The sequence below is a fragment of the Sander lucioperca genome, chromosome 5 (genome assembly GCF_008315115.2).
Source record: "Sander lucioperca isolate FBNREF2018 chromosome 5, SLUC_FBN_1.2, whole genome shotgun sequence".
In the NCBI taxonomy this organism is placed as follows: Eukaryota; Metazoa; Chordata; class Actinopteri; order Perciformes; family Percidae; genus Sander; species Sander lucioperca.
Window position 1 is genome coordinate 880,718 of NC_050177.1, and position 60,948 is coordinate 941,665.

Sequence of the window (60,948 nt, forward strand, 5' to 3'; positions counted from 1 at the left end):
ATCAGCATCTTGATATGCCACACCTGTGAGGTGGATGGATTTTCTCGGCAAAGGAGAAGTGCTCACTAACACTACAACAGATTAGTGAACAATATTTGAGAGAAATAGGCCTTTTGTGTACATAGAAAAAGTCTTAGATCTTTGAGTTCAGCTCATGAAAAATGGGGGCAAAAACAAAAGTGTTGCATTTATTATTCTGGTCAGTGTATATTAATAATTCTTTATTTATTCCAGCACTATTTGCCCTTTTACATTGCCCTATTGTCTTACTGTTTACAATCCTCATAGAGCTCTTTGTTTACATGTTTTTCTTTTTAACTCTAGAAGAAGTTGAACAAAACCAACTGGCCAATGAGGAATAACTGAATGCAAATGAAAGTGAAGAAGTTGCATATAACGAACTGGCCCGGTTGCTAGCTTTAGCACACTTCTCTGTCTTGTCTCATTTTTGCTTGCTCGAGAACGAGGCTGCGTATCTTCTACGTGCATGTGGATCCGCATGATGTGCACGTATTTCACACTAACAGAATCTGCACATTGCCTTTGAATCATCCCCCACTTGAGGTCAAATCTATAGTTGTTTAATCCATATTTATACATAGCATCAGTCCCGCTCTCTAGGCTGAGTTGAGGTTCAGGCAGTTATTTGTGGTTAAGCGGCCTGTTTTATCTGTCTGTTGCATGTGGGTGTTTGTGAGGTGGGACTGAAATGAGACTGTAGGCAGGCAGCCATCAGACAGAGCAGACAGAAGACAAATGTCAAACGATGAAGATGGTATCATTATGTGATGTCTATCTTTCAATGTCTGCTCTAACTTAACCTTTTAATGAATAACACACTTCAGCTGCTTGCTTCGTTGTCCTTTTAATCTTCATAATGCCTCGTAATGAGAGAGGCTCTTTCAGATGAGTGGGTTCAGGGCACAGCACAAACTTCTGGACCCTGTACATATATAGGCATTCTGTTTGGGCCCCTCCACGTGTCCACAGCTATTCATTTTAGTATCTTTGTATACTCAGTCCTCCTTTTCCCTAAGTGGGTTCATTACACGAGTAAAGTACTTTACAAGAGTTGCATGGCTTTGAGAAAATGTGATTAATATATTTGCTTATTTTAATGTGAAACTGATCAATATTTTTCTTACTTTTCTAATTTGCTTTAATATATTTACAGTATATCCACACTAGCATGGCCCTATGGATGGCAGTGTTAATCTGTCTGTAGCTCGGTCTGTCCACCACTTTGCTCCAAAATATCTCAACATTTTTTAATAAAAACCCTGGTATCCTCTGACTGCTCATCTAGCGCCACCACCGGGTTAACATTTCAATGTGTTCAATACTTTGTTTTATGGCCAAATACCTGCAAAAGTAACATCTCATTTCCCATCATCAGCCTCAGCTGTACTTTGTGCCTGGAGCTAATTAACAAATGTTAGCAACAGTAAAAAGTATTCCTGCTTGTTAGCATTTAGCTCAGAGCTCTGCTGTGCCTGAAGCTGTGTGTTTGCTTCTTCAGAACTGCTTGTCGGATGGTGTGACAGCTTCGGAAACCACCTCCCTCCACACCTTTCTTGACAATTGGAGGGGCTGTGTCCGAACCATTTCAGGTGAGGTGAGTAGAGAGATAGATATAGATAGATAGATACTTTATTGATCCCCAAGGGGAAATTCAAGGTCCCAGTAGCTTACAGACATCACACACAACATACACATACATCATAAACAGGATGATAAAATAACAAATCCACATGAATAATATGGACAATAAAAGAAAAAGATACTAAATAAAAAATCCACATGAATGTACTAAGGGATGTATAAGCATGAGACGCTTGCAGTGACAGGGCAGGTAAGGTGCTCTATGAGAGTGTGTGTCATGGTGGTAGTGCAAATAAGTCCAATAGTGCAAGGAATGTAGACATAGTAATATAAAATCTATACATATATATATAAAAAACTATATATATATAAAATATAAAGTAGCCAGTAGTGACGGGCGAAAAATGAACAAATCTTTTTGAATGACTCTTGTTCATGTCCAGTACGTGCCAGATCAGCCTGTGAACTGTACCCAGTGCTCATGAACTCCGACTGTTGCCACTTATACTCCCCAGCTATCACTTAACGAGACCGTATAAACCGTTCTCTCCAACTACGACATCTGCTACTTGCCCCTCAACAACCTCAAAAAGATCGACATCGGCTAGTGACATTTCTGTAACATCGTATTGAGCGGACAGGTGGGATGCTCAATCAATGCTTTATTAAATGTATTATTTTATTTTATCTTTAATAATGCAAACTTATACACGATGCCTGATCATGCATTCAAGAGAAGTTCTGTGGGACAGGAGTGTCAAGGAGAAACATATCAAAGGTTAGTAAATGAACATGCTGCAGTGCTGTAAGATGCTACAGATAACTATGAATGCCAGTATGTAACCTTTAAAGAATATTCAGACCAGATACACAGCTGATAAAGTGACTTTAACTTGTTATCAAGATGCAAAGGGTGCCCTTATTTATCGGCAGGGAAATGCTGAGCAGGAAGCTGACAGGGAGCTCCAAACACGAGTGACTGTTCTTGCAGAGCTGCAACACACACACACACAAACAGACACATTTCAGTAGGCGTGAAGCTGAGACTGAAACTTACGCTGAAAACCCCAAACAGCACAACTGCAACTAATCAGCTACAAGCCACACACACACACACACACGCACACGCACACGCACACGCACACACACATACACACACACACACACACACACACACACAGGATCTTAACCTTTAATTCTAATCTTTACTCTGCCCACATTAGCTCTTTATAAAGTGGCACCATTTCTTCATCTTGAAATAGTTTATTTTTTTTATGTTGGTCCCCACAAGCACAGAAACACAAGAACGCAAACACTATAATAAAAAACACACACACACACACACACAAATCTGTAACACACTGACATAAAAGTCTGTCTTTCACTCATGCACACACCCAACAGGAAACAAAATTGGATTATGTAAATGAGCTGGTAAAAAAAAATGTTTGAGAGAGAAGAGAGGCAGGTGTGACAGAGGGAGGGAGTGACAGAGGGAGGGATGATTGATAACAGGCTGAGAAACAGAAACAGGAAGGTGTGAATGTGTGTGTGTGTGTGTGTGTGTATGACGGCAGCTGAACGACACACGACAGGCAAAGTCACTTTTCTCAGCAACTCACTTCTTCTGGGAGTTTATCCATTTTGTTGCCTGTAGATGTTCTGAGTGTGTGTGAGAGTATGTGAGGGAGAGAGCCAGAGAGAGTGTGTGTGTGTGTGTGTGTGACATGCCTGAAGAGGAATATTAGCAACATGAGCATCAACATGGATTCCCAACACAGGGCAGCTCTGGATATCTCCACCAGGAACCCTCAGGATGATTTTGAACTCCTGCTGAGAGTCGGAGGAGGAACGTACGGAGAAGTTTTTAAGGTCAGAGCCTTCAGCTGCTATTTTTAAACTTGTGTAGTACTGCTGCTGCCACTGATCCGAGTTTCACTTCAAACCAGAAAGGAATTTAAACTTATGAGGAATCTAAAACATTTGAAGAATCTTTGAAAGAGAAGGGCTCCTTGAAAGAGTCTGAAAGACTTTATTTTAAGATCAAAAAGAAATGTATGGCTGAGTAAATTCGTTAGTATGAAGGGGATGTTTGTCACACTGACTGCTAGCGTCTCAAGTCAAGCATGTCTTACTTCCACCTACTTTGGTTCAGTTTTCTGTATCCCTTAAAATACACACTGTACCAGTGGTGGAGGAAGTATTCAGATTTTTAACCCAAGTAAAAGTAACATTGCTACAGTGTAGAAATACTGTAAAAGTAAAGTAAAAGTCCTGTCTTCTAAATCTTGCTTAAGTAAAAGTACAAAAATAGTAGCATCAAAATATCCTTAAAGTAGTAATAAGTACTCATTATGCAGAATGGCCCATTTTATAATAATGTATATAATATCATATTATTATGCATTAATGTGTTTATTACTTTAACATTTATACTGCTTGGTAGCCTAGGATAGTTGTTCCCAAAGTGGGGTCCTGAGTCCCTCATGGGCCCTTCAGGGGTTCTAGGGGGTTCCCAGCAAAAAGGGGAAACATTTTTTCACAAAAGACTTTCATCATAATTCCATCCTTACGTAACACAATGACAGAATGTATAACTATTTTGGTCATGGGTTTCATATACTTTCTGTGATAAATCATCTAGGGCCCTATTTTAACGATCTAAGCACATGGCGTGAAGCGCCTGGCAAAGGTGCGCCAGGTGGAAAAGTTTAACGGCGGAAAAAATTGTCTGTGCACCGGGCGCATGGTTCAAAAGGGTTGTACTTAGTGTCACACACAACTCCATGAGATGAAGCAGGCGTTAAAATAACAATAAAATGCTGCGTTATTGTCTTTAGACCAGGTTTTTGTTGGTCAATGGCGCAATCACTTTACGCAGCCTCAAGATAGCAATACGCCAAGAATGCACCTGAACACACCTCCCTGTAAGACCAGCACGCCCATGGGCACACAGATATGTGCAGATGCTTTTGCTATTCAAACGACGCAGGCACTGGACGGGAAATTGACAACTGCGTCGGTCTTAAACTAGCAAAGACACTTGCGTCGGGCTTTGCACTGCATCAGGTGCAAGATAGGGGCCCTAGAGATTTCGAAAATCCTATCAGATGGGAGACCCTGCGACGAAATCTTATGAAATGGGGGTCCATTGTCTAATTTGTGTCAGTTTAGGGGTCCTTGACATCACAAAGTTTAGGAACCCCTGGCCTAACTTGCATGGTTGGGTTTAGGAAAAGAAGAACAGGACGGTTGGGTTTAGGAAAAGAAGAACGGGACGGTTGGGTTTAGGAAAAGAAGAACGGGACGGTTGGGTTTAGGAAAAGAAGAACGGGACGGTTGGGTTTAGGAAAAGAAGAACGGGACGGTTGGGTTTAGGAAAAGAAGAATGGGACGGTTGGGTTTAGGAAAAGAAGAACGGGACGGTTGGGATTAGAAAAAGAAGAACAGTCGGTTGGGTTTAGGAAAAGAAGAATGGGACGGTTGGGATTAGAAAAAGAAGAACGGACGGTTGGGTTTAGGAAAAGAAGAATGGGACGGTTGGGTTTAGGAAAAGAAGAATGGGACGGTTGGGTTTAGGAAAAGAAGAATGGGACGGTTGGGATTAGAAAAAGAAGAACGGACGGTTGGGTTTAGGAAAAGAAGAATGGGACGGTTGGGTTTAGGAAAAGAAGAATGGGACGGTTGGGTTTAGGAAAAGAAGAATGGGACGGTTGGGATTAGAAAAAGAAGAACGGACGGTTGGGTTTAGGAAAAGAAGAATGGGACGGTTGGGTTTAGGAAAAGAAGAATGGGACGGTTGGGATTAGGCCTTTCATACTACTCGCTACCGTTGTCGCTCTTAGTGCTACGTCATCTTCAAACGCTGTGTAGCTGCTGCTCTCCCCGGTGCGTTCTACACACACGCTGAAGAGCGCTTTTTGCGTTGTTTCTGATGCTGACAGCCACTGACCAAACTTTTAAATTTTCGTATTTTACGAGTTCGGAGTGAGAACGGGTTGAATGGAAATACTCAAGTACTTCAAAATTGTACTTACTGTGAGTACCGTACTAGTACATGTACATAGTTACTATATGACTAGATGTTCAGTTCCTCATGGTTGAATAGATTGTGTCCTTCTCACCGGAAATGTCTTGATAAGTTTGAAAGGAAAAATAGGTGTGATTGATTTCAGTTTCATTGGTTGATAGCAATCACAACTCAAGTGCAGGCTCCGGCCCTGCTGGAGGAAGTGGTTTTACACAAAGTGAAAGTATTCTACTTCTTTTGACAACTTTACTCCAACTGAAACAGAAGAAGTCAGCCTAAACTCTGGGTTGTAGTCAAACTACGTCAGTGTCTTGTTGGTCGTCTTATTTTAGGACCTCAAGTTCTAAACAAAAGTTAAACACATTATTTGAAAGCCAGAGACTTTCTATAGGATGATTCAGCTTCAATAAGGAGTCAAAAACTTTCAGCTGTGCTAAGAAAGTACAGAAAAATACTATACTACAACGTGAGACAAGTGCGTCGGAGGGGGATAAGCAGGTCGAAATTGGCAAAAAAAAACAAAAACTTTATATATATTTTTTGCAAGTTAGACAGTGTATGGCGGGAGTTTTCTTTACAGCTGTGCTAAGATGAAATCTAACGCGACCCTGACTGGGTGTCTCACTGCTCTTTCTCATGTTTTCCCCTTTCATGTGATTTGATTTATTTGTATTTTAGTAAATGTTTCCGCTCTTATGTTGAGCACAGCTGGGGGTTTTGTTTGTCAAGGTGTTTATTGAAAAATAGACTTTTCATTGCAATTTAAAACATTTACTAGCAAAATATGATGGAGCTGATTGAAGATTTAAAAGATGTTGACTTTGAGCTTTTGTGTCTGGATGTTGAATGAGCAGCACCTCGAACATGTTGCTTTTATGTAGCATCTACAATGAAAATATACATTCAACAGAAATAATTTAATACTACTTTATTTTTGTCATGCACCACTGCAGAATTAGTTCCTCGTTGCTAAGAACAAACATCCTTTACACAGTTCAAGATGAAGTGTCAAACTTTAAATGTAAATATTATGTATGAACCAAATAATTTTCACATAACATTGATACAATGGCAGTATAAAAAAAAATACTCAAAACCTCTTTCGATACCACGGCAAAAAGGGAAAAAAGTCCTACAGGCATACATTTATTAACAACTTAAAAAATAATTTCTCGATTGCTAGGGTAGTTTACGAGGTGCACCTGAATGCACCATGACATTGGAGTGAGGCTTTACATTGTTTGTTTACATAACACATGGGGAAGGCAAACATGTTGCCCCACCGGTGACTAGCAAGAGGGGTTTCCAGTTCTGTTTGTTCTCCGTTATCTCCGAGTCCAGCAGTATCCGTGCTGTCTGGAAAAGTGTAGCTGCAGGCTACCGGTAAGCTAACATTTCATGCTGTGTCTTTAGCTGCATGCTACCTGTTAAGCTACGCGATGGTCTGTGTGTTGTTGTTTTTTTATAGCTTGGGTACTTTCTATACTATTAACGGAGGTTGTATCGTTTTAAACTTGTGGTAAATCGACCTTAAACAGAAGTCATTCTCATCTTTAAATAGTGCTCTGGTGAAATTAAACTGCCGCCTCCTTTTTTCCATAGTTAGCCTACATGATACAAGCCTACAGAGATTAAAGGTCACTCCACCCAAATTACAAAGAAGCAATTTATTTAAGTTAAACCCTTGGGATGCACCATCTCATTTTCAAAACATGGAAGTTAAGAAACATCTTCACCTTTTCCTCTGTTTACTCTGATGTTTATTTATGATATAGTGCATACACGTGATACTGGTAAAACTTGGTACTGACATTTAATGTCCCTGACAGTTTATAATAGAATACCTACAAACCTAATGTTTAAATTCCCACCAGCCCTAGCTAATGCTAATAGCATGCTAACATACGAATAATACTACTAATGTTAACATGCTAACATGGCTGACAGAATTTTGTCTCATTCATTTGCTAATACTCTTGTTCAGGTGTTCAGGTGTTCAGGCGTCGGTCTCTCAGACTGGTTAGTATTTATTTATGATAATTTGGGTCAGAAATTTTGATTTATTCTCTAGAAAGTTGCTTTGCTTCAGTGCTTAAACTCGCTAGCTGATATAGATTTGTAGTATTTTAAAGAATGTATTATATCAATCAGGGACATATTGCAAATAAGACTCTCACCAGGAGCTATATGTTCCATTCATGGTCTCACCAATTCAAAATGGATTGAGTTTGATTTCAATATTATTAAGAATTAAAATGTCATAGTAGATTTGGGCTCTAGTTTGAGCTTGTAATTTACTTTTGAGCGGCTGTTTGCAGTGCGTCTCTGAATATTATGACATGACATTTTGAATATCAGGCTTTACAGAGGCATGTACCATAAACTAATCTCTCCTGTGCTTAAACTGTTCAACAATGAAGTGCAGTAAATGTTACTGATGCAAAGCAGGTTAGCTGTAGAGGGATCACACTTCCTCTAAACAGGTCAGTTGATTTCTTCTGTTTTACAGAGAGGGACATTTGCATAGTAAATCTTTCTCAACACATGGATGCACACACACATACACCCACGTATAGATATTATCAAACATGCATGTGCACTCAAGTTACATGTTGCTACAATCACAGTATAGCGAGTTCAGTCTGCAAATGCAGCACTTATGCACCATGAGCAGCAGTAAGAAAGGAGAGAAAGTAGACCACTATAGAGATCAGGGGTAGAATGTAACAAAGTACAGTTACTCAAGTACCGTACTTAAGTACAGATTTTAAGGTACTTGTACTTTACTTGAGTATTTCTATTTTGTGCTACTTTATACTTGTACTCCACTACATCTCAGAGGTAAATTGTGAATTTTCTACTACACTACATTTGTCTCTCAGCTTTAGTTACTTTTCACATAGTCTCGGTTTGCCAGACCTTCCTCCACAGCGCTGTGGAGGAAGGTCTGGCAAAGCGAGACTATGTGAAAAGTATGACTAGTCCACACAGCATTCCGGGATGGGAGAAAAACGTGCTCTGGTTTATTGGCATTTCTTTAAACCAATCACAATCGTCATGGGCGGCGCTAAGCACCGGACAGAGCCACGGTACCTCTGCAAAATAGCCTCGGGAAGGAAGTTTTTTCGGTGGAACATGTGTACGTTCAAAAGTTGTTTTAGTTGTGCAACAGAAAACTGTCTGGATTTACCCTGCAGAGATCTGAGGAGCAGTTAACCATAGTCCTCACACATCCACCGGAGTTTAGAATGCCAACACAAAGGAAGCCCAAGGCAACGGATCCGGAAATCCAGCGGAATTTACGTCGGCAACGGAGCAATCCCGGAAGTGGAACGTCGAGGATATAGACTACTTTTCAGATGACAGTTTTTCATCCCCTCCTTGTCCAGTGGAAACCATGTATCACCAGATGTGTTGATGATGATGAATGTTTGTGATAAACTAAAGGATGAAGTGTTCCTTTACGTGTTGAGAAAGAGAAGAACATTCTCCTCCTTCTTAATCTCAATAAAGTCTTTAAAAAGCCTCTCGGATCAGCTGGAAAATGCATCGTCACAAAGCTGAAAACAGAGCTGTTTTTCTGACACCATGACAAGTTTTAAAACATTTTAGAGATACGTGGTTCTCACAGGACAGCGACGCTACAAACATATGATGAATTTATAGAATATGATGCACTGCTGTAGACTAAACTACCCAACAGTATATAAAGGAGCACAACCTTAAACATCTACAGCAGTAAGATGCAACATACACATTAATGCAGCAGGAATATTAATCCAGAAACATCTGATATAATAATAAAACAGTGACAGTGAACATTTTACTGCACAATTAGTACTTTTACTTTAAGTACATTTTCTGATAATACTTAATACTTAAGTAAGGTTTTGAATGCAGGACTTTTACTTGTAGTGGAGTATTTTCACAGTGTGGTATTAGTACTTTTACTGAAGTAAAGGATCTGAATACTTCTTCCCCCACTGTTGGAGGATGTTGGATGACCTTATTAATACCAGAATGTCTGTGTATAATGGTGCAGCAGCAGGAGGAAGTGTTTTAGCCTTAACCCTCCTGTTTGACCCATTTTCAAAGTTTCTATATTAAAAAATGTGGGTTTCTTTTAACAAAATTGCCCCAAAATAACATTCTCTTTGTGAAGAGCATCTTATGGAACCCATAAGATGCTCTTCACAAAGAGAATTTTATAGCATTATCCTGACTCAACTTTGACAGATCTGTGATTATCCATTACCTTCATTCCTCTGATCTTAACCATTAGTCAAAATCATTCATCATTTCTGCTTTTTTCTTACACAAAAATTAGAAAATTTCATATAAATGAGGTTTATTGACCATGAATTTCAAAAAAATAAGTGTAAAACTAGTGCAAATAAATAGGTCTAGTGGTGAATATACTGGCGTTAATGGAAAAAAAGTGCCAAAAACTTTGAAATAAGCGACAAAAACGTAAAATAAAAAGCAAGCATAACGTGAGGAAAAAGCAACAGAATCGTAAAAAGAGTGTTAATTTTGACCCGGGAGGACAACATAAGAGTTAAGTTGTAGAGGCTCACACACAGCTCCTTTAGGAGGATCAGTTAGAGGAGTGGACGCTGACATGAGGACAGTCAGAGAGAAGGATGTGGATGTGGTGACTGCACTGCACAAGTCAGATTTGCATAGTACAACTGGCTGCATTTTTGTTGTCGTCTGTGAAGTGTGTGCTCTCGTCTTTGGTTCATCCTAACCCATGAGATTTGATTCACGGTGATTTTCACTGCTCAAGATAACTACTCAGGTTTAATCAGAGGCTTATCGCTGGCAATTCAGATCCATGTTCTCATCCTTGCATAAGAATATAAATCAGTTTGATGGTGTCTCATGTCATAATGCTCCATCACATGTTTTATTTGTTACACAGTGAATATTGAACTTTAGCTAAACTTTTAAGAAAAAATCGCAAATCGAATCGTAATCGCAATATCTGGCCACCCCCAAAATCGTTCAGCCCTAGTCTAGATCAACAGATGTCCAAACTTTCATTAATTAAAAAATAATGAATTACTAGTGTGTCATCTCAGCCAGCAACACATCGTGGTATATATACACTATGGAGTGGTTCCGACAGCGTCAGCCAACTCTTGATCAAAACCTAAAGTTAAAGTTTTTAAGCAACACAAGATTATACAAAAAGTAATGGAATTAAAAAAAACAATTAAGAAATTGTATATTACAGAAATAAAGAGAAACAGTATCAATTGCCCATATTAAGTAGTTCAGTGCAACAGTTACGTTAAATTGACTGTGTGAAAGAAGAATCATCAGAATAGCAGACATGGTGGCATGCACCCAGGCAACATTTCTGCCTGCTGAGGCACACAGTGCACACTTCCTTTCTCTAACTGTCTGCCGGTGTGCTGGTTCTACCTGTTAGACAACAACAACAACAACATCACAGCAAAGAACAGAACAGGTTTATCATATTCAGCCAAGCATCTGACAACATGAATACACTTCCAAAGAGAAGGGAACTGTATGTCAGCATTCATTGGTAAAAGAAACTGGAAGCTTAGCATCACAATGTGTGCAGATTTAAATAGGAACAGCTTCCCGTTTCAGTGTCTGGTGCACAATGATGCAGCCTATAACAAGCCGGAATTAACATTTAGCAAATCATCTTCAAACTTCACGATAAAACAGGTTAGTCTAGGGTTAGCGCTGTTGGAACATCAGCTGAACATACTATGGGCTGACAAATCACAGTTTAAACTAGGGCTGCACCATATCAGGACAATATCTAATTGCGATTATTTGACTGATATCAAATTGCGATATAATTCACGATTTTGGAGGGAATGATCACTTTTGCCTCATTCTCATTGAAAAATATTCAAATTAAAATGAATGTGTGGTTTGTGTGAGGATCTGACTGTGATCTGACCCCCCCCCACACACACACACACACACACACACACACACACACACACACACACACACACACGTGGTATATTGACCATCCTATAACTTTCTATAAACTTTGTCCTAAAGGTATGTTATAAGGGAGTCCTATGAACTTTACTCCACATTTACTGAACACATCTGGAAACTGTTAACATGAGCAGAGGTCCTCCCAAGACAGAAGAGATCTTTTTTGGAGTTGTGCCAGATAACAGGCATTGATTGGTCAGTTATCTGGTCCAATGGTATACTTACAAATATCACGTCCTATGTTGATACAATGCATAGGATATATACGGTGTGCACACAAAGAAAAGGCATAGCGACAAATTTTGAAGATTGGGTTGGTCGTTCTCCAAGCTCTCTGCAGGAGTTTGTAAAATTGATGCTGAATCTTTGCTTGTAATAAACCTTTTTATAATCAAGAACAGTGTTGGCGGATTCCTCTTCATACAGCATCACAGCATTACTATTTAAGGCACCACACACACATACAAACATACACACACACACACACACACACACACACACACATGCGCGTTTTCAATAAAATTGCGATTCAAAAAAACCCACAACAACTCAATATATAGAGCCCAGTTGCACCGTTGTGCTTCAATAATGTCATGCTTCAAAAATGTAAGTTTGAATCATTTCATTCTTCTTCTTTTGGGTTCAAAACTATTTCACATGTAAATACAACATCTGGTGTCTGAATTATACTGTTTTTTATCTGTTAAAATACTGGTAATTATTGAAGGAAAGAAGAAGAACATCGGTATAACAGCTGATTCCAAACGTTTGAACGGCAGTGTAAACACAAACAGCAGTGTCTGCAGAGATATGATCTGGTGGGTTTCCTCTGTGTGTCTCCATTCATATATGGTCACATTCAGAGGACTCGAGGATCACTCTTTAGTCACTTTTCTGACGTGATCAACAAAGTCTTTTCAGTTGTACCTATTTCCACTCAGACCTTATTTTGCACACTAGTTCTTGACCCAGACATGTTCCTTCCCATCTAGATTTGAAATATAAACGTCTGTTTGATGATGGATGTTTTCTTCTTGTCTGTGAAAAAATATAAGTGTAACTTTGGTGCAGGGCTTTGGGAACTGACTCAGACTTGACTTAGCTGACTGCAACTCTGCATCCGATCGTGTCAGGATCTTTCGTCCTCTTACAGTAAAACACCTGACTCTCCTTATCAGATGTGGCTTGTGCTACTAAGCTGCAGTCAGAGTTGCTGTTCAACGTGGTGCAACTCTTGTTTCAGGCCTCACAGAAGCTGTGGGCTGCACCTGTGTTAAGTGTGCGACCTCAGACACAAAAAAAAAAAAATAAAGAAGTGAGACAAAAGAGCAGCAGACTACATAGAGAAGCAGAGTCAAGTTTACTGTGTCAGGTTTCTGCTGAAACAGTGTGTTTGTCTGTGTGTGTGTGTGTCTGTGTCTGTGTACATCTGTGTTTTACAATTAAATGTGCTTGACTTTCTGGTTAGGGTTGATTTATCTTTAACCCAAAAAAGAGGAAGAGAGATCATTTATAATGCCGAGAACATCAAACAAATGCATCCAAACTCCATCCCATAACTAGTGTGTGTGTGTGTGTGCGTGCGTGCCTGCATGTGTGTGTGAGAGAGAAAGTGAGGGAGCGTGTGCTTTAGTACTTTGTGAGATCAAATGTCTTAATGAAATAATCTTACTGTATAAATGACCTGTAAACTAAATGACCCACAGTCAAATGAACGCTGGATTATCTCTTTAATATCTGCGAGTCAGTGCCTCCACAGTGTCCCTGCTGTGTTTCAGCCATGCTAACATGAACTAATCAATGATTGAATGTTCCTGAACTTCCTGAATACAAAGATGAATCATCCTCTGTGTAAAAGAACTCCCAGTCTAACAACTAAAAAACAAATCTTTGTGTGATCTAATCAACATTAGGGCTGTCATTTGTTATTAAAAATTCAAACCGTTCGACCGTAGTTAATATTCGAACTGTAACGATCTGTTCAAATTCTAAATTTACAGTCTACTAGTGCGGTGCCGGTTCAAAACATGCCTGTTGGTAATGGGCCGATTGCTTAGCCTGTGGTATTGCTCCTTACAGCTTTCTCGAGAACTGCTCATACAAACGTCACATTCACATTGCGCTTCCTTGGGTCTTGAGCAAAACACCTGCCATGACATACTTCACACGCCACACACCCAAGTTGCAGCTACTCGTGGTGTTTAAGAACCCCCACGTTGTTGCAGTGATTGACAACTTTAAGAAAAATCTGTTGAATGTTTTATATGTCATTGACTGCTGACGCCTCACTCCCCTTAACCTAACATTCTCAATCCCAACTTGTCAACATACTGACGCTTAGTTAGGACCCAATGGTGTCACTTTCTGACTCACTGGGTATCCCCTCAGCGTCATTTTTCAATGTGCAAGGTAAAACCACTTAGTTAGGAGGATTAGGAAAAGACGGTGGGTGGGGTTAAAAGATGTACATTTTAGTGACACGCGGGACAAGAACGGGACACAAACCCAAGATGTTGTTTCAAAGTGTGTGTGTGTGTGTGTGTCTGTATCACAGAGGTCAGAGAAAGGAAAGACCCCTGAAACTAGTAAACACACACATCAAGATGGAAATGTTGCTGTGGCTTCTGCTGTGATGTCCAGTTGTGTGTGCGTGTATGTGTGCGTGTGTGTGTATGTGCGTGTGTGCGTGCATGTGTGTGTGCGTGCGTGTGTATTGGTCGTTTACTTGTAGGCTGTCTTTCCTCCCAGTGACCTCTCTGATGTCACACACACTGACACTAACACACACACTCCTTCGATTGAGTGGAGTTTCCATTGTCATTGTTGCCACCAAATGCTTTTGTTTGTCTCGACTGTACTCCACGTCTGACTACTGTACACAGGTTCTGCTGCTTCCCATAAGAAGTGATTCACCTGCTATGAATTGCTCTGTTTAAGAACTGTTGTGTAATAACGCGTTCAACAAGGTACTTTACTGGCACATGCGACCTGCTCTCTCACAATAAACATGACTAAACTTTCTCAGAAACACATTTCACAGATATATCAGAAGAACTGTGCAGCGAACAGCCTCTGCTGATCTTCACGTTCTGTCAACACTGTTACAATACCGTTTTGTAAAGTGGGCATATTTGAAAATGAACACCAAGCTTTTTAACTGCTTTCATTTGCGTTCAATTCATTTCTCTGCGTTTTGAGGGAGCACATACAGTATACTAGGACTGTGACTCTCCTTCTAGTAACTTTATATCCACGTACCACTAGAGCTAATCATAAAAACAGGCCAGTAATCTAACTATATATATATATATATAGTTAGATTACTGGCCTGTTTTTATGATGGAATGATGGAATTCCATTGAAAAGTATATATATATATATATATATACTTTTCAATGGAATTCCATTGCTAGGCAACAGCCTGGCCCCTTGTTAACTTCAGTTAATGTCATTCGCTTACATTGCAACAGGAAATAAACTCGGGGCCACTTAGAATGGTTATGTTTACAACTGTGAAATGGTTGTACGTATATATATATATATATATATATATATATATATAAAAAGATGTCTGTGATAAATGTAAGCCAGTTGTTTATGACCGACTGTCCTCCACCGCGACCACAACACCCCGACTTTCCACTGTGCCATTTCAACGTCATAAACATACGTCCAACTGTGAAGTGTCAGCTTCCATTACAGTTTATCATTTTAATTTTTCCGACAAAATGAGTGGCTTGACCGCGGAGGTGGTCACCGCCTGCCTTCTAGTCGTGTCTCGAAAAAGTTGCCTCTTTTTTGTTTTCGAGAGGAAAGTGTTTCTCATTTGATTACCATCCTAACACAACTGCTAACAACATCCTGCTCATTTCATGAAATATGACAACAACCTTGTTTTGATATAACGGTTCATTGACGACAGGGAAAGACAAGTGTAACTGAAAATACAATGTTCGGAATACGAATTACGAAGCATTCTATCTTTTGATTGTAGTCATAATACTCTCCTGCTGAAAAGATTGGAACTTTTGATTGATATTTGGTGCTCAAATAACCAATGTGTCATGTGTCAAAAATCCCTCTGAGGCAGTGGAGTTTCCGTTGTTGTGCACCTGTCCTGCCCTCGCTGACCGAGTACACTTGACTGTTTTGTATTTCATGAGTGACAGAATGTGAATGAGTAGGTGGCCAGTCATGTCTAAACTACTGTCTGGTATATGCAATTGTGGAAGAAGTATTCTTATATTGTATATAAGATCATTTACTTAAGAGTGTAAATACCAATACTTGGTAGGCAGAATGGTCTATTTCAGAATATATTATATTGCTGAATTATAAATATTGATGCATTAATGTGTTCATCATTCTAAAATTAGTAGTAAACATTCTGATTGCAGCTTCTTAAATGTGAATTTTTGTAGTTTCTTCACCTCTGTGACAGTAAACTGAATCTTTGAGTTGTGGACATCGTCTTGGGCTTTTATTTAATTAATTTGTATTAATCACTTTGTGACAGAACTGTAGGGTGATGGGAATGGTTCAAGTGGAGGGAGGGTTTGGTGAGCAAACGGTCTCGATCAGAAGACGTCAGGTGATATGGAGTGATGAACGAAGCAGGGAGAAGGCAGGGTTTGATACAACACCAGTGGTATTTTATTTTATCATTCAGGTTGAATTTGATTCATCACATTGTCGTGTGCTGCAGAAAGTGATAAAGATAATACAATTAGTGAAAGTGGTCAATTAACACATAAATTAAACAATTATACAAATGAACAAAGGAGATGTGAGTTTACTACTCACAAATGCACAGGCTTTAACAGATAATTCAAACAAACACAAATGCACAGGCTTTAAGATAATACAAACAAACAATCTTTCCACATGGCTCATGGCACATGTCTGGCAAACAAAGGAATTCAGTCAGCAGTGCACATGTTACCAAAGTGACAGTAAATCATGGCATAAAACAGTCAAAAGTGATAGATTGACTCACGTTAACTCACGAAGACGCACCCAGGATGCATTGGAGTGCTGGCAGAGAGTGCAAAGAATGAGCTAAAGGGCTCACAATCAATTTATAGGCAACAGGTGAGGTGGGCGTGGTCAGGTGGCAGGTGGCAAAAGTATCCTTGAAAGAGCGAAATGGAGTGGAAAGGAAATGGAATGGCAGGAGTCTTTTCACTTTGTATTGCCAATGTGTGAGCGGATTGCAACGTAAAAACTGACACCTTCCTTCTTCCTACTTTCTCAGTTGGACTTTGCCAGGAAAATCCAAAGGATTAGAGGTTTATGCGAGCTCCAGAGAGCCTCTTCAGCCCCCCTACAGTGCCAACAGCGTGCAACACTAGCTAACGTTAGCTTAGAAATGGAGTCCGCTAACGTTAAGAAACAACTGGCACCCACCACAACACAGTGTCCAACACAAAGTTCACATAAAGAAGCCCGTCTGGCGAAACGGGAATGTGACCGACGTCGGGGGGGGGGGGGGAACTAGGGCATTTGATTCACGTGAGCAACAGGATAATGTCTGCAGTTTAATTTACTGCCACCAGTGTTATCAATAACAAGGATTTTGGGAAAATTCCACAGAGAAGGCTACCTTAAATAATAATATATGAACTCTAGTCTTGCATTGCCAGATCGAAAGTCTGGCTACATCACAGATACATTCTGGGATAGGAGAAAATAACAGCCTGGGTTTTTTTTTTTTAAACCAACCACAATCGTCTTGCTTTTATCCAAAGCAACTTACAATTGCTATATATATCAGAGGTTGCAGGCCTTTGGAGCAACTATGGGTTAAGTGTCTTGCTTAGGGACACCGGTTGATATACACTCACCTAAAGGATTATTAGGAACACCATACTAATACCGTGTTTGACCCTATCCTATCAATATGGGCCAACATTTCTAAAGAATGCTTCCAGCACCTTGTTGAATCAATGACACAAAGAATTAAGGCAGTTCTGAAGGCGAAAGGGATCCCCCACACCATTACACCACCACCACCAGCAGCCTGCACACTGGTAACAAGGCATGACGGATCCGTGTTCTCATTCTGTTTACACCAAATTCTGACTCTACCATCTGAATGTCTCAACAGAAATCGAGACTAATCAGACCAGGCAACATTTTTCCAGTCTTCAACTGTCCAATTTTGGTGCGCTCATGCAAATTGTAGCCTCATTTTCCTATTTTTAGTGGAGATGAGTGGTACCCGGTGGGGTCTTCTGCTGGTGTAGCCCATCCGCCTCAAGGTTGTGCGTGTTGTGGCTTCACAAATGCTTTACTGCATACCTCGGTTGTAACGAGTGATTATTTGAGTCAAAGTTGATCTTCTATCAGCTGGAATCACTTGGCCCATTCTCCTCTGACATCTAGCATCAACAAGGCATTTTCGCCCCCCAGGACTGCAGCATACTGGATGTTTTTCCTTTTTCAGACCATTCTTTTCTTTTCTTTGTAAACCCTAGAAATGGTTGTGCGTGAAAATCCCAGTAACTGAGCAGATTGTGAAATACTCAGACCAGCCCATCTGGCACCAACAACCATGCCATGCTCAGCGTTGCTTAGATCACCTTTCTTTCCCATTCTGACATTCACTTTGGAGTTCAGGAGATTGTCTAGACCTGGACCACCCCTCTAAATGCATTGAAGCAGCTGCCATGTGATTGGTTGATTAGACAATTGCATTAATGCAAAATTGAACAGGTGTTCCTAATAATCCTTTAGGTGAGTGTAGTAGTGGGAATTGAACCCAGATCTCCCACACCAAAGGCATGTATCATATCCACTGCGCCATTACCACCCCAAAGCAATTGCACAGAATGCTGAATAAGACATAGTATAGGCATAGACATGAACAAAATGAACTCTGATGGGGTAAAGTACTTTTACTTGCAACATTATACATACAGTACATTATTTTAACAGCAGCACATTTAGTTGTTTGTCTGCAGCCTTTCTGTTTGACATGAAGTGTCATTCAGCTTAATACTGTATTATTCTTTTATAGTAAAAGAACTTTTAATCACAATGTTACAGAGAAGTCGTAACTTGCTGTAACAGAAAATCAGCTTGGACCCATTTGAACAATATTAATTTCTGAACAGTTTCTGTTTATAAATAATGTGTGAATAAACAGAAAGAGAAGAGAAGTGAGACCTCTTTCTGTTACCACACTTTCAAAGGTCATCGTGTGTGTGTGTGTGTGTGTGTGTGTGTGTGTGTGTGTGTGTGTGTGTGTGTGTGTGTGTGTGTGTGTGTGTGTGTGTGTGTGTCTTTAATGGTGTGGGTTGATGCTTGTTGCACTCCACTGATCTGGACAGAAAAATGCAAATGAAGCTCTGTTGGCACTCACCACATTTACAACGACTACTGTAGGTACATTTACTCAAGTATTGTACTTCAGTACATGTTTGAAGTACAAACATACTTGTACTTGAGTGTTTCTATTTTATGCTACTTCATACTTCAACTCCACCACACCTCAGAGGCAAATATGGGCCTTTTACTCCACTGCCTTTATTTTGAAGTTACTTTTCAGATTCAGATCAATACTACAAAATACAATCAACTAAGAAATGATGATGTATAATTATAGGTTAAGCTGTCCAGCTGTTTATAAAGTAGTTAAATGAGCTCCACCTTTCCCATCTGCAACATTAAAATGACGAACACCTGAATGCATCAAAAATGAGGGCTGTGTATCGTTCAAAAATGTGCGATACCAGTACCAATTCCGATTGATACCGGTTCCTAAACGATACTTTTTTCGATACCAATTTTATTAAACAAAAAGAAAGTTACAACATTACGGCACAAATCTTTATTTATTTTTAAGCTCCTACTACGTGAGCCCTGTCACTGTGCGTAACGTAGAGTTTTCCCTGCGTGTCTCTACGACGTGCAACGTTAGACAGCCAATCAGCAGCATTATTAGATCTTGTTAGAAGCATGCTGCATGCTTATTGGCTCACTGACACTGATGAGATTTACTCCTAAGGTATTGAAATTGTGTATTGATACTCGATACTAAGGAGGCAAGTCCGTCTGTGCCTAAAAAGTATTGAATTCGGTACCCAGCCCTAGCAATAATTATAATCCAGTGATATAATATGATTCTGAAATGGTCCACTCTGCATGATGAGTACTTTGCGTGTATTTTGATGCTGATACTATTGTACTTTAGTAAGATTTTGTAATTCAGGCCTTTTACTTGTAACAGAGTATTTCTACACTGTAGTATTGCTACTTTTACTTAAGTACAAGATGTGAATCCTGTAAAAGTAATAACCAGTATATGTGTCTTTGTGTGTTCAGGCACGTAACAAGCAGAATGGAGAGCTGGCAGCCATTAAGGTCATCAAGATGGAACCAGGTGAGATTTGTTTTTGAATGTTTATCCTTTTAAAAGAGAGGCATTATGACTTGTTTGTAATAATGCCCGAGGCCTGAGAGGACACTGAAAAACAAGCCTCTAGATGTTCTACCTAAGCACTTGCATAAAGGTAACCAACATGTTTCCAGCCTAGTATATTTACTCATTTACTCAAGTACTGTGCTTACATATGCTCCCATGGAGGGATCGTCATATTAAGGACTATCCTGAATAAAAAAGGGAGAGTATACGTGTACAACTAAACACACACATATCAGTTTTAAAAAGAGCTTATTGTCTGTTTAATATCATGTCCTTGTTTCAGGGATGTTTATGTATTTATAGGGAAGTGGTACTTTAACGGCTGAGCGGAAGCTGCATCTGTCAGTATTTATGATTAGACAGACAGTGTTGGAGGAAGTATTCAGATCCTATACTTCAGTAAAAGTACTAATAACACACTGAAATTACTCCTCTGCAGGTAAAAAAGTCCTGCATTTAAAAATTAACTTAAAGTGACTATATGTAACTGTGTAATGTTCCATCTGATGATCATAAATGACCTGTAACAGCAAACAAGACTTACGGTGAAAAGAACGCTATTTTATATAGTTTTTATTAATGCCTCTGCCCGGGTCCGATTTTTCCCACAAAGTGACAGAATGATTTACGGCAGGTAGACGGCGCTACAGAGCACACATTCTGTCGGGGCACAGATTTTGGTGTAACACTGGAAAAGCCTGAAGCCTGTGTTATTGTATCCAGCCAGGTAAAAAAAAAAATAGCAGCATGGCCCAATGGTTAGCACTTTGTCCTCACAGCTAGAAGGTTCTGGGTTTGAATCCAGGTCGTTCCGGGCCTTTCTCTGTGGATTTTGTATGTTCTCCCCATGTTTGCGTGGGTTTCCTCCGGGTGCTCCGGTTTCCCCCACCATCAAAAAACATGTATTAGGTGCTCCAGTCAGTGCCCTTGATCAAGGCACTGGCTCAGATCTGGAGTTGGTCCCCGGGCGCTGTAAATGGCTGCCCACTGCTCCCTTGAGGGATGGGTTAAAATGCAGAGAATGAATTTCGCTACATGTATGTGTATGTAACAAAGAAGTACCTTTAAACGATGCATCTGTAATGTACTCTCTTATTGTAAATGAAAGATTTTTCTGTCTGAGCAAAACATTCATCGCGACTATACAACCTCCCGGTAACGCTAACTCAGTAATCTACAGTGGGCAATACAGCACCATAAAGAAATGAGCTTTATGACAGCAGGTGTGATAAAAACAATACCACTTTTGTCCAAAGCGACCGCTAGACTCATCACAACCTGAAAGTTATAGCCACTTTAAGTAAAAGTATGTAAGTATTATCAGCAAAACCACCTATCTCTAAAAAGTCAACTTTTCATAGTGTCAGAAAAACAGCCCTGTTGATCCAAGAGGCTTTTCATACTTATACCTTACACTAAACTCAAAAGGAAAGGAGCTAGATGTCTTAAAGACTTGGTTAGCATGTAGCGTGTATACCCACTAACTGTGTTCATAAGTAATGTGACTAAAATAATAAATATGTCTTCCCCTCTTTCTGTCTGGTTCCACAGAGGATGACTTTTCTATCATCCAGCAGGAAATTGTCATAGTGAGGAGCTGCAAACATCCCAACATAGTGGCTTATTATGGCAGCTACATACGGTGAGTGGTCTGTCTCTGTGTCCCCCCCCCCCCCCCCTCTCTTATAAATCTCAGATACAGACGTTAACTCCTCTTTTGTCTTCAGAGCCAATAAACTGTGGATCTGTATGGAGTTCTGTGGAGGAGGCTCCCTGCAGGATATCTACCATGGTGAGTGAGTGAGTGATTGAGTTTATGTTTATGTTTTATGTTTATTGGTTTCACACACACACTAATGTATGACTATTTGGTCATGGGTTTCTTTCTGAAATAAAACATCTAAAAGCAAAAATACTATCATACCCTGAATTGCATTGCACAACCATGTTACTTTTCCACTTCCGGGATTGTTCAGGTGCCACCGGGAATTTGGCCGTATGTCCGTTACTTTCCGCTTTCTTTGTGTTAGAATTCTAAACTCGGGTGGATTCATGAGGACTATGGTTAACTGCTCCTCAGATCTCTGCAGGGTAATCTGTCTGGACTATCTGTCCAATCTGAGTTTTCTGTTGCACGACTAAAACAACTTTTGAACGTACACGTTCCACCAAAACAAGTTCCTTCCCGAGGCTATTTTGCAGAGGCGCCATTGCTCCGTCCGGTGCTAGCGCCGCCCAAAATGATGGTGATTGGTTTAAAGAAATGCCAATAAACTACAGCACGTTTTTCTCCCATCCTGGAATGCTGTGTGGACTAGCCAGACCCTCCTCCGCAACGCTGTGGAGGAAGGTCTTGCAATGCGAGACTTTTCTAATGAACCTTGATCACTTACAGTAATGTACTCTGGAGGCTGTAAACTATTAGTATTGAATTATTAAAAGTAAATTGTGTTCCACAGTGACTGGTCCTCTGTCTGAGCCACAGATCGCCTACATCTGCAGGGAGATGCTGCAGGTAATTATTCATTCACTTTAAAGGATTTACTCTTAATGATCTGGAGCTGTTGATAATGATGTCCAAGGCACAACAACTGTTTTGCTCCATTTATTCTTTGTTTTCTCTTCATTTCTGAAATGGGGTTTAATAGTTGAAATTAATAAGTGAAAGCTTTTATTTATATTATCCAGGGCCTTGACTACCTGCATGCACAGAAGAAAATCCACAGAGACATCAAGGTAAACGCGTCTGACTTTCATTCTACATTGTTGTTTACTCGTGTCTTGTATTTATTTGTGGTAAAAGCGCGTTAGATTACAGTTGGTGAATAAGTGGGTCACTGCAGCAGCAGATGTAAGCTGTAAACAAGAACATGGCAAACACTGTACCCTAGGTTAAGACTAATCATCTTTATGTTTTTATTGAACCAGCTGATAGACAATATTTTTGTTCTATTGTCCAGTGACTTTAAATTCAAAGCTCTCAGACTTTTCATCTTATAACTTTATGATGGGAAAATCATTTAGAAAATGAGACAGTGAATCCAGCGGTGGAATGTAACTCACTGTGCATTTACTCAAGTGTTGTACGTAAGTACACAGTTTAGCTACTTGTCCTTTACTTGGGTATTTCCATTTTATGTAACTTTATACTTTCTACTCCACTACATTTGTCTGACAGCTTTAGTTACTTTTTCAGATGACAGTTTGTTTGAGAGTTGTTTTTCTGACACCATGACAAGTTTTAAAACTTTTTAGAGATACGTGGTTCTCACAGGACAGCGACGCTACAAACATATGATGATCTTATAGATTATGATGCACTGCTGTAGATTAAACTACCCAACAGTATATAAATGAGCACAACCTTAAACATCTACAGCAGTAAGATGCAACATAGACATTAATGCAGCAGGAATATTAATCCAGAAACATCTGATATAACAGGAAAACACTGACAGGGAACATTTTACTGCACAATAAGTACTTTAAGTACTTTTCTGTGAGTTTTGCTTATAATAGTTTTACTAGTAGCAAGGTTTTGAATGCAGGACTTTTACTTGTTTAATTTTCACAGTGTGGTATTTTTACAGAAAATTACTGACCAATGCCTTCTACAACAGATTTTTCTATGAGTGAAAATGAAGTCATAATACAAAAGTTGATATTGTCTCCCACAAGGTCAGGAAGTGGCTCCCAGGATTTATCTCGTGAGAACATCAGCATTATTTTAGCTTTATTTCATGCAAAGTTTAATATTAACAGAAATAAGAAGGTGGGTGGTGATGGAGCAGTGGATATGACACATGCCTTTGGTGTGGGAGATCTGGGTTTGATTCCCACTGCGATACATCAACCAATGTGTCCCTGAGCAAGACACTTAACCCCTAGTTGCTCCAGAGTTGTGCGACCTCTGACATATATAGCAATTGTAAGTCGCTTTGGATAAAAGCGTCAGCTAAATGACATGTAATGTAAAAGAAGAGTTTTACTTCTCAGTAAATCGTACTTACTGATGGTAGTGCAGCCGAAAATGAGCAGACAGAGAGAGAGGATACTTAGCACACTACAACAATCAGTCCATCAAATGACCTTTAGTTCTACTTTTAAAGTTAACAGGTTTTTGATCTCCATCCTGTGTGGGTTCAGTTAAAGATCACTGAGAGGGGAGTGTTTGTATGATGAGATGTGTCTCTGGTTGTGTTTGTGTTGATGTGTCTCTCGCTCTCTCTCGCCTCCAGGGTGCCAACATCCTCCTCAATGATCAGGGCGAGGTCAGGCTGGGTAGGTGCATGTTTGCGCAGTGTGTGCTCTGTGCTGTACCGCTGTGGTGAAGATGAGTCACTATCTGCACGACTGACATCACTGACGCATAGGCGCAATAATTAAAACTGGCCAGTGCAACCCACCCCAAAAACCTAAGAAAAAATTCACCAGAATGCAGAAAATGAAGTGTTTAAAAAAACGGTCAAAATTCTCAACCCCCCCCCCAATGTTGAACCCAAAATTACGCCTTTGCGGACCGCTCAATTAAATCATCTCTGCTGTCTCGTTTGGATCTTATTTAAGGACTTAAATGGTCCTCTCTATTTTGTGGTGGTCTGAATTAGGGCTGCCACAAAGATTATTTCCATCGTCAATTAGCCTGTCCATTATTTTCTCGATTAATCGATTAGTTGGTTGGTCTATAAAGGCCAGTTCAGACCAAAGATTCGCAAAACCGTTTTAGAACGTCGCAGAGAAAAGTTGCAGAGGTCTGAACCGGCCCGTCTCAGCTGGACTCAAACCAGATGATGGTGTCGCTGCGACTCAGCTGGTCGAGTCTCCAGAGGCTGGTTTTAGAACGTAAGAGACGTCAGCTGGTAAAGTCAGCTATAAACTATAGAAATTAATTGATCCATAATCCATTTTATTTTTATGTTACAAACAGATGGTCAAAATGGCAGAGTTTTAGACGGAGCCTCAACGACCGCCCGAAAGCACGGTAATGCTATATGGTCAAGCGAGATAGAGAGTGACTGAAGAGAGGGAGGGCCCAGCAGCGCAAGAACAAAGCAGTGAATCCGAGAAATAAAACGTGTTTTCGCCGATTCATCAGTAGAAATGCAACTGTAGCAAGCCTCTCACTATCACTAACGTTATCCACATGCATATTTAGATGCAACAAATGATATCTCTAGCTACAAAAAAACCTGGAAGTCGGAAGTTAGAACGGAAGTTCAAAGAGGCATTTATATGGAGATGATACTACTCTCGTCGCATTGGTGTGAACTGGCAGCTTTCAGAACGCTGCAAACCGGCTCGTTGCAAGAAGTTTCAAGTTTCAACTGGTTTAGTTGCGAATCTTTGGTCTGAACTGGGCTTAAATTGTCTTAAAATGGTAAAAATTTTGATCAGTTTCCCAAAGCCCAAGATGACGTCCTTAAATGTCTTGTTTTGTCCACAACTCAAAGATATTCAGTTTACTGTCAGAGGAGTGAAAAAACTAGAAGATATTCAAATTTAAGAAGCTGCAATCAATTTTTAATTTTCATAACAAAAAATGACTCAACCCAATTAATCGATTATCAAAATAGTTGGAGATTAGTTGACAACTAATCGATTAATGGATTCATCTTTGCAGCTCTACTCTGGTTCCAACATTTAATATTCGGCTGCAGAACGATGTTTCGTTTACGAGCAGAAGTCTTATCATTGTCATTTTCCTAATATGATTTTAAGGCTAAATCTCATGCATTAAAAACACAACCATTAATATTATTTATTTATTTTTTAATTGGGTTTATGCTCATGTCTGTCGTGCTTGATGGTGTTGTCACAGTGTGCAGTAATTCTGAAATCAAAGTAGATAGTAGAAATACAAAGCACATTAATTTGTATTCGGAGCCTTGATTTAATTTTTTTTACAAAGAGTCACTCAAGACTCACAGAAATCTGTGTTTTTAAGTATATTTTTAGTAAAACTGAATGAGTGGTTCTTTATATTGTTTGTTTCCTCTGTTGTGTAGCTGACTTTGGGATCTCGGCTCAGATCACTGCCACTCTGGCCCGGCGGATGTCCTTCATCGGGACACCATATTGGTGAGATCCAAACCCAGAGATCAGTCTCTCTGCAGCTTTTAATGTTACAGGTCTTGTAAACACCTCAGTCTGGACATTTAAGGACAAAATTACTGCAGGCGGCTGCGGGGACTACTTTTCTATTTTATGCATGAAATGAACTAATGAACAACATTATACAACATTTACGAGGCAATTAGTTTTACTGCTGAAGCTAACCCAGATGATTTAGAATATTTATTTGCTGTCAGAAGCAGAATTGCATCACTTCATTATGAGCTTCCTCTTCTTTCACCTCTTACGGTTTTCACTTGGCTGTAGTGTGTGACTCTGACTTTTATGTTTCAACCATAGACTGTAAATTTAATGGACAAAGCTTCCAGGTCTGAAAAGTGAAGCCAATGTGCCTTAAACCTGCATTATATCTCCTTTCCAGCAGGAAAAAAAAAAAAAAAAAGGATGATAAAGTAGGGGATGTTTTAGGGGCGTGGCTAAACATTGACCTGTCAATCAGGACAGAGGGTTAGCAATGCTAACCATGGCACTGTGGACATTAAAATAGCCGTGAACTTGTTTTTGGGTGTTGTCCATGTTTTCATCTTGAACTTTGACCCTCTCGCTGTGTGTTTTCACTTCAGCAAAGGTAACTGGAACATTTTGGTCGCCTAGAAATATCTTCAGCTCTATGTTCAGCGTTCTGCTAACCAGGCTAGCTACCGACCGCTTGCGTTAGCTGGTAACTTAAGGAAACATTTGCCGATTTTCTGCTCCACCGTACACGCAGATGAGTGGCGGCAGTACCCTGAGGGCAACCTTCCCTCTTTAGCGCATCCGGTTGCAAAAAACAAGATGGCGACATCCGTATTGACAAACTCGAGGCTTCAAAACGGCAGTCCACAAACCAATGGGTGGCGTTTTATGTCTATGGTTTCAATTCTACCTAATTTATCTTTAGAGTAGCTCTAGTCTCACATTGCCAGACCTTCCTCCACAGCGCTGCGTTGGACTAATTCACACAGCATTCTGGGATTGGGAGAAAAACGTGCTCTGGTTTATTGGCATTTCTTAAAACCAGTCACAATCATCATGGGCGGCGCTAAGCGCCGGACAGAGCCACGGTGCCTCTCCAAAATAGCCTCAGGAACGTCGTGGATTCTGACAAAAAGTTCTTCATTTGTTGCTGTTCCCCTCCTGTCCTCAGGATGGCGCCAGAGGTGGCAGCAGTGGAGATTAAAGGGGGCTACAATGAACTCTGTGACATCTGGTCTGTGGGCATCACAGCCATCGAGCTGGCAGAACTACAGCCGCCCATGTTTGATGTCCATCCGCTGCGGTAAACACACACGTACACCTGTGATTGAATGTAATAAGGACATTTACTTAAGTACTGTATTTAAGAACACATTAGAACAACTTGTACTTTACTTGAGTATTTACATTTTCTGCTACTTTAAACTTCTACTCCACTACTGTACATCTCAGAGACTTTTTATTTCCTTCACTACATTTGTCTGACAGCTTTCCTCTCTTCACATCGCTGATGTAAAACCAAACACACTGCAGTTATTAGTAGGGATGTCCAGATCCGATCACGTGATCAGAAATCAGGCCTGATCACGTGGTTTCAGACTCGATCGGAATCGGACGTTACCTCCCGATCAGGACTCGGATATATATGTATATATATTCTCATTATTTTTTAACACATCTATAGTTATGCGGTGGCACAGAGTTAGACCCTTTTGACTCCACACAGAAACAGCAACGCGTGCGGCATGACATCACTTTGTTGCAGAGACGCTATTGGTTAAATGCCGGCAAAGTAGAACACGGAAGCAGCTTGAAGCAGAAAGCGCGAGTATGTCTGCGGTCTGGAGGGATTATAAAGTTGATGACAACAACATTGCCATAGCAAACTGTGAGATATGTAACAGAAGTGCTCTGTTTGTTAACAGAGTTGTTGAATGTTAAAATAAGGTGAATTAAATAAAAAATAAGGAACATCCTAGATCTTTTTTTTCGCTCTTATTTATTCTTTTTTTATATATTATAGAAGTATCGGATCGGGACTCGATATCGGTAGATACTCAAAATTAAATGACTCGGACTCGGACTCGAGGGCAAAAAAACCTCATCGGGACATCCCTAGTTATTAGTTCATCTTACATATTGAATCTGTTATAGGACAGACCAGGCATGTGCATAAATATGTGACATTCATGCACACAAACACTCACAGATTCTCACTGACTGTGTTTCTTCCTGCAGAGTCCTGTTCCTCATGTCCAAGAGTGGCTATCAGCCTCCGAAACTGAAAGACAAGTCTAAATGGTAAATAAAAACACATTATATTGAACCATTACATCATGGGAGCGAATGGTTCTTATTGTATCAATCAAGCTGTTGCTGTTGGTTTTGCATTTATATTTCCAGCTGTGAACAGATGTTTTCGTAGTGAATGTTAATAAAAAATGTAATCTGAAGACGGTCAGATAAAAAAAGTCAGAGTCTGGACAGGCCAACCACAAACGTACATGTAAACAAGTTGTGTTGATGTTGTAGTAATATTGCGATTTTAATAATCCGATTAGTAGGATCTAAATACAAGCATCCGTTACATATGTGTAAGTGTGTTACTGTACGTTCCAAGATGCTACCAACATATCTCCTGTCTACAGGTCCTCCATGTTTTATAACTTTGTTAAGGCCATGTTGGTGAGGAACCCGAAGAAGAGACCCAGCGCCTCCAAGATGCTCTCAGTCAGTACTGCTCACATATGATCCAGTTCAGGTTTATTTGGTGTCATTTCTGAATCAAATATATATATATATATACATAATCTAACTATGTTTTGGCATGACTTTAAACATGTAGCAACACTGATTTGTACACAAACTGTCTTGAGGGAGATATCACACATCCAAGAGTAGCTATAGTTTATATATTTTTTTAACAGCAGTTTTTCAAAATGACAAAGTGAAAGGTGTGGCTCGTAGTAATGAACCTACATAGAGCCAACCCGGGCTCCAACAAAAGGTCTCACTCACAGTGATCAATGCAAAATGCTTTGTTTAAACACTAAACTAGAGCAAAGGCAGACAGACTGGAGACACTAAAAGTTGTTAGGTAGTCAGGTAAAATAATAGCACCTTAATCAGTGAACAGGAAAGAGGATATCAGGATGAAATGAGACTAAAACTGTTAGGTAATTCATTTTCTTCTACATCAGTCTTGGCCTCCTGTACGCTTTTTCTTTACTTGGAGCCTACTCATTGTTTCTGTTGGCTCTTTCTCCTTGCTTTGTGTCTCCTCCCCACCTCGCCCCCTCTCTTCTGCAGAACACGTTTTTGACCCAGCAAGGCCTGAACCAGGAGCTGACCCTGGACCTGCTGGAGAAGTATCGACACCCTGAGAAACTCAAGTCCTGCCTGGTGACGGAAGACGACGAGATGGAGGTCTTAACCACATTCTTTATTGAAACTGAGATGAAGCTCTCAATAGATATTAACATTCTGACCAATCACGATCATCTGTTTCATTTTTTTCACCTCGACTTTTAATTTTAAATTAAGACACTAAAGGCAAAAACAACATTTTCAATTCAAGGGTTATAGGGCTCTTTTGCTTCCATAACATGTCTTCTTTCAGACTTTTGGGGAAAAAAAGACCCAAAAACACATTCAGGTCTTTATTTTACTACACCACTTTGTGTATTTGTGTCTGTAGATTTCTCCTGAATTCACCAAAAGTTAGCATGAGATAATGCCCGATTTGCATATTTAAACGTAAAAATCTCAGAATAGTTTTAAAACAAAATATTAATGTCTTAAAGTATCGACTGGAGAAGTTTTATGGTGATGTATATTAGTTAAAAATGTGTTACCCTATTCACCTGTAGTGTTTAGCTTAATGTAGGCAAACTTTTACAATGCATATTGTTGGGGATTTCCTCCTCTGTGTCCCCCCTTTTGGGACAATATGTCTGACTCCAATCCCTGCACATTTGTTAAATTGGAATTACATTGATCCTAAGCAAGAGCCAAATAAGACGATAAGATAAAGTCAATACATTTGTTTAATCAATCAAGCATCGTAGTTTCAATACACAGATCTGTGGGATCACAAGGCACGCAGAGACTAAGTTTCCCTAGCAACAGACAAAAAGCCAGAGCCGGTCCACGTATCTCTAGACTGTCAGACCTCGTGAGCCCCGATCTATATATCCCCTCATCTCTTATACTTTCTTTCGTGGGCCCCCTCTTCTTCTTCCGGACCGGGTCTGCTATCTTCACGCAACACCCGCCAGGGTGGGGGCCACTGTATTCTGTCTCATCCTCATTTGTTATTATTACTTACTAAGCTGGAGGCCACTGTGACCCTAACTATCTTATAGTTATGGCTTAAGCTAAATAATCATACACCAAAACACACTTGGTCTCTTATGGAAACGTTTTACATTCTTATTATATTTATCTGCAAATAGTAAGAACATTATTCTACAATATCTTTTAAAGGCCATTTTCTCAAAATGAGTTTTTCTCTCAGACTCTGAGCCAGAAATTGCCAAGTCAGTAGCATTTACATACACCAAACTTTCAAGTTTTATTCCTATCTATATTCTGAAGGTTCCTACACAGGGCTTTGTTCATATATCATTCACAGCCTGATTTATATAACATTTTATTCCTAAAAACATGGTGAAAAGGATTTTTTTATGGCTGTTTACAGTATTTTCTGATTTATTAAGTGATAATAATAAAAAAAAAAGATATCCAGAATTTCCCCAGTAAAAACCTTTGATTCTAATATGTCGGCAAAATGAAACAAGAATTGTGAACCTGGCTTTATCCAAACTGTATGCAAATTATGAGTGCATATTTGAATATTTGAACATAACATTTCAGAAAACTTGTAACACAAAAAATAATTGTCCTAATGTAACTAATCAACTGGGGAAGTTTTATTTTGATATCTATTAGTTCAAATATTTCCCTATTCAGCTGTAGTGTCTCTGCTTAAAATGTGTATTTAGCCAGCTGGTGGTATTCTACCTGAGATCACAGACTCTGATCGGATTAATAATGGGTTTTTCTTGTTGATTTAAGGTGATGGGCTCTTTGAAGAGGATCCAGTCTATCAACAAGCACAACCAGGCAGAGAGGACAAACTCTGACATTAGCTGTAAGAAATCACTCTTTCACTTTAGCTATGAACAACCTTATGATAAAGAATATAATGAAATGAAATGTTAATATGGAAAGTGTCTTTGTGTTGAATTGTTTTGCTTGTGGTTGCTCAGTGGAACAGATTTACACTCGGAGGCCTGTGAAGAAAGAATCACCAAACACAACAGTAAGTTTATTACACTTTCAATGTTGCAGACAATAGTGAATATGTTTTATTTGTCTTAAGTCTTGGCGATCGGCCCCTTTATTAAACAATAAAGACAGTAACAGCGAATATAAATTTAACACAACAAATAGAGGAGTTTTCTACATCTATAAGTTTGTACTCGTTGGCTGTAACTTCTTTTAGAAATATTGCTAAGTTCCTGTGTTTTTTCACAGTTAAGACCTTCTCTGGAATTCACCGGCAGTAGCAAGAGTCCAATGAGGTAACTGGATCACATGTCACAGACGTGGAGTCACATTAAATACCTGATCATGAGATTTAACTTCTGTTTCCTCTCTCAGGGATCAGGACACAGACTCGGACGACGACTATGACGATGTGGATATGTAAGAAAACATGTTTAAACCACGTCTAACAAAACACAACACAACAGCGTATGCAGTGTTGTAATGTAACGAAGTACAAATACTTCACTACTGTACTTAAGTAGAATTTTCACGTATCTGTACTTTACTCATTATTTATATTTGCGGAAACTTTTACTTCTGCTCCACTACATTTCCTTAATAAAATGTATACTTTTACTCCACTACATTTCCCCTAAGCATTTTAGTTACTCGTTACTACAAAATAAAATCAGAAGAAATTTATTACACTGAAAAAAAGGAAGTTTGGTACGGCGAATCATTGCTCCTAAATTGCCAAGATAATGCACGCTCCATTCCAGTTCCACTCCTAATGCCTGTTTGTTGCCAAGCGGCAAAAAAACAACAACCATAGGCCAAAACTAACGAGGAAGAGGAGGAAGCATAATAACTGATAGTGTCATGGAAGCACCTGCTGCAGGCTCTGCCGCGATGGTAACAGATGATGACCACCCCGACGACAGTGGTGATGAAGATAACATTACACACCTTTGGCCATAAAGTTCATAAAGAAAGTTTTTTTTACTTTTACTTCTAATACTTAAGTACATTTAATAACATAAAATTGCTATGGATACTTAAGTATAGTAAATAAATACAGTAAATATCAGATACAGAGACTTCTACTCAAGTTATATTCTAAAAGGAGACTTTAACTTCTACCAAATTCATTTTCTGGGAAGATACTTTTACTCAAGTATTGCTTTCAAGTACTTTATACAAGACGTATGATGATTCATTTTAAAAAACTGCTGACTTTAGTTAGAGGTAGAGTTAAATACTATACTAACACAGATGATTGTATGTAAAATGTGTTCTTATTTTGTAGTTTTTAAAACTCAGGAAAGGAGCACCTACAGAAATAATTACCACTGCATTTGGAGCCGGCCATTTTGAATTGTATGTGTTTTTTTTCACTTATTTTATGCAAATTCGTTTGAACTTCTCCTAGGGGGTTTATCGGATTTGTCTCCTATTCAGTTGGTATAATCCTCTGACTCTGTGACCCTACATTGCGAAGGAATAGACGATTGATTGAATGATGATGTAATAGGTCATGTGACGGCATTTTAGGCCCTGAACAGGTGTGGAACTTTTTAAAACTCCTCCAGGAAGATTCAACAGATCCTTCTCAAATTGGGTCAGTAGCATGTCAAGATTTTCCCGATGCCAAATTGCAAAGCTTTTGTATTTTCATTAAACGGTGTTGCCATGGCAAGGCGGGCAATTTGCATGTTTCGCCATAATACAGGAAGCTGTTATAAATTTACTTTACACTGTCCAATCTGCCTGAAACTTCACATGCATGATAAGTGTCCAGGCCTGGAGACATCTGGCTAGAAGGGATACAGCTACGGCAGGAAGTTATACAAAATCTCGCAAAAAATCTAATATAATACAATAACATATTTTTAATACTTTCACCCAGGAATCATCGGGATAGTTTTTTTTGGGCATTTTTAGGCCTTTATTTTCACAGGACAGATGAAGACATGAAAGGGGAGAGAGCTTGGGAATGACATGCAGCAAAGGGCCGCAGGTCTGAGTCGAACCCACGGCCGCTGCGTTGAGGAGTAAACCTCTATATATGTGCGCTTGCTCTACCAACTGAGCTAACCTGGCCACACCTCGGGATAGTTTTAATCCAAACCACAATCTTTTTCCTAAACTTAACTAGGCGAGGGCCCGTTCATCGCTGCTTGCAGCTTTAATTAACACTGACTTGGACTTTTTTGCCAGCAGTCACTTCTTCATGTTTTTCTCTTAAATACAATCGATCATACATAGTATAACTTCAATATATTGCATTGACACTTCCTCTCTGTGTTTTGTCCTCCTCAGCCCTACGATGCAAGTCACCAGGTTAGTCTGAATAAACACAAACTCACGTGTGTATTAATGTGTATTTGTATCGTTAACACAGAAGACTCTCTCTCTCTCTCTCTCCCAACAGACTTATAATGCCAACTGATGAAACTCCCCCTCCACTTCCTCCAAAGGTGATTATCGACGAAAATATGGTTTTATATGCATGTGTGTTTATGATGATGACAGGGCTGAAAAAAAACCATTGTATTCATTGAAAGGCTGAACTTTGAAATGTAAGGTGTTAACAACTATTGCCGAAGACCTTTCTACATGCAATTTTTAGCATTTCTGTTGTTTTAGTAATAGACAGTGGTGGAAGAAGTATTTGGGTCATTTACTTCAGTAAAAGTACTAATACCACATTGTGAAAATACTCCACTACAAGTAAAAGTCCTGCATCCAAAACCTTTATTAAATATATGTATGTAAGTATTATCAGCAAAATGTATTTAAAGGTGCTGTAGGTAGGATTGTGAAGATCCAGGACTTAGCCAAAAAATTTGAACATCGACAACTTCTCAGTCCCTCCCCCCTTTCTGCTAAAGCCCAAAACGGTCTCATAAGCCCCTCCCCCTACAAAGGAGAATGAATGCATGTGCATGAGCAGTGATAGACACCCCTCCCCCCCCAGCCCTGATTGGTGCATCTGAACAGGGAGCTGTGGATTTTTGCAAATCTCACTACAGGCTGTAGGTGGTGCCAGAGGAGCTGGATTTTTTTTTTTAATTACCTGCTTCATGTAGTTCTACTGGAACATAGGGTCAGTTTCAGCAAATATGACAGAAAGTTAGTTTAATAAGTCTTGCGTACTGCACCTTTAAAGTATGAAGGTAAAAGTACTAATTGTTTAGTAAAATGTTCCCTGTCAGTGTTCTCCTATTATATCTGATGTTTCTGGATTAATATTCCTGCTGCATTCATGTCTATTGCATCTTACTGCTGTAGATGTTTAAGGTTGTGCTCATTTTAACTCCTTTTAAATACTGTTCAGAACCAGAAAAGGATTAATTGCCAAGTAAGTAACACTTACAAGGATTTTGCCTTGGTGGGTGGTGGATACATACAGTACATGTAAACATATTGAAAGGGAATTAACAATAAATACAAAAACTAGTATGTACAATATGACTGTTTAAACAAAAAGAGAAAAAAGGTTGCATTGTAGTTCACACATTTAGTTCCCTGGAACACAACACACCACACCACTTCCTGCTCTGTCATGTACTGTATTAACCCTTGTGTTGTCCTCTGTCTGTTTTAATGTTACCTGTTTATGAAACATAAAGTATAAATGATCACCCAATTCTGCGTTACATCTTCTTAGCCAACTTCATTCCAACTTGTTACCACTAGTTTTACACTTCTTGTTGGAATTCAATGGTCAACAAACTTCATTTATATGAAATTATACCTAATTTCTGAGTTTTGACCCGAGGACAACAGGAGGGTTAACTCGTTTTGGATAAGATACTGTTTGAAATGTAAATGCCAAAGACAGTAACCATGTGGGTATGTTTCGGTCTGTTCAGCCCAAAGCTCGGACCAGCTCAGAGGAAAGCATAGCGGGGGAAGACGACCGGATGAGGAAACCCTGCTCCCTGTACGCCCCTACCCCTCTCACCAGGACCTCCAGCGGGACGCAGGTCCGACCTAAGCCCCGGCCACGACACTCACGGCACTCAGGTGAGCTGCCTCACCTTCATACACAATATAGCAGGAAACCTTCTAGCAAACATTAGTCTCTCATTGCCAGATCTGTCCCCACAATCCTGCGGAGAAAGGTCTGGCAACAGAAGCATACACTCCTGGATAGTAGAAAAAAACACTCTGGGTTGTTTGCATTTCTATAAACCAATCGCAATCATCTTCAAGCTCCGGACGCTGTGACCGTGGCTGTTTCTCTGAACTATTAGTGAAGATAATTCCTAATTTCTGCTCATTTTACTAAAAAATTACCAATAATTTCATGTAAATGATGTTTATTCACCATCAATTCCATAAAGAACTGTAAAACTAGTGGTAACAACTTATGAAGTTGGCTAAAAAGATATAACATACAATTGGGTAATCATTTGGGTCAGGCTACTTTATGCTTTATAAACAGGCAAACCGAACCGGAGGACAACAAGTGCATGGTTGACGGGAAGACAATACAAGGGTTAAAAATGGCGGGTTTGTTCAGGACACCCCCCGCCCATATGTTGCTAGCAATGATGACGCAGTGAATTAGTGACGATTCTCTCCGACCAATCAGTAGTCTGCAGGTTTTCACGTCACCTTTTGGTATTGCCTCAGCTCGCTTGGAACCTCGACGGAGGTGATACTAAAAAAAGTACCTCTTGGCAGGTACCAGGGACGTTTTTTCATAATGGAAAACCAAAAAAGGCGAGTAGAGTCGAGGCGAAGCGAGTCAAGCAGGTACCATGTAATGGGAAAATGCCATAAGAGCACCGTTGTGTATTTAAGCCAGTATTCAAGATTATGTTTTTCACATCCACTCTTAATTTCAACTATACTGTACAACAGAAAAAACACATTTCTACACCAAAGCAGTGCAAATTCTTTCACACAGTTTCTTATTGTGCGTGTATGTGTGTGTGTGATCCAGACCCTGCGTCCTGCCCTGCCCAGTTAATTGACAACCCGGCAGACATGGTTCCTCCTGAGCTCCCCCCTAAAGGAATCCGCAGACGGCAACCAACATCAAAGGTAACACTGGGCCGAAGAGCACCGGTGCACCAGTGGTGGAATGTTACTAAGTACATTTACTCAAGTACTGTACTCAAGTACAATTTTAACACACTTGTACTTTACTTGAGTCTTTTATTTTCATGGCACTTTATACTTCTACTCCGCTACATCTCAGAGGAAAATATTGTACTTTTTTCTTACATTTATCTGACAACTGAATTTACTTTGTAGATTTATATTTCGGCACACAAAACACACAAAGAACTTCTACAATATCACGTTTTCATATACAGCTGAGAGGATTAGTCGATTGACAGACCATTTTTTGGCAACTACTCTTTGGTTTTTGGTAAATTATTTGATTTGTAGTTAAGATTTACAGAAGCTTATATTCAGCTGTAGATAATAACATCTTTCCATTTCCTCTTTGATTATCTTCTCTGTCTCACACTCAACATGAGCTGTTCCTTTTTGTTCTCAGGACCATACTGAGTGCGCCAGCCCCGTCATGAAGAAACCCCCTGTGAGTTTCTTTTGTGTCTTTTCCAGAAGTTCTCCTCCCTTCATATCAACTCCGCTGAGCGTCTGAGATGTGTTTGATGTTTCTCATGTGGAGAGAAACTATCCACCATTTAAACTCAGCAGGCACCATAGATAGATAGATAGATAGGTAGATAGATCTCTATTGTCATTGTATGCAATACAACGAAATTCTGTTGGAGCCATCCTCTCCAAATAGCAGCATAGAGTAAAAAGATAACACAATATATATATATATATATATATATACTGTATATACACATACACATACACAAAAAGATATATTATATATATTGGGTGAAAATGTGCTGGTGTATGTGTATATGTGTATATATACACATACACCAGCACATTCTCACCCAAGCACATCTCGCACATACACATTCATTCCATGTTCTCAATAAATAGCTATAAAACTAAAACAAACAGTAAACACAGCAGTTATTACACAGAGTCCAATTGCACTGAGGGGGTAAGGGATGTGTGTATGTTTTTATGTTTGTATGTGTGGATGTTTGTATGATTTCTGTAGTATGTTCACTGCTCTGGGGAAGAAGCTGTTTGCGCGTGTGCTGGTGGTTCTCAGTCTGCCTGAGGGGAGGGTGGTGAACAGGGAGTGTCCAGGTGTGAGGTGTCCTGCCTGATGTTTGTGGCCCGTGTGAGAAGACGGCTTGAGTATATTTCACTCAGGTTTGGTAGGGGGGAGCCAATGATCCTCTCAGCCATCTTGACAACCCGCTGCAGGTCCTTTTTTTCTGCTGATGTGTAGCTGCAGTGCCACACGGTGCAGCAGTATGTCAGAGTGCTCTCAATTGTGCAGCGGTAGAAGCGTGTCAGAAGTTCCTGAGGGAGCCCATTGCGTTTCAGTGTCCTCAGGAAGAACATCTTCTGCTGGGCTTTTTTAATGGTGTGGGAGGTGTTCTGGCTCCAGGTTAGATCCTCCACTATGTGCACTCCCAGGACAGCGGTACCATAGTTATCATAATACTGTATCTTGAGTTTAAAGGGATAGTTTGGATGTTTTGAAGTGGGGTTGCATAAGGTACTAGACAGTGTATTAGCTACAGTAGATGGCGGTTGGGACGCCCCCAGTTTGGAGAAGCAGGCAGGAGTACCGACACGGGAGCTAAGCAATGTCCTGCTATGCACGGAGGCAGCAGCTTAATGTATTTTAAGTTAAAGTGTACGCTATATTTAGAATATTTTCACAGCTTGTGTCAGACAGCCCTTTAGGATGGGGAACTGAAGCAGTTACCTAAGATCTCGTCAAAGCCACCAGACTCCTTTGACCTCATTTAACCTAGCGGAACATGGAAGTTGCTGGCCTACCGCTGCATCGATCAGTTCTAGTTTGTTTGTTAGTTTTGTTAGTTTCAACCACTTTTAAAACACTATAGTCACACAATAAGACAAACAAACTAACTGATTGAGGCAGCGGTAGACCAGCAAACTCCCTTGTTCTGCAAGGTAAAATTACTGTTTTTGTCAATGGAGTCTGGTGGCTTTGACAAGAGCGATACAATGGCCTTAGTTCCCCCTCTTGTAAACTTAAACAGGGCTGTTTGACGGCAAGGTAAAGTGCTGAAAGTTGTTTTAGTCGTGCGAGAGAAAACCCAGATTGGACAGATAGTCTAGCTAGCTGTCTGGATTTACCCTGCAGAGATCTGAGGAGCAGTTAACCATAGTCATTATAAATCCACCGGTGTTTAAAGTTCCCACACAAAGAAAGCGGAAGGTAACGGTTATCTGGCCAAAAAGAGTGAAATCCGGCAGAATTTCCGGTGGCAACAGAGCAATCCTGGAAGTGCAACGTCGTGGATATTGACTTATGAGAGGATTAAGCAGATAAATACAATCATTCTGGTCTGAGACTTTATGAAGTTGTATCACTGGGGAAAAAATAAATAATTGAATGCTCCTTTCTCTCTCTCTCTCTCTCTCTCTCTCTCTCCAGGTGTACTTTAAAAAGATCTTCCATGGCTGCCCTCTTAAAATCAACTGCTCCACCACCTGGGAGAACCCAGCTACCAAAGGTTGTATCAGCCACCGAATGAAGCGCACAGTCAATTCTCTGCTCTCTCTGTCTCGTCTGATCAAACTTGTGTTTTATCTGTCTGACCAGCCTGTGTTTCCTCTCTGTCTCTCCCTCAGACCAGCATCTGATCCTGGGGGCAGAGGAAGGGATTTACACCCTCAACCTCAGTGGCTCAGAGGCCACGATGGAGCTGGTAGGACTTTTATCTAATTAATACACAGAGCTACCTCAATGATTTACTAAGTGTTGGCTTAACAGCAGGTGGGTAATGTCTAGAGGTTGTCATAAGGAGTCTGTATTAGTTATTGGTAGTGTTGAGTGGCCAACCTTTTCTTCCTTTTTCAAGTACAGTACTTAACTTAAGTACACATTCAAGGTACTTGTACTTTACTTGAGCATTTCCATTTTATGCTACTTTATTCTTATACTCCACTACATCTCAGAGGTAAATATTGTACTTTTTACTCAACACCATTTGTCTGACAGCTTTAGTTACTTATCAGGTGACAGTTTTTCATCCCCTTCCTGTCCAGTGAAAACCATGTATCTCCAGATGTGTTGATGTTGAATGTTTGTGATGAACTGAAGGATAAAGTGTTTATTTACGTGTTGAGAAAGTTCTCCTACTTCTCAAACTAAATAAAGTATTTAAAAAGCCTTGTGGATCAGCTGGAAAATACATCGTCACAAAGCTGAAAACAGGGCTGTTTTTCTGACACCATGAAAAATGTTTTTAGAAATACGTGGTTCTCACAGGACAGCGACGCTACAAACATATGATGATCTTATAGATTATGATGCACTGCTGTAGATTTAAACTACCCAACAGTATATAAAGGAGCACAACCATCTACAGCAGTAAGATGCAACATACATCATCATCACATCATCATAGTCTTTATTCAGGACACAAAAAAACGGTCCATAGCACAATACAAAACATAGCAAAAGACAGACAAATACAAGATAAAACACAAACAATACATTATTATTATACACATTAATGCAGCAGGAATATTAATCCAGACACATCAGATATAACAGGAAAACACTGACAGGGAACATTTTACTGCACAATGAGTACCTTAACTTTTTTTTTATACTTTTAGTACATTTTGCTGATAATACTTACATTCTTTTACTTAAGTACAGGATCTGAATACTTCACTGGTCTGACAGATTAAATTAGGTCACACTTGATCAGAGAACTGTTGCAACAAAAAGCTTGAAACTAATTAAAGTGCTTTTGAAAGAGACACCTGGAGCAATAAGGAAGCCGTGACTGAATGGATGTCTTCTTTCTCTCTTTCAGTTGTATCCAGGGAAGTGTACCTGGGTCTACACCATTCATAACGTCCTCATGTCCGTGTCAGGTAAATGAAATAAGACTTGGATCCTCATTTAGTTGTGTGGCTCTGTTCTCTGGGAGCTTCCTGAAAAAAAGAAAGAAGATAAAAGACATTTTTGTTTAAAGAACATTTAAAAGAATGCGTCTGATTCTGTTTTCACAGGTAAATCATCACAGCTTCACTCCCATTCGCTGAAGGAGTTGTACGATCAGGCTCGGAAAGACCAGAGGATGGTTTCGACTCACCGACTGTTACCAAGGTAACACAACTCTCTCTCTCTGGTTAAATTAGACCATTTTTTTGTCCAAAAAACCCACATTTGCTCATGCCAGGTAAAAACTACACTATATATAAACGTATATATACATATTTTGTCTTCAGGAAATGTGCAGTGACGTCTAAAGTACCTGATACCAAAGGCTGCAAGACCTGCGCAGTTGGTGAGACAAAATACTGAATCATGGCCACAACAACAACAAAGTATGAGAGTTTATATGCCTGTGCAGAGACAGTTCCTATTATACATATTAGCTGCACACTGATTTGAAGATTTAAACTATTGTATTTTCTCAATTAAAGGCCAGTAGTCAAATAAAGGCCGATCCCAAATACACATTGCAGTGTGAATTTTCCCAGTCGGGAACTCATTTTTTTTTCCAATTATTCCAACACCACATAAAGGCAGCAATGTCTCGCAATGTTAAAGAAAGTGTACCCTCTGCATTTGAGGTAAATTATTGAGAATTTAAACTATGTAAACGAGGCAGATTCCTGTACAGTAGACTGTGTCGATTGGTTTGGGGAGATATGCCAACTAAGACTTGTCTCCTGCAGCAGGAAACATGCAGCGAGGCTGCGTGTTCCTGTGCTGTGGTCTGGAGTCCAGCGTTGTGCTGCTGCAGTGGTACGAGCCCATGCACAAGTTCATGCTCATTAAGGTATGTGTTTAAAAAACCTTGGATTGTTTAAAAAAAATCATTCTGTGCCCTGAAATTTCCAGAAGGTAGAAGTGAACCAGCTCATTTAGGTCAATTGGTGACATCTATATACATGTTAGTGTGGATATATCAAACACATTTACTCAAGTGCTGAACTAGTACAATTTTGAGGTACTTGTACTTGAGTATTTCCATTTTATTCTACTGTTCACTTCACTACATTTATTCTAAAGGGGAACTATGCAGTTTTTTTTAGCTTAATTTACCTTAACTGAACAGCTTCGGAGTCATTGGAATGGTTATATGACTTTTTTCGAGTTGAATGGTGGTCGTCTCTCTTCCCCCTAGCCCCTGTGAGCGGAAAAACCACCCTTGCAACTTACGGCCGGCGAGCCGCCGGGTGATATCGCGTGATATCAGGTCTCGCGATGTAACAAATTGCTTAACGGCACTGCACACATACGCCCATTCAGGAACCGGCTAGCTATAAGAACAAGGTAGCAATGCACTTTCAGTCCTTCCAGAAATTTTTTTTTGTGATTGTTGCGGGCAAAAATCCTTGATTATGCGGCACGTTTTCTTAAAAAATGCGAAGGAATATGCGGGATATTTATGCAATTTTATGCGATGAAATTGCGGGAACTTGCAAAAACTGCGGTTTCAATGTGGATGGCTTCATCGCGGGGTTTGCAGCTTTTCGATGATGTTCACGTCGCGTAATTACGTCACTTCATAATGTTCCCATGGCAACAGGGGAAAATGGCTGCTCTTGTGTGAAGTAAACGCAACATTTTTCAACTTTCTGCTAAGATATGTGTGACTTTTTTTACAACGAAAATGCGGGGATTATGAAATCATGCAAGCCCCGCATATTTTGCGCGGAAATCAGCAATTTATGCGGCGAAAGTATGTGCGGCGTATTTGAAAAAATGCGGCCCCCGCATAAATATGCGGACTTTGGCTGATTATGCATTGAATTATGCGATCGCATAATCACGTTTTTCTGGCGGGACTGCACTTTGCTCTTGCTATAGCGTCACCGTTTATTTACAAAAAACTAACGTTTCGGTCCCTCCGGACCTTCATCAAGAGTATTTCCAACAACAAACACAACCGGGCTTACGTAAATACATTTCGCCCCTCCCATTCTGTGTCCCCAGGTGACAATAGACAATCACTTATCAATGGGAGTAGCTCTCAATCAACACACGTGTCACTTGTGCAGCATTTGACACTCATCCAGGCAATCAACGTCCCAATTCAGTTGCAATACTACATACAACAATTTCATATAGATATCAGGATTATACAGTGACTCAAAGAGTCAGATTCAATTACCAAAAGTATATAAAGTTGTTAAAATTAGCTCCACCTCAACCAAAGACAATATTAAAGTACTGTTCACATATTAATATATCAGTGATCAGCATGATCTCTTGGGAAAGCTAACTTTTTGCGTGTTATATCACGACACATTTTTAGTTTTTCGCGTGTCATTAAAGCCTCGCTCTCACTCCCAACTCGTCACATAAGGACACTTTGATCAGGAACCCTTAACGTCGCAGTTTTAAACACGTTATTAATGTTGTGAATGCAAACAAAATTTATGTTTAGGCTAGAAATTTACTTTGTTAGGTTTAGGAAAACATTGTGGTTTGGGTTAAAAAACAAAAGTATGTTTGTTAAGGAAATTAAGTTACAAACGTAAATTAAGTACCTAACGTAAAAAGTCAACATTGACTTTTGGTTTCACACGGGATATGATCAGCGGTCTCCTGGGTGAAAGTCTTGTGTTGGTTGGACCTTCCCACCACCCCGACCCCCTCTCTATGCAGACTTCTCGCTCTTTATTTCACCTCACTTCTGGGTCAGTCGCTCTGGGCGTCTAATTTTGCCACCGATGGGTTTACAGTTGAAAGCCCGGTGCGACTACATGGCGTGGAATGACACGTTGAAAGCATAAAATGTGTTGTAATAACGCACAAAATGGCTTAAATTGGCATGCTAGTCATAAGACGTTTCATGAGACCAGGACCTGGAAACAGTTCCTTTTGTTGTGTTGTGCTACTTGCAGCACGTTGAGCTCTCAAGGCCTCCGTACGATGTGTCAAAATGCATTTTCATGTATAATTGTATTACAATCTCAGCCTTTTCTCTACCTGTAAGTTCAAAATGTTTTGCTGCACTAAAGCTTGATTGTTAAAAGAGTATAAAAGAGTATAACATGCTGTGATGAAGGAGAACCAACGCTAACATTCATTATGAAAATACAATAATATGTGCGAGTTGAGATGATGTATCGTGCAATACCATGAGCATATCTTTGTCTTTGACTTATTGCTATTTTTATTGGGCTGTTAGCACTGACATTAGCTCATAAAATTACTGCTGGCAGGGAAATAAAAATGTTTATGGCCTCCTATTAAATTTAAGAGTTAGCTTTAGACCTTTTGCTTTTGAAAAAAGACCCTCAGTTAAAGACCATGCTGTGGCTAAAAGATTGCAGGTTTAAGTGCCCTTTAACAAAACAATCTGCTTTGCTTGCTGCCCTATGCGAGATAAAATCCACACAAAGATATTCCAAAGGAGATTTAATGTGGACTTTTGTGCTTTGCAGCATTTTGACTTCCCCCTGCCAAACCCTCTGCGGGTGTTTGAGATGGTGACGGTGCCCCAGCAGGAGTACCCGCTGGTGTGTATCGGCGTCTCTCGGGGGTCCAGCCCCAACGTGCCCGTCATTGTGGAATACATCAACCTCAACTCCAACACATCCTGGTTCACCAACTCTGGCCTGGGTAAGCTGATTCTGCATTATTACGTCCATTATAAAGGCTTTAGAATGCAGTAGCTACGAACAAAAGGATCGAATTTCCCGGCATATTTTCAGCATTTAATAAATCCTTCAGATGTCTCTCTCTCTTTACCTCAAAGTTTGAGGCTTTTATTCCTTTGTAATCTACCAACAGATTGTAGTTTTAGCTACGTAAACATTTCTAGGTGGCAGAAATAATTTCATTTGTTGAGTTTAACATCAATGGTCAGAGCCAGAATCAGAGGAAAGTGGTCCAAATTTGGATTGTGTGTGTGTGTGTGTGTGTGTGTGTGTGTGTGTGTGTGTGTGTGTGTGTGTGTGTGTGTGTGTGTGTCCTTGCAGAGAGACCTTGCCCAGATGTAGTTCAAGTAAACCAGTTGGACAGCAGCTCCCTGCTCGTCCTCATAGAAAGTAAGTAATTCCTTTTAAAGACTGTACCTAGCAGACCTAATATTGTTTTGGGTTTGGGGGTTTTCTTTCCGTCTGTGGCTAAGATGTCGAAAGTACTCTCTTCAGCTCTGCCCATAACTCTGATGATAGGACTATAGTAGCGTGTTAACTCTACATTATGTTCTGTCTAGTTCTACTGCATCTGTCTGTCTGTGGTATTCCAGCACTAAGCCTCTCTCCTCCACAGAGTCGGTACATATAGTCGGTCTGGAGGGGGAGCTGAAGAGCAACAGGCCTCTGACACATGAGACCACCTTCTCTCATGACGTTGAGTCCATAGGTGAGAACATCCAGTGACAAACCAGCAGTAACATTTACTCAAGTACGGTGCCTTAGTGCCTAAGTAAAAAATGTAGGCAATTTACTTGAGTATTTCTGCTATTTTACACTTCTACTCCACTACATCTCAGAGGTAGATATTCATAAATACAGATGACAGATTTTCATCCCCTCCCTGTCCAGTAAAAATCATGTATCTCCAGATGTGTTGATGTTGAATGTTTGTGATAAACTAAAGGATGAAGTGTTCCTTTATGTGTTGAAAAGTTCTCCTACTTCTTATGCTAAATACAGTCTTTAAAAAGTCTCTTGGATCGGCTGGAAAATGCATCGTCATAAAGCTGAAAACAGGGCTGTCACCATGAAAACTTTTAAAACTTTTTAGAGATACGTGGTTCTCACAGGACAGCGGCGCCACAAACATATGATGATTTTATAGATTATGATGCATTGCTGTAGATTAAACTACCCAACAGTATATAAAGGAGCACAACCTTAAACATCTACAGCAGTAAAATGCAACATACACATTAATGCAGCAGGAATATTAATCCAGAAACATCTGATATAACAGGGAAACACTGACAGGGAACATTTTACTGTACAACAGGGCTTTAAATTAACTTGTTTGATCACCAGCCAACATGGCTAGTATATTTTTTAAAGTTACCAGTCAACCAGATTCTCCACTAGCCAAATTCAGATCCTGCCTTCCATTATTTAAGGGCATATTGAAGATATTTTTTACAAGGAAAATAAACCAGATAATGAGTGCCACTGAATACATTTAAGCATCCATGTTTCTTTAAATTGTTTTTTATTTGGGTTGATGGCAGATATAAATGAAAGTCTTCTCCGGTTCAGCGTAGCTCGTAATCGATACTGCACATGCGAGGCATGTAGCCAACGGTTATACGAAACGTCACAACATAGCGTTCATGGGAAATGTAGGATAAGTACTACAAGCAGTGCTGCCAGATAAAGATTACATTTCCAAGCCAAATACACACAAAACCGCCCAAATTTCATGGCGGAAAACAGACCAATCTGGGAACAGTTCTGCAGCCGGCCGATTCAAACAGACGCAGTGTTATTCGCTACATTCATCACCAGCCAAATTGGCTAGTAACTTTACAGTGTTACGGGTTGGCTGGCGGGTGTCAATTTAAAGCCCTGCTGCACAATGAATACTTTTACTTTGATACTTTGAGCACATTTAGCTGATACTATTTACATAACTTTTACTTAACCCCCCTATTTTCTTCAGGTCAAATTTGACCCGTTTTCAAAGTTATCACATCATAAATTTGGGTTTCTTTCAACCAAATTGCCCAAAAGTAACACAGATGGTTCCATGAAACGCTCTTCACAAGTAAAAGTAAGGATCAGTTCAATACTATCATTGACTTTTGGGTGTTTTAATCAATTTTTGACTAAACGTTGACAGTCTGTGATCATCCATAAACATCCCCTGATCTTAACTATCAGTCATAACGTATACTTTCTGCATTTTTTTTAACTCTAAAATTAGATAAAATTTCATAAAGGATACATGAGGTTTATTGACTATAAAATCCAAAAATGAGTTTAAAAATAGTGGTAACAAGTTGGTGTAAGCGTATGCTGGTGGTAGTGGAAAACGTCGAAAAATGCTACAAAAACGTGTTAAAGAATTGTGTTAATTTTGACATGGGAGGACAACACAAGGGTTAAGTAAGGTTTTGAATGCAGGACTTGTAGTGCAGTATTTTCACAGTGTGGTATCGGTACTTTTACTTAAGTGAATGATCTGAATACTTCTTCCACCACTGCAAACCAGTGATGGTTAAAATTGGAGATGATTAAAACTCAGCATTTACTGTGTGTCTGTCCGGTCCAGTGTATTTTGAGGACACGCTGCTGGCAGTGTGGCGTCACGGCTGGCAGAGGAGAAGACAAAGTTTCACTGAGGTGCTGGAGGAAACCACCGACCTCAGAAAGATCTACAGACTGGTGCAGTCCGACAGGTACAGCATGTCGTCACTCTTTGCCGTGGTGTTCACGTCTGGTTGCTTGGATTTCTTTTTCTGTTCAGTAGAGGTGTTGAAATGAATCACTGCATAGATGCATCGCGATGCGGACGTGGACCATTCTGCATCGATGCAGTGACAGACCGTAATCGATTATAGCCTAATGATGTTACTTGTTGATTTTCTGGTCTCTGCTTTTTTAGTTTTTACCTTTTGTTTGCTGTGTTCAGAGACTCCGCTACATTCAGGAAGTGTCTTTTTTAAGAGCAGATACAATAAAAAGGGGAGTTTATATATATACGACTGCTTGAATTTGTTGATGAAAACCATGTCTAGCAATATATAATAATATTGAGAAGGTGACATGGTGATGCATCGTGATATCGAATCGGATCAAAGCGTTGACAGGATAATCGAATCCTAAGACCAGTGAAGATTCACACCCCTACTGTTCAGTGACTTTCGTTGCTACTGCCGACTCATTAGATTGTATCGGCCATTAGAGAGCCATGAAATATTATGTGGTATGTAGGCTACATACTTGTTGCCGCATTGATTTTTAGACTTGCATCCAGAAAAGAGTTTATAATCAAATCCATTACAAATATGAACATTAACTACTGTTTGACGTTGATTAAGGTTGCTGTTTATTTTCGCACAATGATTAACATTTACAGTAATGTCTACTATACAGTTCTGTTTGGGTTATCCATTGTGAATAGTCATGGAAATTGCATTAATGGTCCTTGAAAAGTCATGGAAAAGTTTGAAATGTCGTCCATTAAAATATGTGGGAACCCTGTATTCTAGATTTGCGTCGTGGACAGAAACATTTACGTCACCCTATCCAATCATAACTTACATTTGCATTAAGTTTATGCAGGTTGTATCAGTGCTCGACATCCTCTGACCTCCCTGACTTTCTCACTGCAGGATGGTCGTCTTGGAGACGCGTTCGACCGATGACCCGGTGGGGCTGTCCAACCTGTACGTCCTGGAAATTGCTGAGAACTATGTCATGCTGCCCTGACTCTCCTGTCTGCTGGCATAGGGCATCATGGGAAACTCCCACTAATGCCTCCATGCAGAACTTTCATCATTAACTCTGAGGGATCATGGACGCCACAGTGTTTTATTTTCTAATGGGAGAAGAGGAGATACAGTATGTCAGAAAGAAGTGATAGCAGGATGTTGCAAATTCATGCTGACCCAAGAGGATTGTTGAGTTGTTGCTTCCAATCTGGGCAAGTCCGTTCTTATTTATGCTGATTTCAAAGTGTGAGATCCAGAACAACCTCCAGTATCCAGACACATGAGAAAACCCTAAACAAACAGTGAAGGAAGGTCCTCCTCTCATACTTCAGAGGAGTATCTCAGTTGATCACAGCAACAGCAGCTGCCTGCAGGGACTGAAACATTTGGCTTCCAGAATATGCCACATACAAGCATAAAGGACTGGATGGACTGTGTAGTTTGTAACCTGGGTCTGTATTTCAGATATACACACTTCTCATTGCCGTTACACTGTAATAAAATGAATTAACAAAAGATGAGGTGAACTGTACTGATCTTGGAGCAGAAATGGTAAATGAGAGGTGAAAGTTATTACCTCCGTTAAGGAGGATCTGATTAAGGCTCGGTTTGTCTGTTTGTTAGTTTGTCAGCAGGATTACAGAAAAACTATATGACTGATTGTCATGAAACTTGGTGGAAGGGTGTAGCATGGGCCGAGGAAGAACCCATTCAATTTTGGAGTGGATCTGAGTCACAGGGCGGATACACACTTTTTTTTTCTCACTTTTGTTAACATTGCAAAGCATTTGTGCAGTATTCATGTGGTGTCAGAACAATAGGAAAAAATTGTTACCAATCCTATTTCAAGGAGCACCTAATCCGTTTTTTCTTTGCTTTTTGTTGTCACGCAATTACTGGATATTATAATAATATTTGCATCTCATTTCAAGCCACTGCATCCCATTTTTGGTTGTGCATAAAAATCTTTCATTTTAATTAATTTTCTCTGGGGCAGCAATATCTTTTAAATATTTAACAGATGAATATGAGCAGGACAATGTCATATTTCTGCTATTCAAATCAAGACATATCTGGTAGCACTTATCTCTTTTCATAAGAACATGCTCGAGTAATTTTACATTTTAAAGAGGTACCAACAAAAATGTGCGTCCTGAAAACAACAACCAGTGGCTAAGTATGTCAGTATTATAAATGTAGGCCTACTTAACATTGTGCAGTAAAATGTTTTTCTTGACCATACATCATGTGGTCCTGTTGGGTGTCACTGGGCAGCAGTGGTGAATAACTAAGTAAATGTACTCAAGTACTGTACTTAAGTACAAATTTGGAGTAATTGAGTCTATTCTTTTGATGCCACTTTCTACTTCTACTCCACTGCAGTTCAGAGAGAAATATTGTACTCCACTACATTAATCTTGACAGCTTTAGTTACTAGTCACTTTACAAATTGAGATTTTTGCACACAAAACACATGTAATTTATAAAATAAGATGTTTTATTATAAATTAAACTACCCAACAATATGAAGGACTACAAGTAGCCCACAGCTGAAATGATTAGCCGATTAAACACTTAGTTGATTGACAGAACTGTTTTGATCGTTTCCAGTTTCTAAAAGGTGAGGATTTTTCTGCATTGATTACGTTAAGTACATGTTCCTGATGATACTTACATACTTTTACTTAGCCTAAGTAGCATTACAGTAACATTTTCAATGCAGCAATCCAACTTTATTTTTAAAGCACATTTAAAAACAACAGTTGAGCCAAAGTGCTGCATAAAAAATGATCACAGTAACAGAGACACAATAGGCCTACTATAGGCCTAATATAAAAATAATTAATAAATACAAAACATAATACAAAACACATTTTCAATGCAGGACTTTTACTTGTAACTGAGTATTTTTTACAGTGTAGTACGTGTTCTTAAGTAAAGGATAAATGCTTCTTCCACATTTGCTGGGCGGTTAAATTAAGCACTCTGTCCGGGGCTGGATGCCCTCTCTTTGCCCCCGACACATCAGTGGGAGTGCGCAGTGCAAGGCCGGGCCAGCAGCAGCAGCAGCAGCAGCCGTCGACGCATCATCGAACGTAACGTTACTTATTGAACGTAACGTTACTTTACGCACACTGGATGAACGGAGGCAGAGAACCGGTCGAGGACTCGAGGATGATGCTTACACCGGCTCAGAAGGGCTTTCTCTCGGGGTTTATTTGCCAGACAGCAACGGTTTTGGCTCCAGTACTGGTGTAAAATGCACTGGAGCAGACCGGGTGTGCTGGTCGGCCTAGCTGATCTCGGCTGCTCGGCTTCGCCTCTCACATATTTATTCTAGTACTTTTTGATTGTAGCGTTATTATTTCCAGGTCAAAAAATCAGTTTCCTGTGCGGCTTGTTTGTACTAAAAATGGCCGGAGATGGCGGCGCTCTGAAGGATATCAATGAGATTAAATCCCAGTTCCGGACCAGAGAGGGCTTCTACAAGCTGCTCACCCTCTCGGACTCGCAGCAGCGGGGCGGACTGCCGCGGGGTCCGTCCGCTGGAGCCACGCTGGGCCCTGGAGGTGGACCCGGTCCGATAGCCGGCGGAGGGGTCGGGCTGCTGCAGGGGCCGGGGGCTGCCGCCGCCGCCGCCGCCGCTGCCGCCGCTGCTGCTGCTGCCGCCGCCGCCGCCTCCTCCTCTTCCAATGCCGCAGCCAACTCCTCTCCAGTGGGCTTCCTGCCACCCGTCCGGGTCTCTATGGTCAAGCTGCAGCCCGAAGACCCGAGCGAGGACTCGGAGAGGGTGTGCTTCAACATCGGCAGGGAGCTGTATTTTTACACGTACACCAACATCAAGAAGGTGAGCCTGTTCTCCTCCTATATGACAGATTGGATGCTCAGGATTAGCTTAGCATGCTAACCTGCTCTGCAAATTAGATACTCCCATTTAATCATGTTTTCAAACCGAGGTTCTTGGGCTGCTCGTGCTGCACAGAGCAGGCGAGCATTTGACACATATGACACCTTTATTTGCTTTGCAATGCGACATGATAATGTGCGTGTGAACAGACAGTGAATGGTGCATCATGCACACGGATGCACAGTGTCAGTGGACGCTGCAGGGGGGCAACAGTGTTACTATACGAGCAGGAAACGGACAGGAAGGAAGTTACATATTTGTTACTCCTCAACAGTGGTGGACTGCATCAAAGTACATTTAACTTTGAGTATTTCCATTTTTATGCAACTTTATACTTCTACTCCACAACATCTCAGAGGGAAATATTGTACTTTTTGTCTGACAGCTGACAGATACTTTTCAGATTACACATCCTTCCTGTCAAGTAAAAACCATGCATTTCCAAAATGTGGTGATTTTGATAGTTTTTTATAAATTGAAGGATGGTTCTAGAACATTAAATAAACTATTAGGAAAATCTGTATAATTGCCAATGCTTTTAATATAGGCCTACTGAGTTACAAAAATAACTTCTCACGCATGATGATACATCCCTTCACAGAGGTCTGTGAGTTGTATCTTTACTTGTCCTCCAGTTTCTCCTCACTCAGCTTGTTTTTAGCATTGCTAGCTTTCACCAAGGATTGTTTTTAGAGAGCTGGAAGTGCAAGCAGCAAGCTGCACCATTTGCTTCTTAATGAGGAATGCTAATAACCCATTTAGGAGGAACTGGAGGACAAATGTAAAAAGCTTCTCCTCCTCTAAGGTGACATGGATCAATGAGGGAAAATGTTGTAACTGCCTACCTTCCTTAAATGTCAAGGGTTTTCTTTCACTGCACACTGTTCATGATTTGATCTTTTCTGGGTCATAATGAAATGACTCCAAAAGTACAATAAATGGCCTTCATTTGCCAGGAATTTGTATCTTTATGACTGATGCACACGTGTAGATGGCTAGTTGGCTCGCATGCAGCAGACTGAAGATACATGTCATGATGTCACCATCACCATACTATACATTCAACATTCATGCAGTATAACACTTCATTTATATTCCACATCCTCAAAATTCAGGGGTTCAAAATCTTATTTATGTCAAAGAATATTAAGAAGAGATGTTGTTTTTTTAAATTTGTACTAATGATTTAACTATGAAATCATCCTCTGGCACAATTGCATTTAATCAGCACAGATGCAGCAATATGTTTTTCCTCTCCTGCAACTGACTCTGATACATAAATTCAAGATCTGTGCCAATACCCCATAATATCTGGGCTGCAACCTAGGGTTATTTGTATTGTCGATTAATCTGTCGAATATTTTCTCGAATAATCGATTAGTTGTTTGGTCTATCAAATGTCAAAAAATTGTGAAACATGTTGATCAGTGTTTCCCAAAGCCCAAGACGACGTCCTCAGATGTCTCGTTTTGTCCACAACTCAAAGATATTCAGTTTATTGTCACAGAGAAGTGAAGAAACTAGAAAATATTTACATTTAACAAGCTGGACTGTACTTTTTTCATAGCAAAAAATGGCTCAACCCAATTAATTGATTATCACAATAATTTTAGATTAATTTAATAGTTGACAACTAATTGATTCATCTTTGCAGCACTATTTGCCATGTAGTGATGTATAAGGAGTGGTGGATTTACTATGTAAATGTACTTATTAACATTTCATGAGGGAAAAAAATGCTCTGGGTTGTTTGCATTTCTTTAAACCAATCACAATCATCTTGGGTGGCGCTAAGCTCCGGAGTCAGCGATGGTGGCTCTGCTAAATGGTCTCGGGAAACTTGTTTTGGTGGAACATTTGCACACCGCAAAAGGAAACGCCACATACAATATTAAATGAAGGTAACTGTTCACACAGTACAGTAATGTTAGCTATTTAAATTACCTGGTTATATGATTAAACATAATCTGCTCTTACCAGTGTATAGCCATGTGTACTTCGTCCATAGCAATCCCACCAACCAGTCCCAGTTAGAGAGTGAATGCCTTTAAACATATTCTTTGTAAATCTTTACAATCATTCCCCGAAAGAACCAAGCAGGCCTGCTTTGTTGCACGATCCAAATTTTCTTCAAAACTTGCCATTTTTAGCGTGTAGCTTGCTAGCTCGAAGTTTGTCGTTTCCCAAAGCGAAGGGAGATTTTGAGAACGGCAACACACAGAGAGCGGAAGGCAGGGGGCATCAATGTCAGGCTTTATCCTGGAAATGTACTAACGTTGATCCAGAATAGCATCTGTATAAGACCATGGATGTATTATAAGACCGAGACGCACCGGGCTTTCAACCGCTCGGCTGCAGCGCTGTGAGATGACGTAGTATAAAAAGCGACAAAGTCCACATAGGTCAGGGTGGATGGATGGGTCAACCAAACACAGGACTTCACCCAGGAGACGGCTGTACGTGTCTCGTATGAAACCAAAAGTCAACGTTGACTTATTTTAGCTTATCTTAACTTACGTAGGTTACATACTTAACTAACATCACGTATGTTAGTTACCTAACAAACATACTTATTTTAACCCAAACCAATATCTTTTCCCAAACCTAACCAAGTTGTTTTGTTGCCTAACCCTAGCCCACCTAAAAACATGACGCCAAGTGGTCCTGACCAAGCGGTCGTATGTGATGAGTTGGGAGTAAGAATGTGTTGACAAACACTGAACCAGTTTTAGCTTGCTCTTATCATTTCATGTGAAGCTATTGACGTTGCCACTTTGTGTTTGTTTTGCACGCAGAACGAGGACTGTGGATTTTGTCCCCCATCACTTACATGTGCAGCGCATTAGGAAGATATCTCTATGAACAGGAGGAATGATTACAACAAGCAAAACCTGTTTCAATGTTCACATGGGCACCTGACTGTTGTTTTTAAGACAGACGTGGACAATGTTTCGATCTCATCCGTTACAGTTTTTCTGCCAGTAAATTGTGTTTTATAGGGCACGATGAGTATATTCTTTTATTAGTGTCATGGTTGATTGTGACCCCCTTCCAGCACTGCGAGGCCATGTATATTTAAATCTTGGCAGCAATCTCTGAGACTTTAACAAACCCTTAGAGATGCTGTGTGACTTTTCGGTGGGCTGTCTATGGGTACACCAACAACATGAGCATCAGAGTGTTTCCATTCTGGAAATACTCCTGCAGCCATGTTGCTTTCTGGTCTTTTGTGGTGGAAAGAAACCTCATCGGTCTCTGAATCTTGTTTGATGGATTTCTCCCTGTATAGGAGAAAACTTTGCTGTAGCTAGCTGCTGTGGAAATATCTCAAAGGAATTTTTTTTGTCATCTACGCTTGATGATCATTTGTCGAAATAGAAATCACCTAATGATAAATTGGCCCAGAAATGTAAGATACATTGTCAGCAGATGTCTGTAACTGTGATCAATTGTTGTGTAGACTCTTGCTTTTAAATGGATCCTGTGAAACAAATGAAACCCCTTCGAGGACCTTTTGAACGTCCCTGAAACCCACTTTGTGATAAATTGACTCTTCTCGGCGTGCTTCACAGTTCTTTTTCTCCAATCTGTCTCATCTGCAGGCTGTAGACCTCAGTAAGCCGATAGACAAGAGGATCTACAAGGGGACTCAGCCAACATGTCACGACTTCAACCAGTACTCTGCCACAGCGGAGAGTGTAGCTCTCATCGTGGGTTTCTCAGCCGGACAGGTCCAGTATCTCGACCCCATCAAGAAGGAGACCAGTAAACTCTTCAATGAGGAGGTATTTGTCTGTTTTCTTCTTGTGTTGTTAAAGTAGCGGGGGTTGCAGCTCTGTGTGTTGTCCTGCTGCTACAATGCAACAGAAGTCATTTGTCATTCTTGTATCGATTTCTTTTCTGCCCTAGTTTGGATGCTGTGATGTAGCCTAGACGTCTTCAGCGTTTATACCTTTAACATTCATTTACTGCGTCTCCTGAACTGCCTCTTTCTTTTTAATGGGATTCTCTTTAATGGGATTACCAATTCAATTTAGGAGATGAAGGGGCCATGTGTGCACGACTGCATGTAGATAGACTTTGTGTTTAGGTGTCTCCTGAATCTGTTCACCTCTGTGGGATTTTCTTTTAAATCTTTTTTTCCTTATCTTCCATCCCGTGGTCTGTGTCTGTTGGTTTCAGTCTGTCTCTGCTGCAGCTTGTTTCTTGATCTCTGCAAACCTTCTCTCTCTCCCCATGTTTACTTTCTACGTACTGTATGCTTCTCCCGATAGATATTTTTTGATCACACAATTTGCTAACAATGAGGTGACATAGTGTCCACATCAAAGCACAAAAAGTGTTTGTAATATCTTAATTTTCACTCTTATCTTCCCATTCCTCCACTCTTTCATCTCCTCTTCCATTGTCCCCTATTTTTCTCAAAATCTCTCTCCTTGTGTTTCCTCTGTACACCTCCTTCCTGTTTTCCAGAGGTTGATAGACAAATCCAAGGTGACATGTCTAAAATGGCTTCCCAAGTCTGAGAACCTGTTCCTGGCCTCCCATGCCAGCGGCCATCTCTACCTCTACAACGTGGACCACCCATGTGGCACCACGGCCCCACAGTACTCTCTGCTGCGGCAGGGAGAAGGCTTCACCGTCTACGCCTGCAAAACCAAGACGCCGCGCAACCCGTTGTTACGATGGGCCGTGGGAGACGGAGGCCTCAACGAGTTTGCTTTCTCCCCGGATGGCGTGCATGTGGCGTGCGTGGGCCAGGACGGCTGCCTGCGTGTTTTCCACTTTGACTCGATGGAGCTGCAGGGGGTGATGAAGAGCTACTTCGGCGGGCTTCTGTGCGTGTCGTGGAGCCCCGATGGGAAATATCTCGCCACCGGCGGAGAGGATGACCTGGTTACCGTCTGGTCATTTGCAGAAAGCCGTGTGGTTGCAAGAGGTCACGGCCACAAGTCCTGGGTCAATGTGGTGGCGTTTGACCCCTTCACGACTTCCCTGGAGGATGAGGAGCCGATGGAGCTTAGCGGCAGCGAGGAGGACCTCCACCAGGGAGCACCAAATAACTCCATGCACTTCGGCCGGGTCCGAACGAGCAGCACGTTGTCGCGCCTTTCTCGGCACAGCTCTAAAGGTGGCGGTTCGGCGTCGGTCACATACCGGTTTGGCTCGGTGGGCCAGGACACCCAGTTCTGTCTGTGGGACTTGACAGATGACGTCTTATACCCACGCCTGCCGCTGTCCCGCGCCTTTACTAACACTTTTGGGCCCTCGCTGTCCAACTCAGGCAGCGGGGGGGTCAACAGTACCTCAGTTGGGGGAGGAGGTGCAACGGTTGAGGGGCACCATCATCCACCTAACACCAACACCGGCACCGCCAACCCGCCAACCCTCCCCTTACCACTTCCTCGCTCCCTCTCCCGCTCCAACTCTCTGCCCCACCCTGCCGTGGCAAATGCCTCCAAGGGCCAGGGCGCCTCGGAGGGCGGCGGGGGAGGCGGGGGAGGCGGAGGGAGCAGCGGAGCAGGAAACAGTACCCCATTCAGCATCGGCCGCTTCGCCACGCTGTCACTCCAGGAGCGCAAGTCGGACAAGTCCGGGTGCAGCAGCGGGGTGGAGAAGGAGCACAAGAGGTACCACAGCCTGGGAAACATCAGCAAAAGCAACGATAAGATCAACGTGGCGCCGAGGAGCAACCGGCTGGACGCCGCCAAGGTCCTGGGCACCACGCTGTGCCCACGCATGCACGAGGTGCCGCTGCTGGAGCCGCTGGTGTGCAAGAAGATCGCACATGAGAGGCTGACAGTCCTGGTGTTCATGGACGACTGCATCATCACCGCCTGCCAAGAGGGGCTCATCTGCACCTGGGCGCGGCCGGGGAAGGCGGTAAGTCTTCAGTTAACCCTTTCAGGTGAAAAACATTGGATTAGGAAATACATCAATGCTTTGGCTACAACTAACAATTATTTATTATTATGATTAAATTCATGATTAAAGAATAATGGTGTTTTTCGATTCGTTGATTTATCGTCAGTTAAAGAAGTATTTTACCGCTGGAAAGAGGGTCTTTTTTTTTTTTTTTTTTTTTAAATAAAAATTGGATGTCTATGCAGTAGAATGGCGCAAACATTTTTTAAATTGGAGCTACGTGGCCAAAGAAAACTGAGAAAAGTGGCTGTGGTATCTCCTGTTCACTTCCTGTTTACGAGATGTCGTATTTCAGCCCAACGGTGCACTAAAAAATGTTTCTGAAAACATTTCAGGCGAGAAGTAGGCAATACAGTAACCAAATCTTGGTGCATATTTGATCAGCACTGTCTAGCGCTAGCATGCTAGCGGTTATCCCCCTTGTTCTCAATGGCAAAGCACTGCTACAGCACACACAAGTTCACCATAATCTACAAAAGAACTACTTCCATGTCCCTGTTCTGCAGGTATTCCACGCAAAGTTGGAAGTGCGCCCTCGTTTAGAAGAAGTCTCCCGGCTAATCCTGCCTTGTACTACTGAAGTTAGAGAAACAGCTAGCTAGCTGATGTGATCCTTACCTAGCTACTGCACATGTGCGACTCCCAACAAAGATGGAACAGAAGTGCAATGTCTCACTCTGTAGCTAAAACAGAGAGCTCAACACACAGGGTGAAAAGAGGAGCTGCAGCAATGTGCAGTACAACAAAAATATGGTGTTTTTTGAAAATTAAACCATGTAAACCTATTCTGGTACAACTTCAACATACAATTATGCCTGAAAATGAGCATAATATGGGCACTTTAAGCTGCCATATGTCCATTAGTGTTTGATGTATAGGTGAAGGACGATTGTTATATTTATTCTGAAATTATTTTCTACATTTCAGGATTCTAATACAATCTCGTATTTAGTTCCTGTTTAAAATCTGCAGTATGGGGCGCCCAGATAGCTCCGTTGGTAGAGCGGGCGGCCATATATAGAGGTTTACTCCTCAATACAGAGGGGCCGGGTTAGACTCCGACCTGCGGCCCTTTGTTGCATGTCGTTCCCCCCTCTCTCTCCCCTTTCATGTCTTCAGCTGTCCTGTCAAATAAAGGCCTAAAATTCCCCAAAAAATAATCTTTAAAAAAAAGAAAATCAGGTAGGGGTGGGGGAAAAAATCGATACAGCATAGTATCGCAGTATTTTCCGTGGCAATACTGTATCGATACGCAGACGCCAAGTATCAATCTATTATTGTAGATGTCTTGGTCAGTTTGTCTGCTTGAAAATCCCATTTTGCAGCAATAAAAGTGAGGTGAGATGAACAAACATCTTTTTCTTTTCAAATATCTTTTTAGATAAAAAAAGAACAAAGTTTCCTTTTGGGGGCATCATTTGAAATTGGGAAAAATTTGTAATACATTTCAATATATCGCAGAATATTGCAATATGTTTAAAATCGCAATAATATGGTATCTTGACCTCTGGTGATTCCCACCCCTACTATCAGGACATTCATTATGATGGTAATGTAATGGAAATGGTAATTAGCCTTTAGCCTACTTGCTGTTGTAAGTATAATATAATAATTATTATAATAATAATGATAATAATAATAATAATAATAATAATAATAACTTAGGTTAGTTCACTGATATTCCTTCATTGCAAGTAAGTAATCAGTTTGTTTTGAGTAGATATTTCAGCTTGTGGATATTTCAGACTGCGAGAAATGACTCAACAGTTGGAGATGATTTCGCCTCTCTTCTCCAGAGCAAAGTTGGCTTTTTATCTTCCTGCACTTTAAAGTGGAATACAGATTTTCTCGGTCTGATTGTCTCTAGTGTCTAACTTTCCTTTTTATGTTTTGTCTCTCTGATCAGAACTTGACAGCACAGAACGGGAACTCTCCGAGCGGCACGGTGGTATAGCTGGAGTAGAAGCTTTGCACTCATCCCTCACTCCATCCATCTCTCCACCGATCCTCAAATATGTCACACTGAGGGCCAACAACCAGACACTGTACCCTACCTACCACAGCAGTATTAAACCGCCAGTATAACCCTCTGTACCCGACACGACCCGAACCCTTTTCCCTACGGATTTCACTCGCACGTCGGCCACTTGGGTGGGAAACACTTCCTGAATCATCAAACTTTAGGGAGGGTTTCCCACCTTGTGCCGCTTAGGAAGTTTATCCCTGGTGCTTTGCCACCCCCCCCCCCCCCCCCCGCCTTCACCTCACCCTTCCGTGATTCTCCGCAGAAAGACTGCATCAAACAAACGGAGATCGTTTATCCTCCTGGTCTGCAGCCCTGAAGCATCAAGGAGCGAGGCTCCATTCATCTTACATCTGATCCCTCCCGTTTCCCATTCATGCAAAAGACACTGCAAAAGCCACGGCCATTGTATTTAAGTTATTTATTTTATCACAAGACTGTGTAATAATTTATAATGTAAATACTGAAAATACTCTATGAATACGAAAAAGGACAAACGTCTATGGAAATAATGACCCGACAACAAGGAAGGAAAAAAACTGGAAAGATGAAGAATATTAATATATGAAGATCCTTCTATTGTACATAGCAACCACAGTTAAAAAAAAGACAGAAAAGTGAAGGTCTGCTGTTTTAGGGAACCTGAAGATGTCAATGTGCTTTTATTTAGTGTGAGTTTCTCCAGTTTGTCCCTGAAAGCAAGCTGGCGGAAACATTTTTGAGCACAGAGAAGCTGCTAGCTGTACAGCTGACTGACTGTTAATAGCTCTGAATAATACTAATTCTCCTGGACAAACAGCGACTTAATGAATAATGAACAAACACACATACTGTTGCACATTCCCTACGTAAGCGGCTCACACACACACACACACACACACACACACACACACACAACACACACACTGTTGTACATTCCTTACGTAAAGCAGGCTCTCACACACACACACACACACACACACACACACACACACACACACACTGTTGCACATTCCCAACGTAAAGTGGCTCACACACACACACACACACACACACACACACTGTTGCACATTCCCTACGTAAAGCAGGCTCTCTCTCTCACACACACACACACACACACACACACACTGTTGCACATTCCCTACGTAAAGCAGGCTCTCTCTCACACACACACACACACACACACACACACACATTCCCCTCATGGTGTAGCATCATATATACTGTATATTCATTCCTGTTGCACCTGATTTGCCTCTTGCAAGAATTTGCACATACAATACATCCACAGTCCATCCTGAGCTGCCTGATGAGCGACACAAGGGATGTTATTGTCTTGTCTGATCTGATACCTGTCCCAGGGTTCAAAATTAGCACCATTTACCAGCCAAATGCTGGTAAAATATGCAAGTGGCTGGTAGATTTTCTTTACCCACTAATCAAAAGAACGATGGTGATCTATTGAGTGGCTGGTTAAATGTAATCATTCACTAGCCCTTTGGCTGGTGGACGAAAAAGTAAATTTTGAACTGCCCTGTGCAGAAAAAGCTCCCACCTTTCACTGGATAAATTGGGTGCAGAGGATTGAAAAGGTGTACATCTTCTACGTCAAGATTTGGATTTTTCCTCGCTTTTGATTCTGCTTATCGAATTCCAGTGCTTATTGAATCTTTGCTCAGATTCCTGAAATATTTCAGTAAGAAAAGAAAGGAAAATATGTTGGACGCCAAAACCGCCTATATTTTATTTGTGTGCAGATTTTGGGCTGCCTGCCATAAACCTGCCAAAAGGTGTTTTGTGATTATTTTTGATTAAAAGGTAAAATAAAGATAAAAGTATTCTTTAATAAGTTTTTGCCGTTTTACATTTGTTTTTACTGGAGTCTGACGTGCAAAGATTAGCTGATTTTGAGGCATTATAAACATGACAGGAGACATAAGAAAAAACTCTTCTACTTCCTGGCCTTCCTTCTTTAACTTCATTATTCATTCGGACATTGTGTTGTTTTTTTATGCTGGGTTGTTGTTTTGCTTTCTCCACATAAAGGCTGCAGCGCTGGTTTATAAGAGCACTTCATGTTTTTCTCACCTTTCCCAATTTAAAAGTTTTCAGCAGCAAGGGATGGCAATGTCTGTCTGTCTGTCAGTTTGAACAGACAGTCATGGTTCTTAGAGAATGAATCCTACTCATCATCAGGTCAAAATTACAATTTGTTCAACATTTTGG

General features: G+C 40.6%; 2 protein-coding genes and 1 long non-coding RNA gene across 5 annotated transcripts; 2 read left to right on the forward strand and 1 right to left on the reverse strand.

Moving 5' to 3' along the window:
• Nucleotides 1-3,097: 3,097 nt before the first annotated feature.
• LOC116053191 (mitogen-activated protein kinase kinase kinase kinase 5-like) lies at nt 3,098-48,403 on the forward strand. Of its 3 annotated transcripts, none has more exons than XM_036001014.1 (33): nt 3,098-3,474; nt 19,949-20,006; nt 21,600-21,690; nt 21,776-21,840; nt 22,508-22,563; nt 22,737-22,784; nt 24,287-24,329; nt 26,054-26,126; nt 27,307-27,438; nt 28,374-28,436; nt 28,784-28,865; nt 29,445-29,561; nt 31,212-31,287; nt 31,406-31,458; nt 31,674-31,720; nt 31,800-31,844; nt 33,726-33,746; nt 33,838-33,883; nt 34,744-34,767; nt 35,282-35,435; nt 36,361-36,461; nt 36,925-36,966; nt 38,938-39,016; nt 39,135-39,211; nt 40,331-40,391; nt 40,530-40,626; nt 40,749-40,807; nt 41,205-41,305; nt 43,923-44,100; nt 44,460-44,528; nt 44,755-44,847; nt 46,726-46,852; nt 47,789-48,403. In XM_036001014.1, exons 1-33 carry the CDS (start codon nt 3,355-3,357, stop codon nt 47,883-47,885), a joined length of 2,595 nt encoding a protein of 864 aa, XP_035856907.1. In that variant the 5' UTR covers nt 3,098-3,354; the 3' UTR covers nt 47,886-48,403. The 3 variants fall into 3 exon arrangements, with proteins under 3 accessions (XP_035856907.1, XP_035856905.1, XP_031160031.1); XM_036001012.1 differs by having other exon boundaries at nt 3,099-3,474; nt 41,202-41,305; XM_031304171.2 differs by lacking the exon at nt 34,744-34,767 and having other exon boundaries at nt 3,100-3,474; nt 41,202-41,305.
• Nucleotides 25,098-33,850, reverse strand: LOC116053225. Its single transcript, XR_004105774.2, has 3 exons — nt 33,840-33,850; nt 29,785-29,792; nt 25,098-25,219 (listed from the first exon to the last, which is right to left on the reverse strand). It is a non-coding gene; the product is annotated as an uncharacterized LOC116053225 (long non-coding RNA).
• Nucleotides 48,404-49,866: 1,463 nt separating the features above from the next.
• zmp:0000000529 (WD repeat-containing protein 20) lies at nt 49,867-59,355 on the forward strand. The gene is made up of 4 exons (XM_031304188.2): nt 49,867-50,735; nt 54,398-54,580; nt 55,269-56,678; nt 58,627-59,355. Exons 1-4 carry the CDS (start codon nt 50,301-50,303, stop codon nt 58,672-58,674), a joined length of 2,076 nt encoding a protein of 691 aa, XP_031160048.1. The 5' UTR covers nt 49,867-50,300; the 3' UTR covers nt 58,675-59,355.
• The last annotated feature ends 1,593 nt before the right edge of the window (nt 59,356-60,948 follow it).

Bases quoted from the DNA above. Each gene is read 5' to 3' on its own strand.
- LOC116053191 (XM_036001012.1), top strand. From the start codon at position 3,355: ATGAGCATCAACATGGATTCCCAACACAGGGCAGCTCTGGATATCTCC. The intron at 39,017-39,134 runs GTTGTATCAGCC...TCTCTCCCTCAG, and splicing joins GGAGAACCCAGCTACCAAAG to ACCAGCATCTGATCCTGGGG. The intron at 40,392-40,529 runs GTAAATGAAATA...CTGTTTTCACAG, and splicing joins CGTCCTCATGTCCGTGTCAG to GTAAATCATCACAGCTTCAC.
- zmp:0000000529 (XM_031304188.2), top strand. From the start codon at position 50,301: ATGGCCGGAGATGGCGGCGCTCTGAAGGATATCAATGAGATTAAATCC. The intron at 50,736-54,397 runs GTGAGCCTGTTC...TCTCATCTGCAG, and splicing joins CGTACACCAACATCAAGAAG to GCTGTAGACCTCAGTAAGCC. The intron at 56,679-58,626 runs GTAAGTCTTCAG...CTCTCTGATCAG, and splicing joins GGGCGCGGCCGGGGAAGGCG to AACTTGACAGCACAGAACGG.